The sequence below is a fragment of the Thermobia domestica genome, chromosome 7 (genome assembly GCF_964235325.1).
Source record: "Thermobia domestica chromosome 7, izTheDome1.hap1.1, whole genome shotgun sequence".
Taxonomy (NCBI): domain Eukaryota; kingdom Metazoa; phylum Arthropoda; class Insecta; order Zygentoma; family Lepismatidae; genus Thermobia; species Thermobia domestica.
This window is the reverse complement of record NC_137460.1, coordinates 153,848,983-153,921,071: the sequence shown is the minus strand read 5'-3', so window position 1 is coordinate 153,921,071 and position 72,089 is coordinate 153,848,983. Positions and strand designations below refer to the sequence as shown.

Here is a 72,089-nt window from a genome sequence, read left to right as displayed (position 1 = left end):
TCTTAAACTTTTTCCTACTTTTCATTTATAAACCGGTTTACTTTGGAAACTGCAATATAGCACAAACAAAATGAAACATATTTTCGAGAGAAATGTAGCTAAAGAAAACTGTCTGCTACGTATATCACATAACAAGAACAGCAAGAAGACATTGACTGTATCGTTCTAATATATTAAATTTAAAAACAGAACGGAAACTAAATGTTAATCCTATTTAAAACTGTTCTTTAATTCCACCTGGTATAATGGCATTATGGTATATTCTTAGAATTATAAGAAGAGAACAGCACATTACGCGAAGTTTGGACACTGACTCCAAGTAAACTGATATAAAAGAACCTCAAAAAGGTAAAAGCAAGTTTATTAAAAAGTGCTTGAGTTTCGGAGCGGGACAGCCCTCAGGCCTCACGCTGGATACGTCCCTGATTCAGTGCAGTGCACTTATTTGTTGTAAAACATGATTATTAGATGCGTAATATGTAAAATTATATCATAAGTTTTACGTTTAATAGCTCTTTTCTTAATGCATTCATCTTATCCGGCGTTCTACCTGCCTGTTTATGTCGGATAAGCGAAACTCTACTGTATTTCCAAAGCTACCATATACATGAACTAGAATTGTATCGTCCTAGAAAAGACAACAGTGTGAAAAGCTTATATTAAAAGGCTGGAATAAAAAAAGAAGCATAAGTACTGTTTTGTTAGTGTGAGAACAAATTAAAAACAATTCAATATATTTCCTAGGTATCAGATTATCATCTTATTGTGTCGATGTGTATTCTTTTTTAAGCATAGTTTTAAAAGTAATACCATTCGCTATATTTCTAAGAAAATCGAAAGAAAAACTCCTATGTGCCTCTTGTGGCAAAGTGGCTTAAATGCATGGTCCGAAACCGATTCCCACGTTAAGGTATAGATAGAGTTCTCATATGCAAATCCGGGATGCTACTAAATTACGAAAATCTTTGAAATGCTTAAAATTGAAAGAAATGTTGAATACTAATTTACTTTCCTCCATTAGATAGAGTTGTTCAAGTATTACGTTATCACATTTTTATTCATTTCACTAGACCTTCTTCCAAGGCCGCCGATTTCCCTGTAAATTTGAAGCGGGGGAGCACTCAAATGCAGAAGATATATATATGAGGATTTTAAGAAAAATTGCACTCAAATTATGCCAAATATTGTATATTCGTAAATACAAAGGAGGCCCCGCATGAGCTTTGAAGGCCCGCCCTCTAGGATTGGCGCCTTTGCCTTCTTCCTAGTTAAGCAAATGTAGGCAGATTATTTACTCCCTCCCCCTGGTAAGCAAAATTGCTTTTTTTCCTCAAGATCTGTTCTGTTTCGTGAAATAACAGCAGCAATTTCCTGATTACTTAACAATCTAAATGAATATTTTCACTTAGAGCCATCCCGTCCAGTCGCGTTGTCTAGGACTAAAATAAATTATCAATAATGAAGATGAGACTTCCATATCAAACATGAAGAGACATGTGGATCGAAGATCTTTCTTTGTTCGAACTTTGATTTTTTAAAATCCATGATGGGAAATTATATTATGAGTACAATTTTCGAAAGTAATAGTATACGACCGTAAAAATATCTTAAAAAACGATGGATTATTGCAAAATACTTTGACTCAAAGAATAAATTACAGGTAATAAACTTGTTACTTTTCCTGAAGAGTCTAAGTCTTGAATGAGACGGAGGGTGTCGAGCGTAGTGCTTCGAATGATTGCCTCACTTGCTCTACCTTCCCGTGGGGCAGCCTTAATTCGACTTAATCCTAAACGGATTATTCAGAAGTCGAAGTCGGAAGATATTCTCCATTTTTGCAAAACACTCTTGATCGATTACAATCTGCCTCACTTGTGAGGGGACATCCCCATGCCGTAAGGGTCGGTGGACCACCGTTAGGCAACTAGCAACATGTCCCCGAAAATTGGCGATCCCGCAGGGACGATCGTCGGTGGTCCCACTTCCGTTTCGAAAATTATACCACCAGTGGCAGAGAAGCGACGGAACGCCAACGAACCACAAAATTATTCCCCTAAAATACGTTAAATCGCCTATACGCGTAATTTGTTTTCATTAAGGTGAGTCTGAAAACATTTTTTAAAAAATAAAAAAGTGCCCTGAGCAGGGCGAGAACCACCAACCTTAGAGATACTAATTGCGTGTACTTCCGAATTCGCCACGGAGACGATTATGAGAACACAGCTTGTAGAGTGATAAATCGTTGACGTCTTTTTAATATTTCTAATCAGAGTGCTCCTTTAACCGTGTATATTTGACGATAACTGTTTGGAATCAGATCAAATGCACTCGCCATGTAATTTTATAACAAAATAGCAAGCGTCTATTTACTTTTTTCATAGTTCTCCCATATTCACTTGCTAGTGATCGGCGACAGTTGCCATCTAAATTCATACAATTATACGCACTCATCTCAAGATTTTTCACTTCATGATGTAAAGGCAGGAGTTACTCTTGACCCCCGGAGCTCAACTATTGTCCCTATAATAAAAATTCGTCAGGGAAAAATAATTTATAATAATAACCGCATGCACATGACTGGCGATAGTTCGTGTTTGTCGCTTTGCGATTCTACGTGACAAATCAAAGGAGCGCGGATCAAAATGAAATATTCGCTGTTACGCGGTGGTAACTTCAATTCCACCACCCGATTATAGATATCTGCTTTGACTCGACGAATCCCTGCCACTAGTGGCACACCAGCGCCAATGCTTCGACGCGTCGCTATATCGACGATCGCCATTTACCGGAAAGTGGGCCACTAGGTGTTGGCGACGTTTACGGCATGGGGAAGCTAATAACAAACAAATCAATCAATATATCTAAAGCCTTATAAAAAAAAGTTTTCGCAAAATTTACATCTAGCAAAATTATTTGTTGGTATTCCAGAACTGTAAATTCACCTTTATTCATAATTTACTTCTATCGTAGTTTTGATATGAGAATGGTATGTCTGAAATTGTAACACAGGTCATTAATACTTTTTTTTTTTTTTTTTTGCTTTAGTAAGATTTAGCAGTTTTACTTAACAGTAGTGTTGTAAATAGAAAAAAAAACGTTCGTATTTTTTCAGAAATGTACGTTTTTTTAAAGAAAAAACATTGCCTCTAGTTTTTTTCTAAATTTCTTTTTTTTTTCAAATAGTCATTTTTAATGCATCTTACGTCTATTTAAGTATGAAATATTTTTATGTACGTGTAATCACCGTAAAATGCAATATAAATTGAACGCTAGATACTGATACGCTACAAATATTTTACAATTTATATGAATAGCATACCTACTGACAATTCGGGTTTCAGCAGTTTTCATCAATATCAACTAAGAAATAAAAGTAGAAATGAAATTAGGTTTTTTCGTGAAAGTAGGCATTTAATAAGTAGGAAAATGATGTCACGAACAGTATAAAATTCAAATAACTTGTCTATAGGTAAAAACTAATACTAATTTGCTTACTAGTATTTTTCTAAATATCATATATAAATAATTTGTCGACTTGTTATATATGATATGCAGATTCGGCTCTACCATATGTGCAAAGTGCAACACGTACATTTGCATAGAGCGGAAAGTTTGAAGGGTCTGGCAAAATCTGTCATAAGTATATTATTTAAATTAAATATTTCTTGTTGGAAACAGACTTCATGATGATGGTAGTTACATTTACCAAGCTGACTTTCTATTTGAATACTTCATTCATAAATTATGTTTAGGTCGCACTAGTTTAAGGTCATATGGACAATGCTAAAGCAAATGGTCAAATAAATCCGAGCACAAATTGCTTTATTGTTGTCAAATGCAAGAATTCAGTTCTCGAACAGTAGCGAAGATCTGTTCCATTTAGTCAGTTATCACAGTTTTGATATGACAACTAGTCATGTTTTTGTCACAAACAAGTTCCTTATTATTGAAGATAGAAACAAGATTTTTTTAAAAAAAGAACTGTTAACAGATGAAGAAGAAAAATCAAGAAATAAAGATAAAAGAGCTAGTTGCACTGGAATTGCAAACTGATACATTGAGACTGAAGCTCGATATTGAATTCTGTAAAAACGATTACCATCTTTCCTCTGCAGGTGTTTGCTTTATCTCTCACTAACTTAATAGATTAATATTTAACCCTTATCCGGGCAACCGGGGCCTCCCAGGCCCAGTAGCTTCATATTTTTCTTCGAATTTCTTAATAACCATAAATATTTCGATGCCATAAAATTCTGAATTCTTCTATCTTTAGTCGAAGTTAAAGTTATGAACATATCGAGTTGGTAAGGGTAATAGAGTTGGTAAGGCCCCAGTTGCAGTCTACGTTACAAAAATAGCTTGCCCGGATAAGGGTTAAAAAAATAAAAAAACAGACACAACGAGATTATATTTTTAGTAAGTATTTAAGCCTTTCTGAGTGCAACTGCACATCCCTTCCCTTCGTTGTTCATGCTAGAGTAGCATACTTAAAATCATGACTTTTAAAATTTGTTCTTTCTGGAGAAAGGGGGAGGCAGAAAATTATGCCATTGCACGGGAAGACAAATTGAATCTGGTGGTCCTGATGATATATATATACAAGACATGAATATAGGATAACACAATTTGAAGTAATGCAGGGTGTTTCAATATTAACATTAGGGTTTTGAAATTTTGTAGTATCTATTACAATTAACTTACAATTATAAATATTATATCAAATGAAAGAGCAACTCAAATAGTTTTGTACGCACGCATGCGCGTGCATTGTTTCTTCTGTCTGGCGTTAGAAAGAGCAAGAAGCAAAGATGGAGACTAGAGAGCAGAAAGTTTTTTGTGTTTTAATAAGGACTGAATCTGTAGTTACAGTGCAACCGTCTGTGTGAAGAATATTAAGGAGACGTTTGCAACTACGTTCTTATCGTTTGCAGTTGCTACAGGTCTAAAGCCTACAGACTACGGTTTACGTGCGAATTTCGCAAGTGAAATATTGCTGCATAACAATGAAGATTTTCTGGATCGTGTCGTCTTCAGTGATAAATTGACATTTCACCTAAGAGCTAATATGAATACTCGTAATGTTCGCATCTGGTGGTCAGCAAATCCTCAGGAAATGGTACAGTTGAAACGAAACTCCCCTAAATTGAATGTGTTTTGTGACATATGGTGGAAAGTTTATGGGACTTTCTAGCCTATCGACTAGATGTGTGCCGTGTGACGAATGAATCTCACGTCGAACACTTGTAGCAAAGACTGTTTGATGTGCTCTTTTACTTGATTTATTGTTTATAATTGTACGTAAAATGTAATAAGTACTACGAAGACGTAAAACCCCAATATTCATTTTAAAACACCCTGCATTTCTCACCAACAATGTTGGAACTAAGATGTGAAAAGGAGAGAAAATTTTCCTTATAAAGTCATTGTTTACAACAACGACATTATTATTAGTCGAGACTATAACTACTAGAACACGTGTTAGTAGTAAAAAAAAATGTAATCAAATGTACACTCATAATCCTTTCGGACCCAGGTGGCCAAAGTGTCACTTTTTAAATCCGCTCCTGTGTAGACACTAATTAAGATATCGCGATATTATTTTTGCGAAATATGATTGGACCATAGTTTATCATATTAATTTCTTTTTGTTCTGGGTGTCGAATTTCCTTCTCAAATTTCAGCCCAATCAAAAATTCGAGAATTTTCGAATTTCCTTGCAGCTTCCTTCGCTGTAGAGAGACCTCCTTAAGACTTGCCAGACAGAACGGCCCGCTCGGGAGAGTAATACTCCAGGAAGTAACTTTTTTCGCGCGCTATCCTAGTCAGTTGTTTTAAGTTGATCACAAAATTTATATCATGGGGGTTAAGGTGGAACAAAACGAGCCCTGCAGGGCTTCTAACCCGTTCCTATTACTACTACTAGTACAACTACTACTATTTATCAGCACAAAAGTAAGTAAATCCTTCTTTGAGTATTATTTTCATTTTATTTTAATGGAAAAAGTGTTATAAAAATTTAATTTAAAAAACTTTCTTTGGGCAGGGTTTGAACCCACGCCAAAAAGAGATTTCTAATACTAGCCTAACATGCACTAACATGTTGCACTAACATGCTCGGCCAGGACAGCCGCCATTAGCAAGTGTTTGATTTCTGCTATATGTAAGCCACGTGCCAAGAAACGGATAACTCCAACCAATCAGAGACGTGTATTTAGTTCCTACTTCCGGGAGCATTACTTCCCCGAGTGAGTCCTCAGACAGATACCTCGGATGGATATCGAATTGTTGACATTAATTGGACTGGCCTGCGCGCAGTGTTGCCAATTAGGAAAATTAAAATTTCCCTTAATTTGGGCAAAAAAATCGAAATTTTTGCTTATAAATCCGTACCTATACGTCCGAGTGCAAGTCAACTTCGCCAGTCGAACATTTGTCCTTACTGAACAAACACGGGTACAGATCGTTACAATGGGGTAATTAGGGGCCGCTCGAAAAATTCGTATTTAGATTCTAACCCTTGATTTTTCTAGTTTTTCCTACTTTTCTGTTTACCGTAACATATTTTTGGTAATTAGAAGCTTTGTTCCTTAAATATCGCCATGATACTTGTAGGATATATTAGTGGCGTACCAATGTTTAATTTAAGATAGTTTATGTCTGTCTGGTAGCAATGTTGCAGCTGCAGAAAATTTTAATTCTAGATTTTAGGGGGAAATTTGGAGGAAATTATGTTTTGTATTTTATTTCCCTCTTGTTGGCTACATCGGAACAAACGTACTAATATCTGAAAGTATCATCTTTGCCCTACACAACGCACTATAGAAAGTTTCAATAGGATAATTAGGGGAAGTACAGTTGAGGTTTACAGTTGACCTTGTTCTCTAATTGGAAAAATAACTGTGATTTTTTTTTTTAGGTGGAATGAGATATTTTTTATTAACATGTTTACTTTATTAGATATCGCCACAATACTTGTAATATATATTATAGGGATACCAAAGCGTATTTTAAGATAGTTTGTGTGAGTTTGCCGGGAGTTTTGCCAGCTACAGAAAATTTTAATTCCAGACATTAGGGGAAATTTTGGAAAAAATCCTTTTTTTTCTTACTATTATTTCCCTCTTGTTGATTACATTCAAACAAACGTACCAGTGTCTAAAAGCCTCGTCCTTAGCCTACACAATGCACCATAAAAAGTTTCACTAGAATTAGGGGAAGTACAGTTGAGGTTTACAATAAACCATGTTCTGTAAATGGTAAGAAAATGGTGAATTTCTGAGGTAGAATTAGATTTTTTTAAAATTTCATGCTTACTTTGTTAGATATCGTCATGATACTTGTAGGATATATTCTTGGGGTACCAAAGTTTATTTTCAGATATCTTTGGTCTGTCTGATGGCAATGTTTCCAGCCAAAAAAATTAATTCCCGATTTTAGGTGAAAAATTGGAACATTTCCCTTTTCCCCTCTATTATTTCCCTCTTGCTGGCTACATTGAAACAAACGTACCACTACCTGAAAGCTTTCTCTTTGGCCTACAGAACGCACCATAAAAAGTTTCATTAGGATAATTAGAGAAGCTGTAGCCCCGGCATATCTGTTGATTTTTGCTTCTGAGGCGTAAAAAGTGTCAAAATTTCTTGAGTTGAGTTGAGTTGATTTTAGTTTAGCGTCCCGTTCAGCAGCGAGGCTATATGAGACGTGAACCTACTGATTAACATGGAATCCGAACCACATGAGCTCCCGCCGGGAATCGAACCCGGGTCTCCCACGCCTCAAAATTTCTTGTGTATGATGACAGAGAATTTTTTCTTTCCCTCTTTGAATGGAAGGCAGCGACTTCAGGATTTCACTTTACCTTGTCAATACACCAAAGGTTTTTTAAGGTGACTTGAACACATATGGCAGCAGAGGTGCTAGATACAAAAAATTTTGAAATTCGGTTAGGGATTTTTTAAATAAATTTTCACCCCTACATTTCCCTCAATAATTTCACACCCATTGAAAACACTGCAAAGCAACTTACACCAAAAAATAGCCAAATCCATTTTCTAAAAAAACAAGGCCTTAACCATATCAATTGAATAAAAGTATTTTTGAGCAATAAGTCACTAACTGAAAATGTAGGAAAACGACGAAAATGACCTGGGTCCGAAATTAATAATCACACAATTTTGCTCGTATAGGTACAAAGAAACAAACGAATTGTAAGTTACGAGGGCTTCGACTCAAGTTTTGTTGATTATTTCAATAATCTGCAATATAAATCAATAAATAATAGTTGCCAGAAAAAAACAGACATTTGAAAAAAAAACATGAAAAAGAACGATGTTTTTTATTGAAAAAAAAACTTCACAGAAAAAAGCCGTTTTTTACAACACTACTTAACAGTCAGTTAATTTGGATCTGTGATTTCAGAGTTTAGAGATTTCCTTAAATATTTCATTTCTACAACACTTTGCAACTAACACTATTAGGGCCGTTTCACGATTAGGGGCAAGTTTGAAGGTGCAAAATCTGAAAAAAACAATTTGGGGGTACAATGCTTTTTTTCGTAAATATGCCCTATATATAAAGTGGCAATGTCACCTTATGCACGGCAGCGCAGGAACGTTTATATTTTCTGAGATACGTGACAAAGTTTTCAAATGCGTTAGATTAATTTGTCATTACCATAACACGTTTCCAAATTTTCGTTTTATTCTGTATTTTCCCTGTTTAAAAGGCAGTATTATGTTAGAAATTGACAAACGGAGGTGAAAAATATTTCACAATAAAAATATAAAAGTATTAGTAATTTTTAGTACTTTATTGAAACAAAAAATACATTATCGTGACGGTAATGACAAAAATGTAATGGAAATGACTTATGACACACAGGATGCAATTATTGTAATATATTTGACAGAATACACTAACACATTAATATAATTCTCCTATATCAGTGGTCTGGTGCAAAAATGGTGTACCCCACTAATAAAATTTGGAGCTCATATTGTCTATTTGTTCACTAGCCAAACATTTTTTACTCTTCTAACAAAATATAAAGATATTTAGTAAATTTTATTTGTGTTTTATACCATTTCTGCACAAAACCTGTATGAATACTAATGTTCTACACAGTAAGTTGTTATTGATAGTGCAATAACACAACACAATAAAATGATTATACATTAATAATACACACAATAATACAGTGTGTGAATAATGGCATCAGTTTGAGAAAAAAACATAATTTGCTGCTGATAAAGCAGATGAACACTATGCAATTGCTTCAGATCAACAGAAAAAAATAATTATGTACTTATGTTATTTTTTGTACTGCTGATCTGTTTAAAAAAAACGAAAGTATTTCCGCATTCAAATAACCTTTATTACTAACAATATTCATAAACTATTCTTGTCGTTTTTTCTGATAATACAATTTTTACAGATTTATCATGTCCACTTTTTTGGGCCTGAAACAATTGCACACTGTTGATCTGTTACAGAAACAGGAAAGAATTCTTACATTCAAAGAACCCTTCCTCTCTGAGACTGCTTGGTGCACTTTCATCAAATCTGGTATTTTTGGCAAGTTGTTAGGTATTAAGGAATCAACAGCCGAAATTGCAGAAGTATCAATGTAAAAGAACTTAATGTTTGAAGTTTCAGACCTATTTAACATATTGAACATTGCTTTTGCATCAGTTAAGTCGTGTCCATGCGAAACTAATATGTCAGCTTGTCTTTTAACTGCTCCACCAACACCATCTGCAGCACTTTTTCGTTTTCCGTGACTTGTTTCACTGAAATTCCAGGACACAAATTTAAAATTGTACTTGCTGAAAGACAAAGTTGAAAGCAAAAACATATTTTTTCTAGAACGATACTGGCTTGTCGGCCCATCACTAACGACATGTAAATACTCAATATCGGATGTCAGTGTAATGTAAGTTAGTACGGGATGTAAGTGAGCCCATATGGCGGACGCATCATGTCTTGTACATTCTGAGATTGTGCAAAATGACAAAATATTTTCTCCATGGGGCGAAGAAACATAGGCAACACATGTATGTAACGATACCTGCTTGCGAGAAGCACCGAAATGCATCTGCTGTATTTCTTGAGAACACTTACACTGATAGTTCTCAGAGAAATCAACGTAGAGTACACATTCTTTCTGTGTAAGTGTCTGTTTAAGTGTCTTTACTAAGTAATACTGATGATATATGTTGTAATTGTGTCTAAGAAAAGGCAGCATATCGTTTTCAAACCCACGTGCTAAGTCTGTCACCGAACCTCTTACCTTTTCTTTTTCTGTAACTCGTACTATAATTGTTTCGGATGTGCCGTTCGTATTGTACTTCGTTCTTTTTTCTTTTTTATTGTTCCAACAATACCAAAAAGTCTGTTCCTGTGGATTTGGAATTGTCATATTCAGCGACTTGCTTTTGCACTTCAAACATTCTCGGTATGAACAGGATTTGTTTTTGGGATTACAACATAAAGTTTGAGCAAGTTCATGTAGATTATTTGTATGAACCACCCTACAAAGTTTCAATTTATCTGCTTTGAACTGTAAATTGGAATGCATTTTGCAAGCGCAGGTCTCTCGTGATTGCACTTTTGGTTCTAGAATATAAAATGGCTTGAGAGCACAAAACTTGGTATATCCTATGCTTGTGTGAGGATGTTGCTGGAGAAACTTCTTGTGCAGAGACTGCATGCTATCTGAGAGTATTCTAACTTGCTTCCTAATTCCCTTCTTTGTTCTTTTATTTCTTTTACCTGGCAATTGACGACTATTTGAATCATCGGAGAGAAAATTTATCACTGCTTCCTTCAACCCTTCAGAAATAGCATCAGTACGGCTAGATCGTTCATATGACAAGAGGTTCAGAGATGATGGTGACGACAATGAACGTTGGCGTTTCAAAGATAGAGAGAGTAACTTTCCTGCTTCAGCCTGAAGACGATACTTTCTCAGAATATCCGAACACAGAACTTTATGAAAAATTTGTTTTTCTTTCTCACGTTTCAAAGCCTGATACTTTTTGCGCAATGAGGATAACACAACATTACTAAATAAGAGTCTTCTTCTTATTTGGTAATTACCTGCTAATAATATCTTACGTGTCTCTTTTCGGGGAGTCACATCCTTTGTATTATCAACCTTTTTTTGTAGACGGTGGAATTTTTTCTTGTACCTGGCAGCTCTTCTCTTTTCTTGTTCCAATTCTTTTTCCAACTGCTTAATTCTTTTGTATGCACGGGCCCTATCTCTGCGTACAAGTTTCCTTCCTGTCCTCCGTTGGCTGGACGAACTGTAAGGAAGAAACGTTTTCATTGCGTTTAGTTAATCATCAAATTGTGATCTATAAAACGTAAATAAAATTAATTCAAGAGAGACAAGTTGTAGCAATTAGGAAGAGAATAAGTTTGAGACCTTATGTTAGTAATTTCATAAATTCTTCAAACCAATGTTTGGTAGTTTAAATTTCAAGCAATCTTATTTTTTTTTTATATTTGTGTACGAATATTTAAGACTGCTTAGACTTTTGTGAAATTGGGATAGCTCCTCCAACAAATGGAATGATACTTATCGTATACAGGTAACATATTTAAAATACATAATGTTTTCCGATTTGTCTTAAATTTCGATACAGCTGGATATTTCTAGAAGATTATCCTGAAACTTTCGCGCAAATTTGTTGAATAGAAAAATAAACAAATATTTTTTCCGCAAAACAAATTATTTTGTTTTGCGGAAAATATAACCTGGCTTTGTTTCTGTTTTTCTCTATTTTTTTATCAATAAACCATGAGTTGCCTTTTGTGATCCCTAATTGGACATTTCTAAAGTATATTAGTATTTTTAATTCAGTCTAGTATGCATTCTGCTAGCTGTTAACATAATCTCTTGCACACAGAGGTTAACTGACTTTCTTTGAAATCTTGATGAACTATTTTGAAATTTTCGAATGGGAATAATTATTCGGCATTTTTCTTGTAACGAATGAACACCAAAATAATACTTCTAGTGTGCACGAGGAGAACAGCATAAGTCAGAAAACGCTGTGAAAACAGGAAACACCTTTTTCTCCTACCATTAAAACCAAAGATGGGGAATTAGTTCTGGATCTCAAATATCGACTTAACTCATTTGCCCAATTTCTGACTTATGCTCTTTTGCCCGCGCACGCTTGACATACAGTTTATTATGAAGTAGCAACAAATATTAAAATATAGAAAAGGTGATTTAAAAAAAAAGAGAAAGATATATATATATATATATATATATATATATATATATATATATATATATATATATATATATATATATATATATATATATATATTTCCTGTCTGTTTCAATAAAGCAGTTTAAAAAAACTATTTTTTCATTTAAATATTAACTTTCCTCATGTTGAGCCTTGCCTTAAAGGTTTAACTAACTTCTAACTTTCCTTTGAATTTTTTCAGGGAAAACTTACCTTGCTTGATCTGTTAAACGAGAAGCAGGTTGTGTCTCCTTGTTACAAATGTTCAATACATGTTTATCTCTTTGCCTCTTTCTTCTTTGGTTTTCACGCCACTGTCTTCTTTTTTGCCTTTGTTCTCTTGGAGTTAAATCGCCAACTAGTTTTATTTTTCCTCTTGCTTTTCTTTCCTTGTATCTTTGCTTCTCCTTTTCTAAATATTCTTTATACTTTTCTGCATTGGCTTTAATTTTCTGACGGTAACGAGCCTGTCTTTGTTTTGCAGACAAAGGGGCCATGGTACCTGTAGATAAATAAACATAAAAATAGAATGATACAAATAAAAAAATATCTTTAAGATAAATACATACGAAAAATTTTTAACACTTTTAACTAAAAATTAAAAAGAAAATTCTACAGTACATACCGTAACACTTTCTGTGTTTTCGCAATTTATTTTGAAAAAGTATGCCATTAGTCATTGATGTTGAATTTTGATTTTCAAATATTGCATGCATGACATATCATTTTCTTGGTTCAAAATTGAATACAAAATCAAGATTGTAAAAAGTTTTTTTGTCATCATCATCAAAATCAAACATGAATACTGATGATTCAAACTGATAACTGAATTATTTCTATTCGTTAAATTTACTTGCAAAATAACAGTACAGCACGTTTTATATTTTTTTTGCATATTTTAAATATAGCACAGCCTTCTGATTGTCACTACCAAAACAACAAGTCATTTCCGTAACGAAATTTGACGTAACGGTAAGGACCGTTATGGAAATGACATTTCTTCGTATTACAGAAATTTATAGAAAATCCTGCTTAAGTGGGAAGTCGAAATGAATTCACCAAGAACCTGATCCACAAGGATTACAAAACAGACGTTATATCATTCAATTATATATTATATTTATAGTATAAAACTGTGTTACGGTTATGACAATGAGAAAACATAACTCAACTTACCTGCAGACAAAAGCAACGATAAAAATCTTCAGACAACCGTGCGTTGAATCCCATGTGCCTCCCGCACATGCAGGGATACGAATTACGCTGCGCATTTGTTTCGGATGCAATATTGCCAAATCGAAAGCATTTAAGAACAAAAACGTAAGTAGTAACGGTACTGACACTAAAAGCTAGGGACACAGCTTTCATCACCAAAATGTAACTTTAAAACAAAAGAAAAGAAAAATACTGTTATGTGTTTATATAAATGGGCTCAAGTTTTCTAGGCGGCCAAATAAATAAATATATTTTCGCACTAGTATATACCAGAAAATACCATGAATGTTCACGTACCTGTTGCTGGGGACACGTTATGGTAGTGACATTTACGAATAAAATAATTAATTTAAAAAAAATAAAAATAAATAATTCAAAGTTACGTATTGACAGTACATTAGTGTGACACTAGCTACTTATGTCCACAAACACAAACTCGTATTTCTGTTTAGAAAAGGACATTTTAACACGGGACATGAAACTTGCCCCTAATCGTGAAACGACCCATTAACGTATCTCTTTCGATATTTCCATAGGTAATGGCTTGGTCACTCCCAGTATATTTCAAACAATAAACTATGGTGTCTTACTCCATTAATCCGAACTACATTTAATGTCCAACAACTCTGTGCATTTTCCCCTAAATCTGCAAACTTTCTTCTAGGTTAAAACTGAGCAGTTTCTATTTCCTTCCTTTCTTGCTAAAACAAAAGTGTTCTTTAGACAACCTAGAAATGATGACCCTATACTACACAATGTTGCATAGGGCATTTTATGTAGCATATCATTTGACAGTTGGACATTTTCTTCGTATATTGAAAGCAACAGGGATTAAGTCCTTCTACATTTACATGAGAAGTAAACAAATCCTTTTTAATTCGTGGAATTGTGCAAATGCACTCGGTCCAGAGAGTTTTTAATTTAAGATTATTATTATTATTATTATTTTATTATTATTATTGACTTAAGTTTTCCTGAATATTAAGCAATGTTTCACAAAAAGCTGGTATTTTTAAACAAATGTATTCGATATCAAGTTTTCATAAAGTAGTCACTCTCTCCTATAAATAATTTTCAGAGGGGCCGCTTTGGCTCACTGATAAAGTGTTCACCTTTGGTGCATGGGATCCTTGGTTCGATCCTAGCTCGCACCAAGTGAATTTTGTGATGGACAAACTCCATGTGCATAGGTTTTCTCGGGGTTCTCACGTTTTCTTCCATCTTCTTCATTCCACCATTTCATTAATTTCTCATCACCGATTCCTTTAGCCTAGCCGGTATAACCGTGGGTCGTAAAACTTAAAGATTTGATTTCAAATAATTCCAACCCAAAACAGTTGCAGGCAGTATGTCATTTCGAATAAAACAAACTACTCTATAAAATTCTGAGTATTATTATTTTTTATATATACAATTCTAGCGGACCTTATTTCTAAATCGAAGGGTAAGAAGACTAAATTCACTCTCTTATTATTATAGATTCATTTCAATTGAAGCAGTTAAAATAATTGGGAAAAATTAGAAAGCCATACCCTATATTCCAGTGTGCCACAACCGGATAACACGGCACACTGCCGTGCCCAGCAAAATGAACAGTGTGACGCAAACATTTACCTAGTATTTACAAGAATGTTTGTCGAGTTTATTTTATTTATTATTATCAACGATTCTTCCACGGATCAGCTGTCTGTATACAGTTAAACAAACAAGTATCACGTTGAAAGAAAGAGTGTAATTATTCACTTTAATATTAATAGAAAGGTATATTTTCTTGTATTTTCTACCGGGAATAACTGCATCCGGTCTAGAAAGCAGGAACTAACAACAAAGGAACCTGATGTGCCAACCACACACCACCCTATAGTCGTGAGTGCCACAAGTCCTTTTCTACGTCTTGGAACCTTAAGGGTTGTTGCCTTCAAAGAGAGAGAGAAATAACTTAAGTCCATTGCACTTACATGCTTAAATAAATAAATTATGTAAATAACTGTTTCGTTTTCTATTTACTATTACTATTACTATTATTATTATTATTATTATTATTATTATTATTATTATTATTATTATTATTATTATTATTATTATTATTATTAATTTCTTAGGAAGTTGACTGTCATATGTATGCACACTGCTCTCCCGTGCAGCCCCTCGTGCATGATTTTCCATACACAAACTATATATTCCAAGTTTGTTGTATTCGTGTTATAGGTGTGTTTGTAATTAGATGCATATGGCGTAGAAGTCAAAATTTAATGTCCACGCTACGTATATGCAAAACCATAGACAAGGAAATTTATGAACAAACATCAAAATCACTTTTTCGATATGTGGGGGCATGAAACTTGAATTCATTGAAATCTTGAATTCGGTTTTTATCACTATCATTACAATTTCTTCTTTCGTCGCTCGAACGTGAAAACGAATAGGAATACAACACGTAAGGTGATAATTTGTAATCTCCAAAATTTAATGATTTACTTTTAATGTGTTGCCGTGCTAGAAAAAAAGCTTATGTTTGTTTGTTATATCATTTTAATATAAGTTTTTCACGCTTCTATATAATGTAGAAATATGGTATGATTATCGTTCATATTCATGCTATCTTTTGGAAATATTCGTGTTCCGCATACATAGACCTGTATAATTTAGTTACGTTCAACGAAAGCATTCTTGCACTTGTGGGTATGAAAAAAAAAGAGAGAGAGAAAGTGAATACTCGAAAAAGCAAAATGCACAAGCACATACACTCATAAACGATAATTTGACATCAGGTCGATGTAACAAGGGGTAAGACTGGAGAGACTGTCAGTGTCACGTATGTTCTTTTTCCTGTTCCTGACACACAAATCCGAAGTGAGTTGTTTGCTGATCAAGAACGGGCAGGGAAGGTGTTAACATACAAGACCATAAACTGAAAGCAATCGATGTTTCCAATAGTAGGCCTACACGTATTCTAATACTGAATAAATATGTCGATTAAAGGATACTATCAATAAGTTATTTCCTTATTATATTGTTTCGGTTCTTATTAACATCAAAATTATACAATTCCTACAATATTTTGTAATATATATGGGACGGGATGGGATTCGATCTCGTGTCAAAATGATAAAATAACTGCTAGTCCGTCACTCAATCCACCTAACCACGGAGACTACGTGTTATTTGCACTTTTTTCTTAACAAATAGTGCTCATAATCATGGTGCGTATCGCTTCGAACCTTAAGATAAGAGGTTTTCTGTTTAATATTATATTTTCGTACGACATCTGAGTTACAGAAGCTAATTTATATTTAGCAAACCATGTAGACACTAGGTTTAAACCAATAAATTCAATATTTTACTCCACATTCCAGTTCCTTCCTTCGCCTATAGCCCCTCGTTCACTGCCTATTGTCAATTTCCCTTCGCAATCGTGTTCTGCTACTAAAAATCCCTCGAAAACATGTTTGCGATTATACACAAAATCGAGCGTAATTTTGTTTTTTGTTTTTTTAATTATTTTATTATATTGTTTGGAAATATCTTCTTAGATGGATTGTTTTCTACTATCTCCACATACTAATAACTAAATTTTACTCATAAACGTAGGGAAATGGAATAAATGCGAAAAATCGTGAGTTGCAGTATACGAGCATTTTTTTTTTTTGGCGTGTGTGGGTACATACATCCCCTTCTTTTTTCTACTCTTTGTTCTTTTTTGATTTTACATATCCCACTTTCCTTTAACTTTTTGCCCTGTTCAACTTGGCTTTTATCCCTCTTTCACTGTCTGAACTTCTTTCCCGATTTTGACCTTTCCTGACTTTGACCTTTTTTCCGCTTTTGTCCTTTCTTTCCAATTGTGTTCTGTATTTTATTCAATTGGTTCCTGAATCATTAATCAATCCTCCGTGTTAGGTACACATTTGGCAATATTTCCATTCGTAGCACATATGACTAGCGAGCTGGTGCAGCTACCGATTTGACCGGTAATGGTCTACGTCAAGACAAAACAAAATACGGCTGTAATCCGTCGTCTGCTTTCTTTACAATTCATGGGATAGTACATACACGCCTGATATACGAATTTACTAATTGCTGGTACTAATTACGACATTATTCGTAGAGTGATTATTGTACAATAATCACTCTACGACATTATTATCAGCGGAGAGGTGAAACAATGAGAATTTGTATTGAAATTGTTTGATATTAGATATGGCATGTGTAAAGACTTGTTTCTTGTGGAGATCATTGTTAAATTCTAAAATTCCAAATCATGTTACAGTTAGAAAATATCGTCATTTGAGAGGAAAACCACCGGGTATAGCCAGATCTTTGGAGCAAAGACTGCAAGGTATTTTTTGGGAAGTCAAGTATTTTCAAGAAATTGTAATACGTTAATATAGAAAACGTTGTTTCCGTTTCCCATATCTAAGTAGATGGTTACAAAGTAGATCTCTGCGGCGTAAATAAATGTGATACTTGTAATCGTGCAGATTATTATACAGATCCATGGGTTAACCGCTTAACTTAAAACTACGAATTATTACTTTTATTTTTTTGGCCCTAAAATTACGATCACGTATATATTCGTGCAGAGAAAAAAGGGTAATAGTATACAACAGCTCCTCATCGTGTTCCGTACTCGAGGATAGTTCTTACTCTTGCACCACGTACAGAAATGGTGGTATGTCATGTACAAGTGGTAATTGAACACATAAGAAACCCAGATCATGTTGTACTCACACTGGAATATGCAGTATGAGTACACCGTGATCTGCGTTTCTTATGTGTGTTATTACAACTTCTACATGAAATACCATCACGTTTCTACGTAATGCAACAGTAAGAACTATCCACGAGCACAAGACATGCAATATGCGTTCAAGTACCTCCCCCCCCACACACATAGTGAAATATAAAGTACAGAGGCGCACATAAAGTGCACCGTACTCGAGGATAGTTGAAACTCTTGCACCACGTACAGAAATGGTAGTATGTCATGTACAAGTTTCAGTCGATAAGTAAATGAAAGTCGCTTTGTTATCCCATTTTCAAGTTCCTAGATACTCAATGAATAATCCGTAAAAAACTGAACTTCGTGAGTCCTCGGGAAATGATAAGGACCTGTTGTGTACTATATCCGAAAAGAGATCTGAAGGATTGGGTATAGCCCGTTCCCCCCAGTGATTTTTAACGAATCATAGTGATTCTAATGATTCATATTAGTTCATAATGAATCGGAATTGTATGTTATAAAAATTTAAGATGTTAATCCTGTGGTAAGAAGGCTTTAGTATAAGTAGCAGTAGCGGTAGTAGTAGTAGTAGCAGCAGCAGTAGTAGTAGTAGAAGTAGTAGTGGTGGTAGTAGCAATACTAGTAGTAGTAGTAGTAGGAACGGGTTAGAAGCCCGCAGGGGTTTGTTGGATTCTGTTCTCTATATAAGAAAAAGAAGTAGTAGTAGTAGTGGTAGTGGTGGAGGTGACGACGACGACGACAAAGAACTGGGGGGAGCGGGCTATACACAAGCCGATCTGAATATAAATTTAAACGGCGATTCCTTACGTTCGCCATACGCAGCTGAGTATATGAGTGTCCGATAGATGTGGGTAAGAGCAAGGGCGCCGATTTCTTTGTAAATTTGGGGGAAGGCACACAGACGCAGAAGGTGTATATATAAGGATAAAACAAATTGCGTTCAAATTATGTCAAATATTGTATATTTATAAATGCACTAGGGGGCCCTTGGCGTGGGAGGTTCGGGTTCGATTCCCGGTGGGAGCTCATGTTCGGATTTTACGTTAATAAGTAGGTCCACGTCTCATATAGCCTCGCTGCTCAATGGGACGATAAACTCAAAAATCAACTCAAGAAGGGGGGGGGCGGGGTACCGAGAAATCATTTGTCTGTTATTCCTCGAAAATGTTTTTTTTTTTCAAAAAGAATAAAAAAAACTAGTAGTAGATTGAATGGAATATCTACTTATACTGTACTCATTTTCCCCACTTTCGTTTTTTCAAGATGCTAGTGTAATTTGGTAATGTTTATTATGGAGCGCAAATATTCGGGATTTTAATATTTTTTTGCGGGAAAATTTAAATCTCAATTTTGATCAGCTTGTAGTTCAAATAAATTGAACGAACTGAATAAAACATTATAAAAGATTCGTTGTCGCTTCATGTACACAAAAAGTGTTCAAAAAAGTAAGACTAACAATAAGATACATCTGCTTTTATTACGAACGAATATACTCGTGGTTTTAAAATCGGTGATTTTTCAAGTGCCAATTCGGGCCTAAATTTTAGACAGTTTTAGTAATGTTTGTTTACCTCTACCTTCAACGTACAATATATATATATATATATATATATATATATATATATATATATATAAAAATTGGAACGACTTTTGCAAAGAAAATTATAAGTTAGGCAGTTCGCTGGTCCAACTTGTTCGCTGGTCGCTGGTCCAACTTGAGGAAATTTACGGGATGAATTGGATAATTCATGTTGGTTTCTGGTAAAGAAGTAGTGAAATTTAAGTGAAGGGAATACTTGAAGTTAGGAATGTGTTTGTTGTTTGTTGTTATTTTTTTATGTAGAGGCGGAAGGGACAAGGCTGTGGCATATCGTATTTGAGCTTTATCGAATTATAAGTTAACGAACCTAACCTGCTAGGTGTCCACTACGACGGTGTATTTCTGTACAGTGTATAGAAGCTGTATTTTATGTTTAAAAGTGGAACGTATGCAGAACGAGTGATTCTGTCACGTTGTTGACTTGACGCATTGTAGGAATAAGTAGGGTAGGGTCGGATTAGCTTACGGTTAGGGAAGTTTGGAACCATTTTGTTAAAATTAAGAGTGTAATTGCTCGTATTACTATTTATTATATCGGTTCCTATGAATGTTCTATACAAAGTGCATTCTTACCGTTATCAAACCATGACAAGTACTACTGAAACTCGTATGATTGACAAAGTCCACGTTTTCACTACCCTCACGCCTGCTCCGTTCGGACGTACCCCCGCAGCTTCGCCCTGCCCTGACTCGGTTACATAGCGTTCGTCGTTTTTAGTAGCCACCTAGCAGATGTTAGTTTTTTTTTCACTTTGGTTTTTGTGCCGTACATCCGAACTCCGTATTTATACGCAAATAGCTATTTTTTTATTCCAGATTTAAAAAGTTAACACGCCTCTGTTTTGACTTGTAATTCAACCTAACCTAACCTAATGTAACGTAATGTTATCTAACCATATGTAATACATTTTGGGATTTTTTTAAAAAAAAAATCATGTGAACCGGCGATACAGCACAAATGCCCAGATCCATACATACATTCATGAAATATATACTTCTTTTTCTCACATTCCCTTTAAGAGGTCTTGTGCAAAACACCAACCAACCTGTACTAGGTTGGCACTAAAAAGTATGTTTGCTATTTAACTGACTCAGGGCAGGAGCACAGCAGGTGGGACAGAGCGGGGGTGCGTCCTTAGTGGAGGCGCGTCAGGATGGTGACCGGGTTGGACCCTCCTTAAAACCCGCCTGGGTTTTTTGATTTTTTTAGTATATTATTGGTACAACTAAGGTTATCACATTGAAAGTTATTTTTATCAGATTTTGAACTTTCTTTGGGAGAATTGTATGCTTTGACGTTATGGTAGACAGGAACATTCCACATAAGACCTTTATAAATTTCTAAATGCACTGAATGAATGAACAAAAAACTCACCTTAGCTTGAGAGAATTATAGAACAAATTCATGTGTGGATTATGCATGTAGCCTATTTGAAGTAAAATAAGCAATTTTATATTTTAGAAAATATTTTCTGTGAATAGTGTGCTTCCTGACTCGGTGCTGCTGAGGGATGTCATCCCTCATACTTTGACGGGTTTAAGGTCATAGGTGCCTGTACTAACAGTAAATATGTAAATACATTAGTAAAACTATTAGTATTATTTCTTACTATTGATGATGATACAAGTATTCTTCAGTAATACTGGTTTTCCAACAACAACAATTTGGTTCAGTCATTTGTTGCTACTCTTCAGATAAGCATTCTGTAAAATCAACACCAGCAATAGCGTAAAAATTGTTGTCAAAATTAAGAAGCGTAATGCTCGGAGCTCCCAAGACTACGTAACGTACTATTTTATTTGCTGAATTCAAGCTTCAGTATTAATGGAAGTTTCGATGTACAGTAAAGCAAGCTGCACTTTCAGGGGAAAACCGTCGTGAAAGAAGTGTTCGGGAAATTCCCGCAATTGAACGCACAAAGCATCGGAAGTGAATATTTCAACAATAAAACTATTTATTTTACGCTAGAAGATATTTAATTTCATTTATTACATTTTGAAACATTTACTTTATAAAATATGAATTATAGGCTTATCTTTGTTAATTGTTTTAAATTAATTTTCAGAAAAGAACCGTCTTGCAACAAGTGCTCGGGAAATTCCAGTAATTGAACGCACAAAGTATCAAAAGCGAACTTTAACAATAATACCATTTATTTTACGTAAAAAATATTTATTTTATATAAGACATTTTGATGAATTATATCTTTGTTTTAAATTAATATAGCTATTTAGTATTTATATTTGGCGAACGTTATTGAGGCTCCTGGGATGACTCGATCTACATTTGTTCGTTTGTCTGCTTGTACCACACAGTGTTCAACTTTCGGTCTTTTAAATTTTCAGAATTCAAGCTGGAGACACTCTAAATTTTCTGTATAGATTTTGGCGGCATACCAACGTTAAAATTACAAAATGGCGCCCTTTTTTCTTTTTCAAAATAGCGGATATCCACGGTGCCTTCCATTTCAACTCAGGCAAAAAAATATAAAATTGTACCATCACCATCTCAGATATTGTTGAAACTTTTTTTATAGCAACTAGACATGTTTTTAAGAGACCCATATTTTTTTGTTTTGTCGAAAAAAAATTTCCCGCCAAGTAATGGGCCATCAAAAACGGGGAGTACAATTTATGAATTGTAGAAGACATGGAAAATGGTCAATTTCGGAGCCTCACCATTCGGCTATGGAGACAGGTAGAGTTATAATTCTTGTTGTGGTATGTACATAGGGATATAAATAAACTATATTTTATTATAGTTTGGTTTGCGCATGCGTATCTTTTTGTACATAAATTAACAAATGAACGTCAATTTATCTGAAAAATCGAAGTTTGCGAATTTTTTTCGAGCACTTCCGGTTCGAATTTTAAAATTCTGTTTTCACGGTTGGTAAGACCTAGTTACCCGCTTTCCGAAAAAAAAAATGTATCGCTTCTGTGGTCAACCGTTTTGTCGCAAAAAATTCGAGAAATTGTAAAATTTTCAAAAATCGCCATTTTTGGGCGCCATTTTCTCGAAAACACCATTTTTTAAAATTCTGAAATTTTGTCAGATAGTTCAACTTTACCTGAATAATAAACACACCAAATATCATTCTCGACCAATGCTTCATGGATTAACTGCAGCCTTTTAAAGTTAGCGAAGTTTCGCTAATTTTGATGTCACAGTTAGCAACACTGGGAACAATAAAAGTGCAATGATTTGATGATGTTTGTGGTTCACGTTCATTAAATGAAGAATAAATGGTTTTCTTGGCTGTTTTTTTTTTATTATTATTATTTTGAACAAAGAGACTCTCTGAAATAGTAAAATGAGCCTCCCTCTACTCCTCCGTTTTCTTAAACTGAAGTAATCTGAGGGGGAAATTACGATTACGAAACACAGAAATTTCAAGTTCACTTACTTAAAATGGTCTTCGAAAACAAAATTTCACTGTTTTTTTTTTTTTTTTTTTTTTTTTTTTTTTTTTTTTTTTGTCTTCTTTGCTAATAGCATGTAACCGTGCAGATGCTCCAATAGATGTTGGTTCACTCATAACTCATCCAGGAGTGGATCTAGGGGGACGATTGCCCTCCCCCCACAGAAGAAGAAACTTTCTTATTTATATATAAATAAAACCCACCCCAGAGTTTGGAGCTCTTAGAAGTAGCTCTAAGTAGCAGTATTACAATCCCCCCCCAGAAGTCCGTCCTGGATCCGCCCCTGCGTAGCACATTGTCGATAGTCACAAAACACTTATTTTCACTTCTCTTATGCTCTTCTGGAAACCTGTACCCTGCTGAAGGTTCATGTGGAAGCATAAACAGCACTTAAACTTCACGTAATTCATGATTTATTCATAATATTTCTGCTACGCACTACTGGTTATCATACATATATGTATATAACAAAAGTTCCTTTTTGCAGATTTCTTAAATCTACACTTTGAATTGCAAAAGTTCGATTTTGGGGGAAGTATGAAGTTAGTTCATGGTGACCCGTTACTGATATAAAAACTTCGCAATTTTCCGAAAGCCAAAGATAACTTCGTTGAATACCAGTTACCGGTCGCATACTTTCCCTTTTTTTCTTCCGGAAGTCGTCGAATTCAGTTCCAGGTAACAAAACGAGAGTAATAGCCGGATTTTGTACTTGCACTATACTCACGAATTCTCCTGCGGTTTTAGAGGGGACGCGGTGGCTCAGTGGTAGAGCGTTCACTTTCGGTGCTTGGGGTCCCTAGTTTGATCCCAGCTCGTGCCGTTCTGCATTCCACCATTTCATTCATTTCTCATAATCACCGTCTCCTTTAGCCTAACCGGCATAACCGTGGAACGTAAAACTTAAAGATTTTATTTCATTTTTTTCTTCTGCGGTTTTAATACTGTGTATCTGTTTTAGCCTAAGGCAGCGATTCCCAACCGGTGTGCCGCGGCACACTGGTGTGCCGCGAATGGGCCGCTGGTGTGCCGCGAGGAGATCGAAACAAAATTATTAATTCTATAGCAATCAAATTGCAAGGCATTGGAAAAAATTATATCTGTATTACACATTACTATGAACCTCTACTACAATCTACAATTTTAAGTTTCATGCTGTTACTTTGCTGTACATTTCTAATGTTGAAAAAAGTATTTGTTATCATTGTTATGACCATTATCGCTTTTTTATTGTTGCAGACTATTTCGTAACTTGAAATTTTAAAATATCATTCAATCCTTTTGCAAAGCAAATACGCATACAAATTACCTACATTTGTGTTTTAAAAGTAAAAGAGATTTGTTTGTTAGTTCCTTATTTAGTGATCTTCGTTCTTAGTAAAAGATTGGATACAGTTTTCGAAAAAGAAAGTGTATTTTTAAAAACCTGAGTTCTTTTTATTTCATTGCAATTGTTTTCTATTTCTAAATTAGAATGAAAAATAAGCATAATGATTTACTACGGGGGGAAAAAACCAGTGATCGAGCTTTCTTCTCTGTGAAAAGGATATCAGTATTCACAGAAAAAAAATACCACTGTATTTTATACTTACAAATAATAATAATAATAATAATAATAATATATAATATATAATATCTATATGAGTGTGCCGCGAGAATGCAAGTTACACCTGCAGTGTGCCGCAAGTTGAGAAAGGTTGGGAAACACTGGCCTAAGGTTATGGCGCGTTGCCACATTCTTTGCCCCCACTACCGTTGCAGAGACCCTTGCATGGCCGGTTTCACTGCAAAAACACTGCTTTATCGGACCTGTCTGCATCTCGAACATCTGGAAGCGATTTTTAAAGTGGGGTGCAGCACCATCAGAAATCACTGACACGATTTGGGAAATTGTAGACACCTATTTTCACGTATTCAAACCTTTTTCTATAAAATATTTTTTTGCTTTTCTTCGAGTATGTTTAGAATCTTGTCTATGACTATGAGTACATGAGCCGAATCGTGTGTTTTATCGTCGTTTATTACAACAAAACTGTCAATTGTTTCATATTTCGGTGATAACTCTGAATTTCACTTTGCAGAATAACAGTCCAGTTTTCAACGAAGTCCATATGAAGTAAAATAGAATTTGTATCTTGAAATTTTATACGATGGTTTTCGGTAGCAATTGATTCTCTTTGGTTTTTCTTGATGTAGTCATGAATTACAATTCTTACAGTTAAACCAGCAATGTATGATACGAAAACAGAAAGTGGCACAGTTTTTTAACGAGATTATTGTTTTCCCATATGGCATACGTAACACTTTCATTTTCATCAGGATCAATAATTAAAGACTCCACACTTATTTCTTCCACTCCAGGACATTCACCACATTCTTGAAGAAGACAGCTGTCATTTTCTACGGATCATACTACTAAAGGAAATAGGTCACTCATGACAGCTTCAATACAGGTTGTAGCTTTGATTTGTAGCAACGCAGTAGCAGCTAACTTAAAATTTGCACAATACACACACACACACTTCTCTCTCAGGTTGCGGACTGACACACTTTAGTCGAATACTATAAAATTCCGAGTGACCCATTTTTATACTGGGATTGTTCTGTTCAAATATTCAGTAAATTTCTTTGGAACGCGTAAGAAAACGTTTCGATTTTTTTTTTTTTTTTTTTTTGAACTTTTTGTCATTTTTCGATCACTGTAATGACATCGCACTTAATTGAGACTTTGTCTGGAGCATTCCAAATCATACTGAGGTAATAGTTTAGGCCTTTTATAGATCATCAGAATTCATTGGATGGCCATTTCAAGTAAACTTAAAATTTGTGTGTTTCGTAATCGTAATTTCCACCTCAGATTACTTCAGTTTAAGGGTCCCGGGTTCAAAACCTGCTCCCGCCAAGTGAACTTTGTGGTGGACAAACACCGTGTGCGTGGGTTTTCTCGGGGTTCTCCCGTTTCCTCCCACTTTCTTCATTCCACCATTTCATTCATTTCTCATAATCACCGTCTCCTTTAGCCTAACCGGCATAACCGTGGGACGTAAAACTTAAAGATTTCATTTCATTTTACTTCAGTTTAAGAAAACGGAGGAGTAGAGGGAGGCTCATTTTACTATTTCAGAGAGCCTCTTTGTTCAAAATAATAAAAAACTAGCCAAGAAAACCTTTTATTCTTCATTTAATGAATATGAACCACAAACATCATCAAATCATTGCACTTTTATTGTTCCCAGTGTTGCTAACTGTGACATCAAAATTAGCGAAACTTCGCTAACTTTAAAAGGCTGCAGTTAATCCATGAAGCATTGGTCGAGAATGATATTTGGTGTGTTTATTATTCAGGTAAAGTTGAACCATCTGACAAAATTTCAGAATTTTAAAAAATGGTGTTTTCGAGAAAATGGCGCCCAAAAATGGCGATTTTTGAAAATTTTACAATTTCTCGAATTTTTTGCGACAAAACGGTTGACCACAGAAGCGATACAATTTTTTTTCGGAAAGCGGGTAACTAGGTCTTACCAACCGTGAAAACAGAATTTTAAAATTCGAACCGGAAGTGCTCGAAAAAAATTCGCAAACTTCGACTTTTCAGATAAATTGACGTTCATTTGTTAATTTATGTACAAAAAGATACGCATGCGCAAACCAAACTATAATAAAATATAGTTTATTTATATCCCTATGTACATACCACAACAAGAATTATAACTCTACTTGCCTCCATAGCCGAATGGTGAGGCTCCGAAGTTGACCATTTTCCATGTCTTCTACAATTCATAAATTGTACTCCCCGTCTTTGATGGCCCATTACTTGACGGGAATTTTTTTTTCGACAAAACAAAAAAATATGGGTCTCTTAAAAACATGTCTAGTTGCTATAAAAAAAGTTTCAACAATATCTGAGATGGTGATGGTACATGCTCTGCCTGAATTGAAATGGAAGGCACCCCACGCTACAAAGGGCAGTTTTCGGTCTTTCAAGTTGAAATTTTCAGAGTAGAAGCACGAGAGACTAAATTAGCTGTATATATTTTGGCGGCATAAAATTTCAAAATGGCGGCCATTTTTCAAAATAGCGGGTATCCATGCTATAGGGTGCAATTTTCGGACTTTTTAAGTTAAAATTTTCAGGGTAGAAGCATTCGGCTCGGTCTTTTTTCAAAACAGCAGTGAATAGAAAATTGTTACAAGTTGTGACATTGACAATCTTGAAATGTAAATCATATTTTAACATTTTTAACCCAAAGACATTGAAATATTTCGAAAAAAACCAATTAAACCCGAAAAAACCCATATGGGCCCAGGTGGGTTGGGTTTTTCAAAGATACCCGGTTTTTTTTTTAAACCCTGGGTGGTGAATATACGCGTATACGAGGATTCTGAAAAGCCATTGCTTTCACGAAACAAAGATATGCGATTGGTCCCTTCATTTACACTTTCACTTACAAATCTGAAAACAAAATACCTTACATTTTATTGTTCTCCTCATGTTACTACTCTTTCATGCTGACGATTTGTAAGAACTTCAGAAACACGTTCTCTTGTCAAACATGTTACACTGCGATTTCTGTTTTTCTACGTACAATTCAGTGTCGAACGTGAAAACACAACGTACTTCGATTATTCACGAACTGGGCTATTGCAATATTATAATTTATTCTCTAAATTTTAGAAATTGTGCATCTGTCACTATTTAGAATGCGGGCGGATAAGTGCATATGAGGTTCGACTTAAAATACTGTATTTTCATGGGTAAAAGTGTACTTTAAGTAGAGCAGGTGATTTTGTCGCAAGATGTGGCATTGTTCGCATAAGGTAAGATAGGGATATGTAGGGTAAGATCGGGTTTGCTTAGAGTTAAAGAATTTGGACCCATTTTGTTAAAATTAATAGAGTGTAATTTCTCGTATTGCTATTGTGAGAGAGCTCTTTCGTGGCTAAGCGGTTAACGTACGCGCCTTCGGCGCGGGAGACCCGGGTTCGATTTCCGGCGGGTGCTCATGTGGTTCGCATTCCACGTTGATCAGTAGGTCCATGTCTCATATAGTCTTGGTGCTGAACGGGACGTTAAACTCAAAACCAACTAAACTCAACTATTTATTGTGAATCGGTTCCTATGAATGTTCTCGAAGTTCAATTCCTTCTCTAGTTATTTCGCCCACCGATTATTTGTGATGCAACTATCTTGTTCCATTTTACCTTGAAATCATGTTACCGCATTGTATTTGGCATACTTATGTGGTCTTGCTTATCAAATTTACTAATTACCACTACTCGGGTTATCAGGACTCTATTTTAAAACCTTGATAATTTATTTATTTATTCACAAAGTTTCATACAGCATTAAACCAATTAGCTGAAACTGTACAACATAAAGGCAAAAAGAAAACAACAGCAACAAAAACAAAAAAGAATATAACACAAAAAAGTTCAACTCTCAGCATACAAAGTTCTCATCAATTGAGTTCTGATAAAAATGAGAAATTTTGTAGTTTTTACCCCTATTGCAGTTGTTGCTTTGGGTTATGCTTATTATTTAAGGTGGAATAATTCAGAAGTGACAAGTTATAATCGGGCCCGTCGAGAGCCAACTCGGGCCCCGGGGTTGAATTATCTTCAGGCCCGATATAAAAACTTTCAAACTATACCTCATATATTTACTAGCTACATTATAGTAATTACATTAAATATATATATATTAATTACATTACTAATTAGTATTACACATCGTAATTTACAAAACAGTTTTTCTTTTCTTTCTGCTAGCAAATGTTTCTTCCTGCTAGCAAAGGTTAGCTGTCGGGCTAAAGTAGCCTCCATTATGAAAATTCCCAAGTCGGATAATCTTAGTCGAGTCATCTTTATCGAGACATTATTTACACTTGCAAGTGCACTAAACAATCTTTCAGTCTGCCACAAACTGGTAGAGTACAAAAAATACGAAGAGCAATAGTAACATTCGAGAAAATGTTGACTAGTTTTTGGTCAAGAATTCTGTTGAGCAACTGAAATGGTGTCAGAGCAGCACAAGAAGTTGGCAGATAGAATGGCTTGCAGATGAACCATTTCATTAATGATATAATCCGATACATCATCGCTGCTTAGTTCTAACCACATTCTTACTTTTCTCTCAAGCTCATCATTGCTCAAGGGAAGGTTCTAGATTACTGGTCCCCCATGTAGGTTAGTAGCTGGGTGGGTTCCTTTCTGTACTAAAGTTTATACATTTAATTTACACAGTATTGCCGAGCGAGCGTCAGTGAGTGAAGGCAGGTTAGAGCCCCGCAGGGCACGTTGTTTTCTGTCTTTATTGCTGCTCAGTGGGAAGGAGGACCAGTAATCTAGAACCTTGCCATTGCTCAATATTGGATATTTTCACAAGAAATCGAATTTCGTGTTTATATTATGTATTGTCTTATAGCGACATTTAAGGTTGACTGTAACACAATTCATAATAATAATAATAAAAACTGACTTTTAAAAATTTCTTTGATGTTCTTTCTTTCTAGTTCTTCAACAGTTCCGTTTGCTTAACGTTTCTGGAAAATCTGAAGTCGTTCCTACATTTCTGCCCACAAGTTTATATTATTATTCTTTACATTTTTCCCATTTACTGCAGATCTTATCAAACTTGTGATCCCCATAGCAGAACATGCCGCGATCTGCGATGTGATCGTAGAAAATTTGCACGCCTGTGCAGAAAAATTGCCAGAGGAGAAAAAAAAAGCCAACAGAAAAGTATAAAAACGCCTGCTGTGTGTAGATGTCTTTAATGGACGGACTACTCGCATAAATATAGTTTGTACTGGTTTTTTTTTACGTCGAGTAAAGCGTATTTTTAAGAATCACAAGCGTTTCTTCTGCAGAAAACTTTTGACTTACAAAAGCTCATCGCAGAAAGACAAAGAAAGTTCTGCCATCAGGCTTGTGATATTGTCAAGTTCAACATCCAAAGTAATTTCTTTTGCTTGCAAGACAGCGTTCCTGTAGTTGATGGCTGTCATAATTTTAAACCATTGATGACATATGGTTTAAACGTGTTTAGGTAACTTTCAATCTCGTTTATGTCATACAGAGTTTCAGCACTCAGCTTGAACTCTTTCAGATCCCTGATACATTTTTTTACCCCCGGAAGATTTTTCGCAAATGGCTTCACGCATGCCATGCTTGCAGACCAACGTGTATCTGACAGGCTTTGAAGAGAGCATGCAATAATTTTCTTAATTAAATTTCCTTCTCTGAAGACTAGAACTGAATATATTATGCTGCTTTTGAAATATACCAAAAAATATAATAGCTTCAGGACAAATTTCAGCTGCCTCAACACCACAAAGATTTAAGGTATGGCACGTACGTGGAGAGAATAAGACTAGACGAGTTTTCGTGTGTATCCTATTTTGCACACTCTTGTACCGTCCACTCATATTTACTTCCATTGTCATAGCCTTGACCTCTGCAGTCACTAAGCGGAATGTTATTCTTTTCTATATGTCATTGCGTCTCCAGTTTTCTGGTGACAAAACACAAAGGCTTGGAAACGTTCTTGGGTTGTATATTTCTGTTACTGTTGTTCATCAATCCTCAAACTCAGAAACCGTGAAATGAAAACTGTTCAACATGTGCGGAATCAGGGATTGCATCAACAATTATAGAGTAATATTTGGCAGCTTGTCTCCTTCAAAATAGCTTGAAGTACATGATCTGAACAACACTGAATGAATTCACTCTGTATCTCTGGCAACAAATAGTGCACTTGTACAGAGGTTGTTCAGTCTACATTTGGCCAATTTCGACTTACCTAAAAATTTAGAAGAATCCAAGGCGCCAGGTCCGTAAGTGCTCGATGTGTTTCCCTTGGTTCCTAACAATAGCCTGACAGCGTAATTTCCACTGTAATAGGCTTCTCTGAAGAACTGGGAGGGGAATCTTGTCCCATTCCCTTTGCACAGCTTTCCAAAGTCCTTTCACAGTTGTCACACGCCGTTTTCCCAAAGCCCGCTTCAGCAATCCAAATCCACAATAGTCCATAGGACTTGCATCTGGAGATTTAACAGGTACCTCATTGAAAGGTATCACCTGTATACCACTTGCCTCCTCCATCTTCCTGTAGAATGCGAGGGACGATCGTGAGGTATGTGATGAGGCCTTGTCCATGTGAATGCGCGCCAGATTGGCGTCATTTCCGTACATTGTTGGAATCTCATACTCGTAGATCGGCCGCATGATCTGCTCCTGAACATAGTGCGAATTTATTTTGCAGTTCTTCGCCACCCTACGAATCTTCAGTTTACCTCGGTAACAGTAGCCAGTAACGACCATAAACCCTTTTGGGAAGGATTCGTTACAGATACGGACCCACCTTCTGAAGTTCTTGGCGCCTTTCTCTTGGTACATGATGGCTCTCGGTTTGCCGCAGTCGGAAAGGTAAATCCATGCTTCATCGAGCGTTACGACGTACATCCACCTTTGTTTTGCCAGATGCCGTTCGTACAGCTTCCGGGCGTTACACTTTCGTTCCTTTTGGTGGGCATCCGTGAGATGATGGCCGCGAGCTTTCATGACTTTTTCCAGCTTGAGTTGATGATGTAACGTCCGGCTCACAGTCTCCAAACACACGTCAAGACGATTAGCCATACACCTTTGTGTTGGCGAATTTTCTTGGATTGCCATTTTGCGAAGTTTCCTCTGCATGGTGGAGGTGGCCTTGGTGCATTCCCGCTTCTTAGACAACTTCGTTGGTGATCCAAATTGTGGAGCTTCGTTGCCCTTGTACATTTTAATAACATTTTTTATTCCACTTAAACTGATGTTGCAACCATTCTTCTTGCACTGTTTTCTAATGACAGAAACACTAAAGTGGGCGTCATAAAGAGCCGCAACATAGCCTTCCCAAAACCGGCTTAGTTTGGGCGGCATTTTGGTCACAGAGCGGAAATCCACACACTTGGAAACAAATTTAACACAACACTCACAGCAATGATCCTGTTTTGTGCGTTATTGTCGTCCGCGCGGAAAAGCAACTCCGTTCCCAGGAAGCCACTGCACAACACTGCAGGACGCCACGAGTCAGGTCGGGTGAGTCCATTCTGCCCGGGAGGGGGAAGGAACGAAATCGGCCAAACGTAGGCTGAACAACCTCTGTAGTCGACGACGATCTGTGATGCTTTCGCATTGTTCTTATAATTATTTGTAAGAAATTTTGTGCTGAAAAATATTTGTAGCAATTTTCTCTTTAGCACAAGGGTTATAACACTTTCTGTATTCTCCTGGCCCCGGCTTCCCCACCCTCTCGTCGGGCCTGGTTATAATGGGTCATTACTAACGACTCATCAAACATTGTAAAACGTCTTTCGATTTCTGGTGAGAGAAAATACCGCGTATTTTTTAATTGTATTTATAATTTTGTTAGATAATATACAGGAACTGGGAAGCTAGTTATGAGAGAGAAGATAGTTATTATTTTAAGGAGAGAAAGTTGTTGATTTAATATTATTGAATATAAGTGCTCTATTTTAGTACGGTAATTTTATTTGTTGTCCATTTCTTTTTGTTCCTCATTTCACAAATGTTTTTCACAGTTGTTAAAAAGAATCTTTGACGAGTGTAAATTAATGACTTCTCAAACTTTTTTATTACGATTTTCACTCAATAGGTATTTAAATTCTACAGTTAATACTAATGTTTAGTGCATATGTGAAATATTAATTCTGATCCGTCTTTCATACTTTTTTTTTCCAGAGCTGAATTATAAGGATCCAGCTGTTTATTTTAAAGTGAACATTGGATTTGCCCAACCTAAAGTCTCTAGATCGTTGGAATTGAAGGAAAGGTTGCAACACTTGAAAAAGCAAAGGTCGAATCAAGAGTTAGCGACGTTAGCTCGGCTAAAGAAGCGTAAGATATGAAGCATTTATTTTATCATTGTAGGTTAGAGTATTTCATGAATTACTGAAAAGCATTCAATCTGTGTGAAGCATAGAGAATAACCCCTCGTAAAAATGTATTTAGCTGAAACACTGCTAAAGATAATCATATTAAACTACGTTGCTAGCATTTGAGTATTTTTTTTTTTTTTTTTTTTTATTTCCACACAATTAAGACCACTGGAAACTCAAGGGGAAGCATTACTTAATTATGACATTGCAAATTAAATAATAAAGACTGCATTACGTGTCCTTTAATGAAAATAAATTGTATACGGTTTCAATGATGCATTGTCATTCTCGTGTGGTGTGGAAAAATAAAATAAATATTTAGCAAATCTACAAAGCTTTGAAATTAATATTAACAGTACCTATGGCGTCAGCAAAAGACGAAAAGTTTTTTTCCACATGAGAAAGAATTGACACTTTCAAGGAATTGAATGTCCCAAGAAAGGTTATCACCATTGGTTATGCTTTCCATCGAAAAAGACCTGACAATAAGAATACCAGAGTTCAATCAGTATGTATTAGACAGATTTGCTCCAATCAAAGAGAGGAGAATGAACTTACTAATTAATTAAGGTGATTAATCGTATAAAATGTTCTGCATTTTTTATTTTTTAAAAACAGAATTTTATTTAATTTAACATGTCACATAGCATTTGCATCTAAAGTTACGATGATTACTCAATGAGTCAACTTTATATCTTCTGTCTCTTATCATTCGTACTGCAACACCCGAAACCACAATCCACCGGCCGCCACTGATACACACTACCTTTAGGCACTCCTAACTGTAGACTACGTCTGGCCAATGACTTCTTCGGGCTCCGAACATAAGAAACACGGATCTGTTCAACAACATCTTTAGAAGTTCTCGGTCTACCTGGTGATTTTATAACGATATTGTGTATTTTTAACATATTTACTTGTATTTACGGGCAATATGTGTTATTAAAATATGCACAAGCTAGGTAAAAGAAGAAGAAGAAAATATAAAAAGAAGTAGAATTAATTTTCTTTCTGATATTATGATTGATGGTTCTGTTAACATAACAATCTGACGATGTGTGTTATTGGTTGTCATAGCAACGAAAAATATAAGATATAACAAAGGATCCATCTTGTATAATCTACATGTATATTATTTAAAGGGTGTAAATGTTTTCTTCATTACGTATTATAATAAAAGGTAATATCAAGATGGTGTGTTTAAGTGAATTTTGTTAAAATAGTAAACTAGATTATAAATATTCGAACTGTGGCTATAGTGTAACGCTATATAAAATATACAAAAATAAATAATCACATTATTTATTTATTTATTTATTTAAAGAAGAAAATTAATATTGGTGTTTTCAGCCATGGATTGCGTTACAATTTTGCTTTTAAAACACTACCGGTTTCCTTGAAAGACTTTAGCCAATGACGGATAGTTTTTGCTGTAGGTGGTTCACCACCATACTGACGTCTAAAATTACGTTTCACTGTTATAACTGACTCAATTTTCACAAGCCAAATAACACACTGTGCTTTCTGTTGCGGAGTACACATTGTTGCTGAGTTGCTCTGGACTGAACTGAGAAAACAGGGAAAAAACAGCACTGGTGCCGTCTCAAGGTCAAGCATACCTTGGAGCCAAACTTGGAGAGTTGATGAATCAAACACCACAAACTAGAATAGTGTATGTCACTTTGTACAACATTAAAATTAGGGAGTTCTTTCTCAAACACTGTATATTCAATATATATACACGGAGGAACATTCAAATGAAACCTGGTCAGTGCGTCTAACTTTGCTTTACATGTAAGGTGGCACCACGTAACTGCGGGTATGGTGACGCCATCGATTGGTAGAGAGACTGACGCGTGCGCACCGTTTCACGTTGCATAGAGCCAGTGTGGTTTCATGCCGAAGACAAGGTGGTCACACAAGTTATCGTCTACTACCGAACATGCAGGCGAGTAGCAGGAACAACGAGGAGTGATTCGATTTTTGGCGGCGGAGGGAGTTGGAGGCCATGAAATATATCGACGGATGAAGGCTGTGTACAGTGAGTACAGTCTGAGTCGTGCAAGTGTTGTTGAATGGCGCAAAAGATTCCTTGAGGGGCGCGAGTCACTGGAAGACTATGCTCGTCCTGGACAGGCTCATCGTGTCATCACACCGGAAATGATTGCAGAAGTGAATGCTTTAGTCTTGGACAACCGCAGAATCACCGTGAATGAGATCTATCGGTTACTGAGTATTAGCGTGGGCACCACCAACACCATAATGCATCAACACTTGAACTTTCTAAAAATTTGTGCGCAGTGAGTTCCCTACCAACTAACCGCCAAAGAGCGCAGGCGCTGTCTTTGAGTCATCTGCAACGTTATCATAAGGAGGAATACGGCTTTTTGTCGCGTATTGTCACAGGGGACGAAACGTGGTGTCACCATTTTGAACCGGAAAGCAAGCAGTGGAAACATGCGACTTCACCACCTCCAAAGAAATCAAAGGCCGTGCACACCGGTTCTGGTAAGGTCATGATGGTTTTTTTTTTTTTTTTTTTTTTTTTTTTTTTTTTTTTTTTTTTTTTTTTTTTGACCACAAGGGCTCACTGCTTGCTGAGTTCCTGGAACGGGGTACCACCATCAATGACCAGGTCATCAAGCCACTTTACAGAACCTTAGACGAGCCATCAAGTCGAAACGCCCAGCCATGTTGTCTAATGGCGTTATCCTCCTGCATGATAACGTCCGCCCACACACGGCCAATGCGGTTAAGACGACATTGCAGCAGTTTGGTGGGAAACGCTGGAACATCCACCGTACAGTCCCGATTTTTCAGCGTGTGATTTTCATGTGTTTGGACCTCTAAAACAAGCTATTCGCGGACATCAATTCGCAACGGACGACGAAGTGTGTGACTGGGTCCAGGCCTGGATCCAACAGCAGCCTACTAGCTTCTTCAAGGATGGAATCGACCGGCTAGTGTTGCAATGGGATAAATGTGCCAACAGTTTTGGCGACAGCTGTTTACAAATATTCCCATTGTCATATCTCTCTCCGTTATTATGTGCAGTAAAAGCATGAGGTAAACGGCGTTGTGTCTCTCTACGTGTGTCCTTTGATGTTATTCATGTTTCTTGTCCATCGTTCGATTTAAAAAAAAAATCCTGATCCTCCATTTGTCGATATTTTTCCTACCACAGCGTACCTTCGTTTGACGAGCCCTATTTGATATTGCTGAATGCACTATATCGCTCTCATTTATTCGATATTTCAGATAGTACTTTAAGCTCATGCGGTATATATCGGATGCTCTAAAAATGGTACCCTTGAACAACAGCCCTATTCTTCAGGTCAAAACAAAATGATACATACTCCGGAGTATCCTTCAACCGTTATGGAAAATAAAGTTTCACTATGTGGCAGCGTTGTAGATTAACTTGGAACCATTAACATTGCTCTATGAATTCATCAGACAGTTACATCGAATTGTTACGCTAATAAATGGTGCTAGTACCAACGTATGACTCTTTATCTGCGACGCTGTTACATAGTGCAATTCGCGTCTCCAGACAAGGGCTCGGAAGGTATACAATTATGTATATCTTTTACTTTTTTTAATTTGTAGAATAGTGCTCTGTAGTCCGTGGGCGCCATTTTTAGAACACTGTATATAAAATATAAAATAGTTTTTAAACATACTTCATGCTTACTGAAATATATCCTTTTAAATACCAAAATAATTAATATTTTGCCTAGAACTATAGACATCCTCAGGTGCACAAAGACTTATTCATGAAACATCTTGACATCAATTAAGTATAACTGACCTTTATTGTACTAATATGTAAGGCTCTTAACATCTGACGATACGTATATATATGACTGTAATACAGGAAACTGTTTAAATACATTTTCGGTTGAGAGAATTGACTCGTAACTTTCCTTATCGTAAGATATTGTTTAATTGAATCAGAGAAATTAAGATCTCTTTATATTGTTGCTTGCAGATTTTAATAAAAGCTGTTCCATTGTTAAATTAAAGTAGTAATCTTAAATGACTTCATATTCGTCGAACAGTTACAGTAGATTTGTATTGCATAATTTTTATGTATAAAATACTTACAAGGCTGTGAAGTGTCAGATCTAAAATCCTACTTGTATATTTCGTAATGGGTTTATTCATACTGCAAACAAGCGGATTCAGTAGGAACATAAGCCTACTTTGGCAGGAAACGATTGGGAATCAGTGAGAACAATTTCCATGCGCCCATATACCTTCATTTTTGCTGTGGTGTGAAATGTTTAACTTATCTTACAGTTGTTTAATATCAGAATGCATTCTAAAACTATCATAAAATTAAGGTTGTTAGTGTTAATAATCATTAATACAGAATTCTTTGTGGATTAACTTAATTTTTTCCTTACATAGTATCAAAGTAGCTCCTTACACGTATGAGTACAACTGAAATATCCTTGTAGGTGTTAATGGTGACTTCAGCTTTCGCCTATTCAAAATTCACCTAAAAGCCTTAGGCAATGGAATTTACAGATGTGTAACTCAAGAGAAAGTGTAGGCGAATCTTGAATTCAAGGTTTTTCTATTGCGAAATTATGTTGGTAGTATTGACAAGAAATGACACAAAAATTGATATTTTGAAAACAACATATATATATATATATATATATTTAAAAAAGTACATATTAAAAAAACAGTATAAGCACAATTACAGTATATGACTAGATATTATATGTTTGACATCGAGATATGAAAATATTATTACAGGAAGTTACAAAATGTATTACGAAAAACATAAAATGAAGTAAAATAAATTCTACGAGATTTTACATAAATCGTAAAATAAGTAAAGCACCAAGAATCACTAGTGTACCGTGCCAGGGGTGGATTAATTTTTGTGTCTTTTATATACTATAAATTATTTCTGACGTTTATAGAAAAACTGAATTTTGCTTAAATAACGTTTTCTCTACGGACTGTTTTGCTAAATAAGTATACAGAAACTTCCACTCCATTGTTTTCAGACATACAATATTTTGTATATATGAATTGTAATTCTGGCATGTTGACATATTTTCTTTAATTTTTTACTTATATGAATATCATGTATAAAAAAACAAAGAAATCAGAAAAATCCGTTGAAAGAAACACAGGTAGAAGATTAAGAGATACAAACCCACTCTATCATTTGTAACTTTATATCTACCTGACCTACAGAGATGAATCATACATCAAACTACGAAAATTTATTTACAAAATATTTTGTTACAAGTTCCAATCTAAGATTAGAAATCAAGGAAAACATGATTGTTGTATAGACGGTGGTGGCCAAATTGGATATGGCATCCATATTGGATGAAATTCAAGAAGGATGTTCGAGGACTTCCTTTTAGAATATTACTATACTTAATCCTGCAAGTATCATTAAGCTGCTATTTTTTGCTGGGTTTGTCTAAATTTTCTCCTACATACTGAACTATTTAATAAGAGTGTGAAAATAGTTTCAAGAGGAAATGTTTACTATTAATGAGGTGCAGGACTACCAACATATGAGCCAAACCAGATTTAAACAAAATTCAACTTTCGACTAATAAAAAAATTAACTCTGTGTCATCACTTTGATTAACGTTTGCATAACTAAGAGGTATTAGGCGAATCTTGAATAGGCGAAAGTTGAATCCCTGGTGTTATTTTTTGTTTAATTATGCTTTATTGTTAATTTCAGTCATTGTTTTATATTAATCGTTAATGTATAATATTTACTATACGTTAAATATTCTATCTTGATCTATTTATTAATATTTTATTCAACGAGTTTTTTTTTTTTTTTTCATATTTAATGAACTTTCTACTCAATGTACTATAAAGAGGTATACTTTACTCGAATCAGTTTTTTTCTATCACTTGTGTACGTCTTAGAGGTGCATATATGCAGAAAGGGAAAGTAAAAAGTGCCACCAAAAAGTACAAAAAGTGTTCAAGTTCAAGAGGTACACATAACAGTATAGTGTGGAGTTCTTGTGTACCATTCATTGTTTGGCGGAGTTTTCTTCTTTTCTTTTCTTTTCTTTTTTTTCGTTCTTTTCTCCACATCAAGGGATTACATCGAAAAGTTTACAGAAATAAAAATAAGCTTTTCATTGTTGCATTGTTATGTTCTCAATAATTTTGCAATGTAAATATTGGGTTTAAAAAAATATTAATACAGTGTGTTAAACTTGCAGTTAAACAGAATTTTCCAAGAATTGTTCTATTTTTTTAAAATTATGCTTTATGCTTTATTTTCTAAAATTATGTTTTATTATGCTTTTAAAATTAGTTTCTTCTGGACCCTTAGACAACCACAACCCTGTTAAACGTTCCAGCCATATGAGTAAATTGCTGTTATGTTTTTGGGTTGCCCTAATCATCATCATCATCATCATCATCATCATCATCATCATCATCATCATCATCATCATCATCATCATCATCATCATCATCATCATCATCATCATCATCATCATCATCATCATCATCATCATCATCATCATCATCATCATCATCATCATCATCATCATCATCATCATCATCATCATCATCATCATCATCATCATCATCATCATCATCATCATCATCATCATCATCATCATCATCATCATCATCATCATCATCATCATCATCATCATCATCATCATCATCATCATCATCATCATCATCATCATCATCATCATCATCATCATCATCATCATCATCATCATCATCATCATCATCATCATCATCATCATCATCATCATTATTATTATTATTATTATTATTATTATTATTATTATTATTATTATTATTATTATTATACATGTATGTAATTTTGACGTGTTTCATTTTAATTCGTCGTCTTTGACATGTTGATGAAAAGTATTACACTCATTGGCATTCAGAAGTATTTACCAGTTTGTTATCGTAATTTGCAAATTTTTAGTCTTGAAGGGTAAAGTTCTACAAGTACAAGATCGATAGCTTGTTAGATGAGTTACATTTAATGCCTTATAGAATTGGATAGCAGATGACAGAATCCTTCTAGGGTGATTGATAGATTGTTTAACTGGGATAGGGAGTGATTTCGTCTTCTCGATCTGAATGTTCTTAACGTCTATGACTGGGAGTTATTTTATATGCTGTACACGATTATGTTATGCAAGTCATTAACTATTCTTTGTAATTGTAATTTCTCTTTATATTAATATATTTTTAGTAACCATCCCATTAGATGAGGTAAAGGAAGAATGGAAGAAAATCAATGGCCCTTATCAAATAAAAGAAGTAGCTGAGCATTATGGAGTTTACGATGATTTATTTGGTGATGCTTACTTTATTCCACGAGTGATGGTTGATATCAATTACAATTTTGAAGATTCCGTTGTACCGGTTCATCGAGGAAATGTAATCAAACCATACGAGGTAAATATTTTTACTGCCATTCTTGCAGAATATAGTACAAATTCTACTTTTTTTTTTTTTTATTTTTTATCTGGAAAAGTTACATGTGTGTGTGATCGAAATAAAGTAACACATCTTACATGACAAATATAAGAAAAAAAAACTGAAAAAGCTCAACACTATAAAGCTTTTTAAAACTATCTGTTATCTTGTTCCCTCAGAGGAAGAAATAAATGTTAGAAAGAAAATAAGTTTGATGAAAATAAATATGGCGATCGACCACTACCTTGAACAGACAAAAATAGAAGTTGTAGAGACAAAGTTGAAATATAAATTACATGGCTGGAATGGAAAACAAATTACTTGTCACAAAATAATGAAAGCGTATCATACAAGACCACTAAAATATGCTGTAAGAGCTTAAAATAGGGAGGGGAAGAAGTATAACGAAAAGAAAAGAAGTTGTAAAGCATCCAGGTAAGTGATGGTACCCATAGGCACGCTTCATAGCACTTTGCGGTTCTTGCTACGTCTTTTACTTCATATCTGATGAACCGCTTAGCAAAATTGCGTATAGTGTTCATTTTTAGTGTTGTATATATTTACTGGTGGAAACACATTCATAACTCAGATCTGGCCCAAAGTTTGGTACACGAGAAGGGGTGGAGATGGTAATCATCCCAACATGACGAACTGACGTCTCGTACATGTTATACGGATTATGCAAAAAATAAGGTACTCGGTTCAATTACAATAAGGTACTCGGTATAACTACTCTGAACAACCACACAAATAACTATTCAGACACGTGACCAGTCATACAGATCCCAAATGTGTGTTTGGGGTATATCCCACGCTCGCTGTAGACCTTGGCATAGCTGGACGATGGTTGGTGTCATCTAGGTGGCGGGTAAGACACCATCCTTCCATGACCCACACTTGGTCGATACGGTTTAGACCTAACAGACCAACAGAAAGCGTATGCCGATTAGCGCACATTGCAGTGACTTGGCAGTATATGTGGGTTCGCGATATCTTGCTGGAAGATGGAGTTCCCTAGAAGCATCATTGAATTGCAGTACAGAATCACTCGTCAATACCTCCACCAGCTTGAAAACCTATAAAATGGGATGTTGACTGCGGTTCAGAGGGTGACTCTAGCAAATGCTTATGTTTTTTATTGTGTCGTCAGGGGAAGAATCAGTGCATAGAGTGCTGACATACGATGAAAAGTGCGTTATGTACGATATTCCATGAGGCCATAATTCTTGGTTGGCATCACATAAACGTATTCCCAAACAACCAACACCACCACTGTACCAAAAGGTTACTCTTTGTTTGCTGGACCGCTTAGGGTATTGTGCATCGCAAACTGCTCCTGCTGGCCATAATCAATGCAATTGAGTATTCACAGCAACTAGAACGTGTGCATGAGAAATTGAAATCCGTGGAGCAGGTGCTCATGAATCACAGCTGTTATTGCGCTTCAGGACAACGTGTGGTTATGCTCTCCCATAAAGATTTACTCAAAACATTCCCGAAATTTGAACAATATGGATCGATAGATTAATTTGTGCATAATTGGTTGGTTGGGTGAGTTGAGGTACAGCATCCCGTTTGGCAGCGAGGCTATATGAGACGTGAACCCACAGCTTAACATGGAATCCAAATCACATGAGTTTCTGCCGGAAATCGAACCCGGGCCTCCCACACTGTAGACGTATATGATAAATATATAGCCACAAGAGAGTTAGTAATTACTTCATGATATGATAAATGTGTTTTATTTTTATGTCTCTAATAACATTTTGTAGCATATATTCTTTGTTTCCTTGTTATTAATAAAGAACAGCTCAACTCCGTCCCTTGTATTGCAGTTCTCTTCAAGAAATTGCTGGCAGGTAACAGAATCGTGTTATTCATTCTATGGATATACACATTGTATTTTTTTCAAAAATGACCATCATTAAAAATAAAGTTTATATTTAAATATATTTATTTGGTTTTAATAATTGTGTAAACCATTGTTGGCCACATTCCATGGAAATTACATTTATATGTTAAAGTAGGTATACGATCCATTATGTACCAATTGATAAAAGAACAGTACTCACTATTTTACAGCTTTTATTTTTCTTAACTATGAGTTTGATTTCTAACTAAGGTCTTCTGTAATTCAGGATTGATGCTAAATTAGTGTAAATTTCTACTTCACTTTTACTTTGTATTATATTACATCAGCCGTGACATTCCAAACTATCTAAATTGGATTAAGAAAATATGACAAATGTGCTTGTGTTTGTGTGTGTAAATAGTTTTTCCATCAATGTCCTTCATGGATTTTAACACACTAAGTTATATAAAAAAGAGAGTAAATATTGTTACCTGTGTGGTGCATCTTGGTACTTCAAGACGCACCACAGAGGTAATAATATTTTTTTTCTCTTTTATATAGTTTCACTATGTTTAATTAGTATTTTAGATTTTGCGAAGTCTTATAGTTTGTGTACAGTAATCGTGTATATATTGAAATATCTCGGGTGATCTAAGAGTATAAAAATTAAACGTGAAGTAACATGTAAGGAGAAACAATAGAATACTTTTACATCAACTCTAACCCGTACAAACTGAAAAAGAATAGTGATTTGTGTTTTCGTTTAATTTCAGAAACCTTGAATATGCAGATTAAGTGTAATAATTGTGGCATAATGTACAGTGTGTTTTCGTATTTTGTTTCAAAAGATATGTTTCGTCAAATGCTTCTTTAGATGTTTGTAGGAGGCGTATTTACAACCATCGAATAACTGCATATATGTTGTTTGAAAATTTGAAAACTCTGTCAATCTATTTTATGAAGTAATTTAATTTCCAGGCTACAGAAGAACCCGATGTTAGGTACGAGGCAAAATCGGATACTTTATGGACACTTGTTTTATCAAATCCTGATGGGCATTTCCTAGAGAAGGACGCAGAATATGTTCATTGGTTTGTGTAAGTGAGAAAGTTTTATTATTAAGTATAAGTTTTTATTAAGATTACCTTTTTTTATTAAAATATTTTTCATACAATGACAACTTTCCGAGTCCGTAAAATCATAATAATATTTATAAAATATTGATATAATTTATATAGGTTCATAGCATATTTCTATACGTGGTACTTTTTTTCTTTCATTCATTGTAACTACAGTAACCTTTTTGAAGTCAAAAACGTATCAATTTATGTAGTTAACGAAAAATGGAAAGAATCAAAGAACAAAAAATTAGAAGTCCTATATTTCTGACAACAGATGATGACAAGAATTGTACTATGCTGAAGTTATAATAGTGAGCTCTAAACATATTAGTCATTTAGTAAAGATATCTTTTTTCAACATTATCGGCAAACTTCAGAAATAATACGATTTACTTGTAGTATCTAAGCAAAAACAATTCAGATTATCTTGGTTCTATGATACGTTAAATGCTGAAAATGAACTAAATATGATACATCGTACAAATCTAAAATAGTTTTATTTCGCAGAAATTTGACATCACAAGTTTTCCTGACAGAGAAGGCGACGCGGAGGCGAGCTGAAATTTTATATGCGTTCTGCACAGTTTACTTGTGCTTAAATGCACTTTTCCTGACGGTGCTCCAGTATCTCTAACCCATTGTAAATTAGAGGTTCTTTCTTGAGGTATAAACCAATGATTTACAACATCCACGGTAGCCTCCTCATTCGTGCCGAAATGATTTCCCTTCAATTGTGTTTTCATTAGAAATGCAGGAATCGAAAGAAAACTGCTTTTTAACAAATTGAAACAAAAGTTTTCAATTCAGGAATCAGGACTCAGTGTGGATAGGAAAAAAAAAAAAAAAAAAAAGTCATTCGATAAGTAAGAAAAAGATGAACGCAGTGGGTTTTCTAGTTCTAGCAAATACTTTGTAGATCTATTAGAATGACGCTCAAGGAGAAATTTGTTCTATAAAAAAATATTACAGGTGTTAGCAATAACTGTTCTGAAAAGTTATAGTCAGATTTCATGGAACAAAATTGATATTTACAGTTTATGCATAAGCTGAAACTTCTATTAGTAATGTTTTAGGCGCTAAAGATATATTTTATGAAGGAGCATATGTAGAGTAATAGTATGTATATATAGGGAATTAAAATTCGACGGGAAGAAAGAACTATCCACAAGTTTCCTATTTCAAACATGTGGACACGATATAGCGGTAAAGAAACAATAAATTTTGTGAATAATGATTTTTTACTACTGTGTTAAACTAATATTATGCCCAAAATGGCCGTTTATGGTTTTAATTTTTTTAAACTAAACTCATATTATGTTCTGATGCAATATTACAAGCTCACCCCCCCCCCCAAAAAAAAAAAAACGACCGAGAATACACTTGGTGGCAACCAATCTTACGTTTAGTTTTAAGATGCAATATATGTACTTGGCAGATATATACAGACGTAAACACTGACCACTATAGGGTGAGTCATTCTCATGTAAAATTTGTTTTGCATAGACGGCGCCACCTAAAACAAATAACATCAATTCAGTTTTGAGGCAGGAAAACAATATGAAGTATGTGTGCACACGATGACATGTATATTAACTGCACAAGACGAATAATTACAGAAGTTCTTTATGTTGCTGAGAAGTATAAGTGGGAATCAACAAAAGTGTACATGCGGGTCTACAACAAAATGAGTCAAACGTAACGTAACTTTGCAGTAAGGACTAACTTTTTCACTTTGTGGCCTATGGAACCCAGAGGTCCAATGCCGCTTTCATAAAAGCTCTCCATTGACTTCTACCTTAGCCAACTGGTTCCAATTTCTACTTTGTATTCCTATTTTTGCGATCCATCTTCATATTGTCCTCACATCTGTGCCTAGGTCTTCCACTTTGCAGTAAGATCTGCCTTTGGAGTGAGGACAATATTAAGATGGATCTCGCAAAAATAGGAATACAAAGTAGAAACTGGATCCAGTTGGCCAAGCATAGAAGTAGTAAGAACACCTCAATAAAGGCGCACTGCATGTATTCTTCACTTTCATGTCCACAAAGATCAAGTCCAAAGTTGAAGGCTACGTCAATCACGATTCGGAAACTACCAACTGGAGATTCAACGTGATACCCGATTTTTGAAATCCGATAAGCTAACTGCTTTTGCCGCTTGGAGAACCCAGCACGATAAATGCTAGTAATGCTCTGATGCTCCACGCTCTAGCGCTTCATCAAATAATCCGATGACTTCACATTTCACTGTTTGGAGTTTCATTTCCTGATTCCCTTTGAATGAAGCGAAGTTCGTAGACAGCGTGTGTCTATAATCCAAAATAGGTTTGCAGTTACTTAACGAAATAATTTTCTTGTGCTGTCACAAGCTTCCTATGCGAGTTGTATCCTCCTTAATGATAATCTTTGTAGATATTCCGTATTTCCTTGTCCGTAAACTGCGATAAAAGTCTGTTTTTTTTTTCAGTTTTCGTTATGGAGAAACGTCGTATTCTCTTTGACTATTGCCTTGGTCTCAGGGGCGTTATTTAGGGGGGGGGCAGGAGGGGGTAATTGACCTCCCTCCCCAAGAGTTTGAGGAATACATATACTTTAATCTATTAATATACTAGTACAAAACATGAAAGTCTTATGTCGGTGATGCTCTTGCCCCCCTCAAGCGAAGTCTGAAATTACGCCCTGCTTGGTCCCGCTCTGGACTGCTGTCTTGTTCCAGCTCTGAACTGCTACTCGTATCATACATATCTTCCTGTGCCGTGCCATTTTCTACATCATCACTGTCGAGTGTTTATCATTTCTGATTCATTTTCGTACTCACTGATAATTAAATTACACAAAAATACCTCAAATGACTCATCTTCTGCTCTAACTGGCGTTTGATTCTTAAATCTGCGTCTTAGTTTGCCTTTTAACAGTTCGACTACATGAAGGAGGTTAATGCCAAGGCCCCCCGTTTTTTTAACTGATGCACCTGATTGATCTTCACTTAGCGCCTACAACGTGGAATCTACGTATCTGCTAGTGTTTCGGGTAGGTGGCGTTGTCGGCGGAACACGAGTTTTACATGGGAATAACTCATCCTACAGTGATCAGTACTTAGTCCTGTATATGTCTACCAACTTTTATATTGATCCTCGCATTCGAACCGAAACATGTCCCTTGTGAGTGTTGTAAAGGCACTTTTTCATTGTAGAGTCTACTACGGGAAAATAAAGATGGTACTTTAATAATAAAATCATAAAAAGGAAAAGAGCTGTTTTTTTCTTTTTTTGTCTTTCTTTTTTGCACTTCTAGTCTTCACGGCAGGGAATAAGTGATAATCTAAAAGTGTCGAGTCGAGTGAATAGGGAGATATTGGATCAATTCAAAGCCGTTGATACGCAATTGCTGGAATGCCTGGCTAGTAGTGTGGCACGGTGCGGTGCGATGTAATAGAGAGAGAATACCGCGTTCCACTTTGTCAGGACGCTTCAACTGAATCTGTTGCTGCAGTCGCTACGACAGATTTGAGTAATAGTCTGTATTAATGATCTGTTCTTTGTACTGGAAATAGATGAAGAGAACACCCTTTGCGTCTCAGAAACCTGATACCATCACTTTCCTCGGAAGGTTGGCAACGAAACTTCTACTTTAGTGCGAAAGATATGAGGAATGTTCCACTGTAGTGACTGCTGTTTTGTCTCACATACCTGCTCAGAAGATCTTTACGTTTTGAATCTGACAATAAGAAAACTAGTCGTTTGATGATTTGTCAAGTTTCGGAGAAGCTAATGCGCGGTACCTTCTGCGTGTCAAAATAGTCGCGAATAATGATACGCATACGCTTCTTAGAAATCCTGAAACAGGTTGTATTAGTATATTGTGTCAATCGGCAATCCAACAAATCCTGAAACAGGTTGTATTAGTATGTTGTGTCAATCGGCAATCCAACATAACCATAACATGTACTTTCTTGATGATGTCGGTGGAAGTAGTCTGCGGGCACCTGGTTCAAATTTCGTCATTGAAGACTGTCTGTCGCTCAGGTTTCACTTCTTTCATCCACCACTTCTCTGTTGCATAGGATGAAGCATTGTCCTGCAAGGTGTTCTGCATGGTCTCATGAAATAATTTGGCGATCCAACCCTTTAGAAAGAGACAACGAACCGCTGCACGATCGGCGGTGGGTTGTTCATTAATAAGTGGCTCTATCCTGGCTTACAATTCCACCTGCAAAGAGGGAACGGTTCAACATTAGAACGTAACCTTAAAGGGAATACATATACGATCTACTCTCTAACATACAAAAAATTATGAATTAGAAATAATTCTTCCTGGGTCAACCCAGAAACTTACCAGCCAACCATTTTTGTTAACATCCTCAAGAGTGCAGAAGATACGAAGGAAAATGTAAATAATAGAATGTAGAAGTTATATAAGAACGAAATAATAAAAACTTTGGGTTTGTGCGTGTTTTTCCTTTCCTTTCCTTTACTAAGATAAAAATCTGGTTCCTGAATTGGCAGATATTTCACCCCTAGTTTTCCTGTTGCCCAGCAAAATACAGAAGACTGATCATTCAGCTGAAGTGGAAAAACAAACGTGCTGTAAATGGAATTGTAATTTACTCCAGTCCAATTGGCAGATTCTATAATCATTTTGTGCTTGCTGGTGTTAGCACCTTAAACGTTAGTCAAGTTTGCGATTTTTCTTTATAATTGTTTATTGTATTGTTTTGTATTTTAGAGGAAATATTCCTGGTTCCGATGTGAAAAAAGGCGAGACGGTTTGGAGCTATTTGCAACCATTTCCAGCCAGAGGCACCGGTTACCATAGGTTTATATTTGTTCTCTATAAACAAGAGCAGAAGATAGACTTTAGTAAAATGAAGAAGATGCCTCCATGGTGAGTTGAAGAGAACTTTAAATTCAATTTATGTTCTATATTTTTTCATTTGATTTGTGTCATGTGTTCTATATTTGTGTTGCATAAAAAAGGTGGCTTTTCCCCCTCCCCCCACGTTTCATGATTAACAGAGCATGAGGGTACGCCAATAAAAATGTAAGTTTAGAAAGAATAATATAATATTCATGTAACTTAGAGAAGCAGCAGATTCAAACTGTGTAAATCTTTCTCTGTTAGTTTTCTAATACTACTACGGAAAAATTCAATTATCGATCAAACTCATTGTTTGTAGGCATATATTAAATGCAGATTAGAAATAGGGAGTGAAAACAGGTAAGAACAAACAAGGAAAGCAAAAACGGAACAGCTTACTTCCATGTGGAAAATTTATTCATAAGGAGGTGCGTAAGTAGGTGTTTTGTCAAAAAGTCTTTAAATACCTTTTATTCGACTTTGCGTGTCCACATTAAGATTCCTTTATTTCAATTCTACGTAGTTAGAAACAAAGGTATACCAGCATGTCCATACGAAATGAAAGTACTAAAAATGAAAATATTAAAAATGAGAAATTGATTTCTGGGCGAAATTACAGTATTTTTATATTTTTGGGCATTTTTCACAATTAAAGTCTTGAACATTATCAATCCTAGACAAAATCTCTGACAAAAGTAATACCAACATAATATGCTCTTTCCAGAAAATAAATAGAAGTTTCATATTTGTCGTTTCGCTTCCAGTAGGATGCCTTATCACGAATCTTTTTTGAATTTCCTGTAGATAAATCAGATGAACCTGTTTCCAGAATCGTTGTTTTACTCAGTGTCCGAAGTGGAAAAAAAGCAGAGGCGGTATGTTTTATTACGATTTTGACTCGCCATACAAGCTATCTAAATGTTGAAGTGCAGTGAGGGTATCTTGCCTAAAAGATTGTATTTCTATTTACATAACGACTGAAAACCATTGGAGAGCTTCTCTGTAATAACGTGGGGAGATATGGAGACACTTTGATCCTCCGCCAACAACTTTCTGGGAAAAAAATCACCTTATGTTGTATTATAGAGAATTATACACGAACATGCTTAAAAACCGAATGACGATATTAACAATTTCCTATGGGAAAACTCCCGGTCCTCCCTCTCGACTGTGGGGCATTCCAAACACCCGGAAGGTCCTCTCCCACAGCAGACAACCCCTAAATCCGCCCATGCTCAAAATATTTATATGCATTAAGGCAAGAAGACACACACATATACATAACAAAGAAACAATTCAATATGACACATGCTCCGGTGCTTGGGTCCCTGGTTCGATCCCAGCTCGCGCGGAGTGGACTTTGTAGTGGACAAACACCGTGCTCGTGGGTTTTCTCGAGATTCTCCCGTTTCCTCCCACTTTCTTCATTCCACCATTTCATTCATTTTTCATCATCACCGTCTCCTTTAGCCTAATCGGCATAAACGTGGGACGTAAAACTTCAAAAGATTTCAATACGACACATCAAAATATAAACTAGGTGAACTATTTAGAAACAAAAGGTAGGAAACGATAACAAAAATGTTGGTGTTGTCAACATTTTTATTACTTAGAAATTATTTCTACATAAGAAATAAAATCTTTTTACATGGAAAGCTGTTCGTCAATTACTGTGTATAAAAATACATTTATTAAAGGTATTTAGCCTCTATTTCCAGTGATGGTATGTTTTAATCATTGAAAAACCAGAGACGGTATGCCATACCACCGCATACTGTCTCACTTCGACTACTGGTTTTACTGATTCCAGATAGATGAATCGTAGTGTTCTTTCAAGAATCCCTTCTATACCGGAAATGAGGAGCATATTTTCAGAAATTCAGGTGAATCATGCGTATGTTTACAAAAATTGGTGTTGAACCTTCAGCAGATACATAAAAGACCAGTTCTTCAGGAACTTGCAACATATGAACCATAGTCGTCCTTATAAATTCATGTCTTTATATATAGCATGTGTCCGTGTTCAATTAAGCATTGCGACTGTCAGACTTTGTTTCCCGTTAGCAGTATTTCAGGATGGTTCATCTTTTCGGGGAACCAATTCGTGTGAACACTTCGTTTCGCAGTACGGCCTTTTCTTTTTATAACGCAGCGTACTAATTCTTAACTCAGTCACAGGTGCAACAAATAATTTACATCTTCTGAAAATCACAAAGCCACCAGTATATTTGCTCCAGTTTTCCCACTTTATAGAAATATTGTTAGTCGAAGATAGCCGAAGTTGGACTCAAAAACGTTTTACCTCAAACAGCCATAATCAATGTTGTCATCCTTTTTGGTATAGAATGTACATAAATCTTGTTAAACGGATTTAATCAAGAGAAATTTTCGGCAAATCATAGAGTGTATGGCGACTGTGATGTTTAATAATTTTCTTGTAGTTGCCTAGTTTATTGTGAATTGTATAATGCAGATGGTAAGATTCTTAAATGCATTCCTGCTATTCATACTCGTATATTATTAAATATTACTAGAAATTAGCTTGACAATAAAACGGTTTAAAATTAAGATAGTGAAATTAAAATAGCATCTGTAAAGTTTTTGATGGTCTGTATAACCTGTCTTGATTTCTTGTTAGTTCGTAATGTGAAATATTGATATAGTAAATATACTTAGAAACAATAAAACTTTAAATAAAATGTTTTTGAAAATTAAAATATATCAACAAAATATAGTAAAACAACTGGCATTGTTGTGCAATTTTCCTTGTTACATTATGTTACTATAGAACTGTGTTTAAATTGTGCGATATGTGATAAACAGTAATGTAAATGAAGTTTGTTGGGTAATTTTACTAGTAAGTAAGTATTAAGTGCGTAAATTTTTTCTTCTTTATTAGCATAGAACATTTTTCCGAAACAATATTTCAGGCTTTTACCTGATGTGCCAGAATTTAAATATTATCAGACTTGTAATTAATCCGTTAAAAATTAACGATTAAATTAATGAGTTAAAGATTCTGTTGATTTTAATTAGTAACCTGTCAAAAAATTCATAACGACTAAAAAGTTTTATCGTTATTTTTTCTCTAAAACAATGTGAAATGTATATTCTTCAAGACCTTTTTATGGCTTGTTTCAAAACCTTCACGGGCGATTCCATTACAGAAGGGCGTGTCCACGGAAACAGGGACAAAAATTCATGAAAGAAATATAGTTATAATTTTTAGTCAAGTTGTTCTTTTGATAAAAATATAGTTGTATGTAGCTGGCATCATTAATTGTTTTTCAGAGAATAACTCTTTTCTTATTTTTTCCGTAGGTTACCTTTAATCTACTAAGTTTTAATGTTGATTATGCTATACAAGCTTTATTTATTATTACATAGATCTTATTTTTTTCTGTCGGTATCCCAAGTAAAATTTCATATAACTGATGAAACCTTTTCTTAAAGTAAAGTTCAATGTTCAGCTTAATTAAACTGTGCTTATTTCAAGTTATTATAAATGTATGTTGGTTATACTTAATAATAAGACACCGTTGACAAATGTAACGTGAGTTACCCGACTCTGTGCATATTCCACTAAAATAAATAGTCATAAAATGTAAATAAAAATTTAATATTTTTGCCATAATTAAATTGTGTGTGTCCCTATCTTACATAGTAATTTCATGCACATAGCTATGACAGCACAAAAGAAAATGTACTGAAAAACCTCAGGTTCTGAATGTAGGGAAAAAAATTGTAACGTGAGTTACTATAATATTTTCTTTTCTCCTAGGTTTGCTATATCATATAAAATGACGATATTTGGTAATTATCTGTATAAATATGACAACTTTTCTTTTCTTTTCTTTTCTTTTCTTTTCTTTTCTTTTCTTTTTTTTTAAAAAAAAAGCGGAGCTTTTAAGTTTATTTGTGATTAGTATTCTTCAAAATATACGTCATTACGCAACGTGAGTTACCATGGACATACCCAGAAGTGGATTAATGCAAAATATATTGTAGTTCTGCTTATTCAGGTATAGGTAGAGCATAGATAGAGTAAATTATAGTCCGGAATCGTTTTACTCCCACCACCAATTTTTATTACACAATCCTCTTTACTATAAACAGTATGTTACAAAAGTCACTATAATGTAAAATCCTCTAATATTTGGGTAAAATATGGTATCCCAAGGCCCGAGCAGCCTAGGGAAGGATCTCCACAGAGCTCAGAGCAAGCTAGATGGAATGGATTTAGGAACCTCAATGCTCCACTCAAGCTGAGTGATTGAGGTTTATCAGTCCCACAGAATTCTGAGCAGACTAAAGGGTTAGATTCCTCTCAAAGCTAGGCAAGAAGAGAGAGTGAAGGTGACCAGCTGTAGATTGATAATTGTCAGTGAGATATTCCTGGTTATATAAGTGCTCCAGTGTGATGGCGGCACTAGTGGTCCGTTGTCATATGACTAGAAGTAGCGTTGGTGTTCCTGTTGTCTGCTACCGTAGTAATTCGTAGAGGATGCACATGGTTAATGTTTTAAACATAAGCAGTGTAGGTTGTTTGTCAACAAAGCCATGTGCAGGATACTACAATATATAATGTACAAATTTTGTTCCTTGTAGAACTAAGAGATAAAAAATGTATTAAAAAGTACATAATTTCATCGATTTTCCCCCTTAATTTTGTGATATTTTTTATTTTTGTCATCAGTGTTCTTTGAAAACAGTAACTTTTCATAATAATATATTAATTTTCCCGTTGCCCTTAATTTTACATTAACTTTCACAGCTCAAGACAGTTTTCATTGCATAGTAGTAATAAATTGCTATTTTTAATTTTAATTGATTAATTTTGAGGGTAATTTTAACTAATTAATTATGTTTTCATTACCTTAAATTCTTATCTCTTAAATTTTTCATTAATTTTTCCAACAACGGATATCATTCTCTAAACTATTAAGAATTGTTTTAGTGTAACATATGGATTCAAAAGAAGTAACGTAAACATTCTATATTATTATATATTCTACCTAATTTCCACGAAGATATTTATAATAAAATAAATGAAACTTTTGATGTTCATCACCATTTTATTTTATTTCATTTTATTATTTATTACATATACTAATGTATTATATTACTTTTTTCATTTCAACTGACATTTCAAAGGCAAAGTATTTCTTTCATTATCAGTTACAATTCTTTGAATACATTGTAACTCTGGTGATAAGGGAATAAGAGACAAGATGGCACCACGCTTCGACGAAGTGTTCCAAACTCCAATTTAGTGTAATCATCTTATTTAATACAAGATCTGTTTTAGATCCATTTTATTTTGTACTACTTTTTTATAATGTGTGGACATACTTGGCGTCAACATATCTATTATTTTTCATTAATTTACTTTGTAAAAATTTATCATTTTATGTAAATGGATTCGTACATTAGCTTATGACTAATGAATGTTATTTAGTACAGTATAATTTAATACTATTTTCAACTTAAAACCAAAACTAGTACAATAGTCCACTTGGCTTAAGTGGACTATAATAGTGCTGCGACTATAATATTACAAAACACTTTGTGAATAAAGAATAGAACTCTGATGATAAGGGCAGTAATTCATCTTTGAAACGTCAGTTGAAATAAAAAACATTCGGATCAAATGTTTAATTTATGTAATTTCAGTCCGTTGTTTCATTTTATTTATTTATTTTCCTGAAATTGTAGCTGAGCTATTAGCAGTATTGGTTATTTTTTAGATTTAATCGCAGATAAATGACAAACAATGAGATGTTGATATTAAGAAATACGAGGATTGAATTATACTTCATTCTCTCTATAGTATGGTCAGCTTAAATAGTACGTCTAGAACCATAAATAGTGCTTCTTTTCAGAGTATTCAAACATTTAAACTGATTTGTTTAGAAATAGAAGACGTGATGAAAATGTTCAAGTATCAGATATAATCGATATGGTTATATCTGGCACCCTCTGTATCTATGCACGGGGTCCCGAGTTCAATTCCAGGCGGAGAGCGAATCTGTTATCACTGTCGAAAAAATATTTCTCATCTGCTGCTTAGACAACTGATAATACACAGTACTCAAGTATAGAAGGTAGAATTCAATATCTAAACTGCTGATATTTAACCACTCTCCATGTCGTGATATATTAAACGAAATTAAAATTAGAGCGTAATTTTTCAACGAAAGTAAGCAGTGAATCTTAAAAGCATTTACAGATTTCTTTCCTATAGTATAAGGTATCATTTTAGTACTTATAACTTTTAACATTCGTTGTCTTGTTTGAGCAAGTAGTTTGTTGTTCATTCTGTATATACATGTCAAAAGGCCCGGTTTATAGATCTATTTGGAGCTTTCATAAAAATAAGGTTAATAAGGTCATCAGATCTTCAACACAAGTGTAATATTGAGTACACATTAGATATGTACTTTACTAGACGACATAAGAATCAAGTTTCTAATTATGTTTATGATATTTTGCAGTCTTAAACTAAGGGAAAGGACATTCAGAACATTGGACTTCTACCGCGAACACCAAGATGTCATAACACCTGCAGGTTTAGCATTCTTCCAGTCAGATTGGGATCCTACGCTTACTGATTTTTTTCACAACACGCTAGGTTGGTATAATTACTAGTAATTTACAGCTAAGGATACTGGTATATTTGAGCTTATAGCGACTATATTTGCATATAATGTTAATTGTGTTAGACTGTTTTTATTAGCTGAACTTTAAAATGTGATGAGATTTTTCATTAATTAATAAATTAGTATTATAGTTTTGTGTTTCATTGTTCTGCGCAGTAGCCTAATGAAGATAGTAATAAATATAAATACCGCATTGGCCCGAATATGGTATGACCTCGAATATAATGCAACCCTATCGTTTTTGAGATTATTTTAATGGAAAAATAAAAGGTACACACCATAAAATATTACACACAAATTGGAAAAACTATATAATAAAAAGCTGTTTTAAGACTTAAATCCCAGTCGTTATTTTGTTTATTTTTATTTTATTTTATTTGCATTTTTTAAAAATTTAACGTCCTACGATTATGCTCCGAGGATGAGAAAGACTGTGGTAATGAAATTGATGATAATGAAAGAATGAAAAAGCGGGAGGAAACGGGAGAACTAGATAAAATCCTTAGGATTGTTTGTCCACCATAAAGCCCTTTGGCGGAAGTTGGAATCGAACCAGAATCCCCACAGACTGAGCCACCACAGCCCTCCCAGTCCTTACTGTACTACCTTCTCGGTCCCAAGTCCGTGCCGAGAAAGGGGGAGGGACCCCCTCATTGCTTTACCGGACTCGCATCTGGTTCCGAAAGTTCTAAGGGAAAGGTAGTGTGACCTTGAGTCAAGCGCGCTGCCGATACCTTAACTATCATATGAAGCGGGTGGCAGAGGGGTCAACAACCTACCGGCGGAGGTGAGACTTCGGCTATCCTCCGAAATGGGCGACTAACTTGTGCCATTGGATCCGAGAGAATACGTGTGATTTCGTCACGTCCTCAGTGAGGTAAGTATAAATATACCACATTGACTTGACACCTAGTCTTCGGTTCCAAGCGCTGCTATTTGCTGAAGGAATTCCACTGCCTTTGGCGCAGACGGCTGCAAGGCTCTCTTGCTTAGCTGTAGCTGAACTCTTATTGGCTCAACGCGTGGGCGTGTTGAGGGTGTGAGCTTTAGTTCACATTTTTGCCACGGCTCAAGACTTGGCAGCACTATAGTCTTCGACTGCCGCTCCTACCGGTGGAGGTGAGGCTTCGGCTGTCCTCCGAAATGGGCAACTAGGCAGTGCCCTTGGATCCGGGAGATAAGGCTACGTAATACCTCAACACGTATGAAAGAGCAGATAGTTGGTGTGCCCAAAGTGTGGGTAGATCCAACGTCCTACCGGGAGGATCATGTAGGTACTGCCTCTCAAAGAGCGTGTAGTGCGTGCTCTTGGGTCCGGGATAGGATACCTAGTATCCTAACGCACAGTCGTACCTCAGGAGCGCTGAGGTAGTGTTTCCTTCTAGTGTGCCTCTGCCGCCCTACGCGACCCTACCAGGGGAGCCGCCGCTCCCAAATGGCCATTGTCTTTAAAGGTAGACAGTCTACATCAGCCATTGGGTCTGGTAATGTAAGGTTAACCTCTCCCGTAAAAAGAGTTAGTTCGTATTGTTCGAACTGCCCTACCGAGGAAGGGGTAGGTGTCCCTTCTAATGGTGGTTTACACATACCATTGTGTTTCGGACAAGTAGCATGGCTACGGCGTGTACGTGGTACCTAAACACGGAAAAGATAGGTAGCCCCGTATTGTTTGGGTGGACCTACCAGGGGAGACACGGCTCCCAAATGACAATGCCTGCCTTGAGCAGACGGTCTACATCAGTCATTGGCTCTGGTAATGTAGGGTGTACCTCTACCGTAATTAGAGGAAGTCCCGTATTGCTTGGATGATCATACCGGGAGGAGAGTGTCGAATTCCTGCCTACGGGGGGACTGAATGGAAGTGGGGGAGGGGATAGTAGGATATGGGCCGGCATCAAACTCAAATGGTGACTTAACACATACTATTGGATCGGATTGAGATACGGGAGCATCTCGACTGTGTGGTACCTCTAGACACGAAGGCGGTGGCCAGTTGAACGATAGAGGCAGGCAGGGCCGGGATTGAACAAACCCCCTCGGACATTGCCTGAGGCCCCGGATTTGTGTTGGACTCTGCCGGGGTGTGGGATTCGGTAGCTCATGGGAGCCAATCCCAGGAATCTGGGTAACGGTGAGATTGCCTTGAAACGCTTGGGCGCTATGCCTGCAGAGCATGGTAGGACTGGCTCGTTAGCAGTTTGCCTCCACCAGTAGGTTAACTGATAGGCACTCAGGACTTCGGTCTGGCCGCGCAGTGGGCGTATCCCACTCCCTCAGAGAGTGGGGATCACATCGCTTAGGCGAGTCAGGATTAGGGGACAAATCCTGGCAGTGCACCTCGTGCACGAGGACTAAGGTCCAATCAGAAACAACTACGGGCGGGGTGCATTGTAGGCGGTACCCGTCTATTAAAGAGACTGAACGGTCTCGAGCATGCTCTCCATGCATGCAATTAAACCTGACAAATAGTAGACCATTAGCATCAGAATGTACTACCTTCTAACCCCGCCATGGCCAGTCCCAAGCCCGTGCTGAGAAATGAGGGACTCCCTGTGATCCCCTTCTGAACTGCATGCATTGTGGCAGTTCATCACCAGACAGAGTAATCGGGACATCTCAGGGGGTGGCGGTGCGGCATCCCTACTGGGTCTACAACCTACCGGCAGAGGTGAGGCTTCCCTATCCTCTGAAATAGGCGACTAACGCATGTCATTGATCTGGGAAAGTACGTGTTACCTCATGACGTTCTCAGTGAGATAGAAAGTCTTTGACTGCCGTTCCCGACGGCTGGGGTGAAACTTCCGCTATCCCCCAAAATGGGAAACTAGGCCGTGTCCTTGGGTCCAGCAGATAAGGCTACGTGGTGCCCAACACGGATGAAAGAGTGGGTAATTTGTGTGCCCAAAGGGTGGGCGAATCCAACGCCCTACCGGGAGGATGATGTAGGTACTGCCCTCAAAGAGCGTGTAGTGCGTGCCCTTGGGTTCGGGATGGGATACATAGTTAACTCCTGGGTTTGCACCCCATTCATTCCTGGGAGGGTCCACGCCCCTGCCACGAGAGCCGCCGTTCCCAAATGGCCATTGTCCTTAAAGGTAGACAGTCTACATCAGCCATTGGGTCTGGTAATGTACGGTTAACCTCTCCCGTAAGAAGAGGTAGTTCCGTATTGCTTGAACGACCCTACCGAGGAAGGGTGTGGGTGTCCCTTCCAATGGTGGTTTACACGTACCATTGCGTTCGGACAAGCTTGACTGCAACGTGTATGTGGTACCTAAACACGGAAAAGATAGATAGCCCCGTATTGTTTGGACGAGCCTACCAGAGGAGACACCATTGGGCACGGCTCCTAAATGACAATGTCTGCCTTGAGCAGACGGTCTGCATCAGTCATTGGCTCTGGTAATGTATGGTGTACCTCTGCCGTAATTAGAGTAAGTCCTGTATTGCATGGACGATCCTACCGGGAAGGAGGTGCCGGATTCCTGCCTTCTTGGGAACTGAGCGGATGTGGGGGAGGTGCCTATCCCAGAAATCTGGGCAACGGATCTGATCCCACTGAAGGGAGAATAAACTCGGCAGGACATGAACCGGCTCCAAACTCAGATGGTGACTTAACACGTACGGACCCGGGATGAGATAGGAGTATCTCGGCACGCGAAGGCGGTAGCCAATTAACGTTAGAGGTAGGCAGGGCCAAGATTGAACAAATCCCCTCGGGCATGCCTGGGGCTCCCGGATTGGGTTGGAATCTGCCGGGCTTGGTCATGCCGTGGGATTCGGTACGACATGGGAGCCAATCCCAGGAATCTGTGTAACGGTGAGCATGTGGAGATTAGCTCACCTTAAAACGCTTGGACACCATACTTGCAGAGTATGGGAGGACTGGCTCGCTAGCAGTTCGCCTTCACCTGTAGGCAACTGGTAGGGGTTTTGACTCTGCCGCGCAGTGGGCGTATCCCACTCCCTCAGGGAATGGGGGTTACACGCCAAGGCGTTAAGGTGAGGGGACAAACCTTGACGGTACACCTCGTGCACGAGGACCAGTGGTCAGATTGAGGTATTACGGGCAGGATGCCTTGTTTGGCGGAGCTTATCCAACAAATAGGCCGGACGGCCGTGGGCGCGCTCTCCATGCGTGTACGTAGTCTGGATATAGTAGACCTCCCGAACCTAGTGCACTACCTTCTTTCTGATTTAAACTAACATGGAAACGGATCGCATTGAACTCGGAGAGTATACTCAGATCGATTTAAATCCCCCGTTGGGAGCAGTGTGGAAGCGTTGTGAAAATACATTAATAGTAAATTTTGTTTGTCAGTCAAATCAAACCATAACATAACTTATAGTTTGACGAGTCACACCACGGCACGACACAGTAGCGGGAGAGTGATACAGATGGTACAGTCCCGCATGGTATGAAATACACTTTTTTTGTTTAGCTGTAAGGGTATAGGTTGAATTATAATATGTGCATGATTTTTATGAAACTTTTTATACTAAAAATATGTTACTATATTAGAGCCAATACGGTAAATGATGAATTTTTGTTTTGACAATGCTGACAGCTGTTAACGAAAATTTGACAGTATACTTGTTTTCTCTTACCTACAGAATACAGAAGAAAATGGTGGGAACTTTTTGAATTTATTACCATGTAGATACTTGTTATTTTAATCTTGATCTTCCTGTACTCATGCTGGGTTCCTTTGTAAACTATATGTATCAAATATACAATTTATGTGAAAACTACTAATGTCGTTGGTAATTCTAAATTTACAGAAATGAAAGAGCCAGTATTCGAATATGATTTTCCACCAGAGTATCATCCGCCTCAGAAATGGTTTCCAAAGCGACAGCCATTTAACTTGTAAGTATAAATTCCAACAACGTAATTTTACTTGATACAATAAACTTCGCGTGGAAATGAACTATTATAACATATTTATGTACAGTGAAAATACGTAGTAAAAAATTGTCCTCTGTTCCGTATATGTGTACAAAATTGTTCCTTATATTTCAGGTTCTTACGCTACCATTTCTCAAGGGACAGTAGATACTATAAAAAGATGCATTTATTGTTATATTGGTAATAGTATTTGATCTGTGTTACGTGATAGACTTCAGCGTTTATCAAAATTTGAGAGTGCATCTATTACAGTACATTTATCTGGTTTTGCTACAGTCGATAGTTACTGTTTATATAGCGCTTATTATTCTATTGCTGTAGTATTTAATCAGTGCTCAGGGGGACGTTTATGATTGTTGTGTTACATTGCTCTATTGTCGCAGCAAATATATGTACTGTATCTGAGTTACGGCAAAGTAAAAGGAAAGTGTGTTGTGAAAAAGATTTTTAAAAAATTAAAAAAAAAAAAAAAAAAAAAAGAAGGAAGAATAGTCACTGATCATCAGATCCCTTTCTTTGACAATTTGCAAAAACATAAAGCAACGTCAAACAAGCATTGACGGGTGGGTTTTGCCAGAGAGAGGGTTGTCCGTTGGTGTTATTTGAATGCCGTTTTGTGGTTTTTGGGGGGAAAGGGACTGAGCCTTTCAGTTCCTGACATTATATGAGGATAGCGAACGAAGTTGTAGCGAAGTGGAGGAATTGTGGTCACCTGACATTCAAAAGAGGATTTGAACATGCAATGGTGACAACTGTCTTAACTAATTTCCCATATGACGCTTTAAATGGAATCAAAGGATAGTTTCTTTTGTAACGAAAAATGGAACATCTATGATAATATTCGCTTTCTAATCAATTGTCTGCATTTCTTATTGCCCCAACTTCTTATAATAATCTAATGGAGCAAAAATTACAGCTTTTCAAGGTCGCACAAAGGGGGATGTAGAATTTTTTTTCTTTCGGATACGACTTTGCTGCGTAAAGGAACAGAATATTTGTAATAACAGTGAATAGTTTATTAATGTAATACTATTCTTTGTAATATTGCTACAAAGATAAAAACCTGTATTGTGAGAACCTGAAGGAAATTTCGGAACTAGTTTTCATGTTTCAACATTCTGCTTTAACACATGTGACATGGGTAAAGACGCGTAATGTTATTTGCAGTAGCATAAGTTCAGCTGTAACACTTGTGAAAAACTACATTAATGTTTTTTGGCGTGTCTTCAGCTCGGAAATTGAGAGAGATGAGTTTCTCAATGCATTTCTGAATGACATAAGTGAAAGCATGCTATGTGGTGTTATATTGGTTCATTTACAAATATGTATTTGCTAGCATTATCATATCTTTGACGTAACTTCGTAGTGTTAAAATACTCTCTTAATACTACTGAGTATTAGAGAAGCTGTAATCATGAATTCTGTTGAGCAGTTGCAGACTACTGTATTAACATTTAGTGCATTCATGGAATGTGGAAGATTAGAAAGAAGTCAGGACTTCGTGAGCCAAAGTTAGTTATTATCAAGAAATGAAAACTAAAACACGTACATATAATCGAAGTTTTAAAGCTGATTTTAAATGAAAATATGATTCCATTGCTTTTATTCGCCTGTGAGTTGGAGGAAATTCGCAGTGGACCTGAACATGTGTAATACTTAGTGCATTTAAATAAAAAATTAAACAGCATGAAAACTGTAAGAAACACATTAATACTATACTGAATTTAATCACTATGAGCGCGTCAAATATACTATCACAAACCTATCGTAGTTATTACATTTGTATTAAGGCTCATAATAAGCATGTAGGGGAGTAGTCTCATTCGCTCACTTTCAGTTGGTTGCATCAAATTTTGGATGTGTTTTAACTTCCTGTCTGTCATAAGAGAGATTCAGATAACCCTGGTGTTTTCCTTGTTTTTATAGACTTCATGAAATTTCTTGCCTCCTTGCCGGTTTAATGGCCAGTGCGCATGTCTTTGGTGCACGAGGTTCCAACTTCGATTCCCAATCGAATATACTATAGTAATTCAGATTCCACTTTTTAAACTGTAACTCTCGTTCTATACACACTAACTGCTGACAATGGACGTAAATACATAGGTTAGGTAAAAGGTAGTGGCAGCAATGATCTCATGTGAGAGGGCTATGTCTCAGCATTACAAGATTTTCGTAGCTGATAACGGAATGTGAGATGATAAAAGTGGCGAATAGTAATGACTGCGTATTATTTAGTCAAAGTCAGCAGTGCTGTAAAGTAAAGGATTAAATTGGAAGCGCCATAACAATGTGTCTCAAAAAGACGAACAACATGCGTGGGTCAAGATTAAAGTAGCACGTGGACGCTGCGCACAACAATATTTTCAGAGTCTTCATGATTACCTTTTCGTCAAAATGAAGGAACAACTTCGCGCGAAAGCATTGCGATACAAGAGAAACCATCATCCATGTCATATGGCGGTCCCCGCAGGACATCGATAAACATCGGAGGTAATTACATTGAAGAGGAGATGGAATTAACAGTAATAGGAGATAATTACATTGAAGGGGTGTAACAGGTGTTCATCTGTGCATAAAACGAATTATAAAAATGTTGCCACTGCCTCCAGCCCTTATACAGAGCAAACAATCATGGTGTCTTGACACTGCAATGCATGAACACACGGACAAAGTGTCCACAATTAAAGGTAACTCTTGAACTCTCATAAAATTTGCTGCATTGCATATATTACTTGTATAAATTTCAGTGCCCAACAATTATGGCATTCACTGTATATCCAAATTTCTGGTCTATAAAAAAATATTTGGGAAAGGGTATAGTTTATTTAATACCATTTTATACATGCCACCTTACTTACTTTCTACATATTTGATATTCTTCGTTGTCTTGCAGTTATTCACCAAAATTCAGAAAGCAAGTTTAGAAAAGGGCCGTTAATATATCGCGGGGAAAATTTTAAAAAGCAGCATATCTAAACTCAAATGTATGAAAGAACAGAGGTTTTGGCATGCGAGTCTAATTAGTGTACCGTCGTGAAATTGATGATAAATTCATAGAAAGATATTGGGGCTTGATAAATCTATCGATGCACAACAAAGTTCTTGAAAAATTATAGTAACTGTTTCGATGCTTACTTTAGAAATGAAAGATATTTTATCATATTAAATATTATAAAACAAAATAAAGAAATTTCATAATTGAGAGTCGTCTCACTGCCTTGGCTATAATGCCAACAGAGAAAAAATGGTAAACAATATACTAGATTAAAAAAAAAAAAAAAAAAATTCAGCCCAGAAGGACAGGTACACTGATGTCATACACCAATAAACTGGAGCATACAAATGGCCATTTTAGTAAATTTATAAGATTCGAAAAATGTTTATCTCTGATTCTAATTTACGCAGTCAGACGAAACAAAAACTATTGTACTCTATGTTGTTGGTTTATGCATCATCCATGTAATCCCTGGACAGTTTAGATAATTTTCCGTCATGAATTATACGGGTAATCCATGGACAGTTAAAAGATTAATCGTCTTTCTGTTATTAACTAAAATTCTCTTAGATGTAGAATTTTGTGGTGAAAATTCTTTAAGATGCTTGATTTATTATCTTCACCATTTCCTTAATGACAACGTCTCGCATTGGTAATTTAATTTTACTAATCTTTCTTTTTAATTATTATATTATAGATACATGGACAGATACAGAGATCAAAAGCAGATTGCAAAGGAGATGTTATTAAGGAAGCTAAAAACTGTTCACCCATTCAGAAAACCAGATCCTCCATTGAAATATCCCAATACTCAATATTTGGATGTAAAATTGCCAACATGGTTAAGGACGGAAATGATGAAGGAACGGTTGAGAATTGGAAGATACAAGGATCTATGAAATCTTTTTTTTCCATTTACTACGGAAACAGTCTTTGATGTGCTACATATCCAGAAATGAGAGCAACACGAATGAAATAAGCATGGTTAGGTAAATGTCTCAGGATAAACTTTAACAGTTACATATAGTTTAGTATGGTGGTGAAGTGTACTTCGTTCATTTGTACGTGCAATGAAGTAATAGAAATTGTTTCCTAGGATCAACACGTACGGTAAAAAAAGAACATATTTTACTACGACATGTTTCTTTAGTAAAAGAATGTAACAGTGTTCTCCATAAATCGACAAGCTTTAAAACGCGAATTGAAAACAAATAAATAATTAAAAGAAAAAGCAGCGGTAGGCGAATGTTACATCCCTGACCAGCGAGGGGCCTGTTTTCTAAAAGATACAAGTATTATAATGCTACTGTAAAACTGTTTTTTTAACGAGTCATGAAATTGACAGATTATTAGAGGAGCACATAATAGTTAGCAACAACTTACCATTAAATAAGTATACCTGGCCAGGTAAGGTTGTAGTGCACAACATCGTGTCAGTGGGTTTTTCTCGGGGTACTTCCGTTTCCTTCCACTTTCTCATTCCATCATTCTTTCATAATCGTTCATTTGCCTTAATCATCGTCTCCCTTAGCCTAAAGGGCATCCTCGTGAGACGTTAAACTGAAATATTTCATTTTTACCGTTAAATAGGTTTCAATTTGACAATACGTCACTTCGTCTGGGGGCGCAGTGGCTCAGTGGTAGAGCGTTCACCTCCGGTGCTTGGGGTCCCTGGTTGCGCCGTGTGGGCTTTGTGGTGGACAAACACCGTGATCGTGGGTTTTCTCGGAGTGTTCCCGTTTCCTCCCACTTTCTTCATTCCACCATTTCATTCATTTCTCATCATCACCGTCTCCTTTAGCCTAACCGGCATAACCGTGGGACGTAAAACTCAGATTTCATTTCATTTTTCACCTCACTTCATCTGTGCAGGATTGATGATCGTGCAAAATGATACTATGCTTTCAGGAATAAATGTAAAGTGTTACAGAAGGAATTTCAAAATCACTGAGGAAGACAACAAACAGGCCTTGTCGACGACATTGTTTGGCATTTTCAAATTGAAATGTATTTAATTGTAAGTTATTGTTAAATACTAAATGTATTAATATGTCTCAATTTATTTCATTCAGTAGCTGCCCTTATTTCAAATGACGTATTGTCATTCCTCTGCCTCACTTGATTAAATCCTGTGAAATATTGTCATTACCTAAGTGATGTGTCTTAAGTTAAATTTTGTTTTACAGTTTGTGCTGATTCATGAAGAACGTGACGAGAAATGATTTTGCAAAGATGTAAATAAATAAAATAGTTATGAAAATAGATTTGTTTTTAAAAAATGCTTATTAATGCTTTTACCTTCTCATTTAATTTCCAGATTTACACAAATGTACACTCATGTCCAAAAATATTGTCGCATGTCTATAAATATGTTGTTGTAGGAATATAATTTGATAACGAATTCGCCCGATATTTCTTACAATGTTAGTATGTGTATAATCGGCAAAGATATGTATGTAGCAAATTTCATGTCAAAAGAGCAGTAAATAAGAACAATAAAACGAAAATAAAACTTTCTTGTCCATTTAGCAACATTTTGTTTCACTCATTCTAATTTTCGTATTTATAATTCTTTTCCTGTGAAATTTACCACAAATATACATTTCCCGATTATACACACAGTATCAATATTAAAAGTACCCTGCAAAATCATTATCAAATTATATTATTACAAGAAGAGAGTTATAGATATGCGACAATCATTTTGGATATGAGTGTACTTTTCATTTTTTTCCTTACATAGTTGTATGTCTAAGTAAAATCTATGAACACATCGACATCTTTCCCGCATATACAAAATTTTAGTGATACCTTCTGAACTAGAATATTGATAAAGATACAGTGTTATCTAATGCGTAATATTATTCTCCAGATTTTGTACACATCATGGAAAATCTGAAATTTATTATTTTCTCCCGATACAGCGAAGTCAGGATTATTTGTTTTAATCACTGGAGGACATGAACCCGTCATGTCACCAAACAATGTCTAACGTGTTTTAGTGACCACGAGAACCAGTTGTGAAGAAAATAACACATGGTGCAGAACTGTCGGCCTTTGATAAGGGTGTAATTTAAAGTCGTAAGCCCCTATGAAACATTGAGACATTGTGTATCTTATCTGATTTACAAAATAATTCTAATAAGAAACAATCTAGTTTTTATGATGAATTGAAAGAAACTGAAAATCAAAATATTTACTTAGTAGTAAAAATATAAAGTCAAAGTTATGTGTAATTTAAATTTGAAAATAGGAAAGAAAAATATCTCCGTCATCTAAACAACATGAAGGAGGCGCGTCTAGACACGGCTGAAGGAATTCAGATCCGCTTAGAAGCGCGCGTGTTTGTATTATTATTATTATTATTATTATAGTATTATTTAAGCCTGCAAGTATACTGTTTAAGTCCGGTATGCATTTCACATTTTCCTCTAGATATCCTTGCATATTTCAAAGAATTACTTTAAAGGAATATAAAGGAAATAAAATAAAACCTCAATCATTTATTACCATACAAGTCTCGGAAAGCTTTATATACGAGTAAGTGCCTAAGATGAAGTGCATCTTCTTCTAATCGTAAAAGCGAAGTACAACACTGGTTTTAGATTGTACGAGAAGTTAAAGCAGGTTTTACTGTCACTTTTCGTTGTCATATTTTTTAATGGATTGTTAGTTGAATTTGTGTGTGTATTGAAATATATGGTCACACTAGGATTTGTCAGAAAAGTTTATGCTTATCAATCTTCGGTTGAAAAAAGAATTCATTCATTCATTATGCTCTTTGCTGATCAGAGTTGAGTCTTCGCATGATATACACAGTAGTAAATTCATGAAATTAGTTTCTGAGGAAATGTTAGGGTTTTAACGTCCTCTGTTAGCACCAAGGAGACGAGATACAGACGTACAGTGTAATGTGAGGTGCAAAGCACAAGTACTTCCACCGGGGATCCGAGCCGGGTATCTTGCACCAAATGTAAGAACTTTAACCAGATCTATTGACTACATACCACAAAGGTGACCGTTTTTATGAAATCATTGCTTTCAATTTTAGGCTTGCTATTGTCTGCACCACGGCACCAAGTGGAAGGAGCTTATGCATTCTCAAATGTGTGATATTCTGGAATATTAGCATTTAACGGGAAAAGAAATTGTTCAAAGATCAGATATATATTAATCGATAAGGCTCACTGAGTAGAACAAAATGTTAAAAAAATGTAAACCTAATAATTGATGCTGAACGAAAACCGCGCAACATATTAAGGCGAGATTTGATACAAGCATGTACCTTTATTGGGCTCTTCGTTATGACGATGACAGTAGACACTATGATTAATGAAATGTAGCCCGAAATTATAATTAACTCCTTTAATTTTTTTTTTATTTCGCTAAAATATTGTCCAGCGATAAGACATATGTTAGTTGATCAACATCAATCATAACAAAATAATATGCTTATAGTTAAATTCTGGTGCGTTTTCCGAGAAAATCGACAAAAACGAACTTTTATGATGCTAAAAAGTATATCGTTTATTGCCAAGAATACAAAGGGTATCGCAAAGGTGTTCAGGCAGATTTTGTACTGGCTTGGAACACTGCCTATGGTCTCGGCATTAGTCGTCGTATATATATACTTCTATATTCATAGCAAGTTGTCACATGTTTCTAAACGTGACAGCTCTGTTGAATTACGTGGAACGTGATTCGTTTACCTATCTAGATTTTTGTGTTGAGCAAGCAGCGACATGTCATAAAATTTTGTTGGCGTTTAGGGAAAAGTGCTGCGGAAATATGTAAATTTTCAATAGGCGTATGTGGCGCAAGTTGTTCGAAGATGGGCGCGAATCAGGCGCTTTGCTTCCGCATCCTGAACATAGACCGTCCGTGATTAACGAGACGCTAGTGAATACTGTTGCAGCAATTATCCGTGATGATAGGCGTATGTCTAAGAGAGCGCTAAGTGCGATTTGGGTAGGGTGGTCCTTACTTCTCGAGTTATATATTTCTGAGACCGCACCCCATGGCAATGTATTCACGTGCTTAAATTCTTCTACTTAATTCCATTTTATGTGTAATTAAGAGCAATTTATAAATAAAATTAAATTTCAAATAATAAATAAATGTAAAACATTTACTTTTTACAACCATTTGCAACTAAATCGTTCTCTTCTTTATTTTTAATTACAACTGTTGTTGTCACTAGTATAACTTTACACTACTTATAATATGTATTCGAATTCCCGTAGGGGGCCGCGGTGGCTCAGTGGTAGAGCATTCACCTATGGTGCTTGGGGTCCTGGGTTCAAACCCTGCTCCCGCCAATTTTATCTTGTGGTGGACAAACCGTGTGCGTGGGTTTTCTCGAGGTTGTCCCGTTTCCTCCCACTTTCTTCATTCCACCATTTCATTCATCTCTCATCATCACGGTCTCCTTTAGCCTAACCGGCATAACCGTGGAACGTAAAACTAAAAAAATTTCATTTCATTTTTCGAATTTCCGTATGTTGTATTTCAAAAATATTAAATAATACTTTTGATAAAGTGGATATTTCAAGTATTTAGGATCGATATTAACAGACGAAAATCATATTCACGAAGAAATTAAATATCGACTAAAAGCAGGGAATTCGTGTTACTATTCAGTTCAAAATCTCTTGTCGTCGCGAATTCTGTCGAAGAATTTGAAGCTTAAATATATCAAACGATAATCATGCCTGTTGTTCTGTATGGTTTAGAAACATGGTCGTTTACTCTGAGGGAAGAACATAGACGAAAAGTATTTGAGAACAAGATCCTGAGACGAATATTCGGACCCAAGAGGAACGGGAATGGGGAATGGCGGAAACTTCATAACGAGGAACTACATAATTTATACAGTTTACCGAACATTGTTAGGGTCGTAAAGTCTAGGAGGCGTAGGTGGGCAGGTCATGTAGCTAGAATGGAAGAAAGTAGAAACGCTTTCAAAGTCTTGACTGGAAGACCAATCGAAAAATGACCATTAGGAAGACCTAGGCGCAGATGCAAGGACAACATTAAGATGGATCTCACAGGAGATAGGAATACAAAGTAGAAATTGAGTTGATTTTGAGTTTAACGTTCCGTTCAGCAGCGTGGCTATATGAGACGTGGACCTACTGATTAACGTGGAATCCGAACCACATGAGCTCCCGCCGGGAATCAAACCCGGGTTTCCCACACCAAAGGCGCGTACGCTAACCGCTTAGCCACGGTACAAAGTAGAAACTGGATCCAACTGGCTAAGGATAGAAGTCAGTGGAGACCTTTTGTGAACGCGGCATTGAACCTCCGGGTTCCGTAGACTTAGTTATCCTTTGTTACTACCAGGTTCTGGACGCTAAACTAAAAATCAAATCAAATTGACACATTGGGCCAGGTTCCGTAACGGTTTGCGTCAACATAAAGTAAAATTGTGTTTTGGTTTGCGATAATAGGCACTGTATTTATGTACTGTGCCTATTATAACTGATGTAATGTTGTGTATTGCATTTCTCTCCGCATTTCTATGTGAAGACTAGAACGAAATAAGGACCTCCAGTCTGATCCGTTCTGCAACTTCACTCTGTCAAACTCATTGTAAATTTGAGATATCAAAGTTAACAAAACGTTTCCAGGAGGTAAGTTCTGATATTAGTTTAAAGTGTCTTCCAATGATACACTTGATAATAGTCTAAGGAGTCTCCAAACACGATATTGTAGTAATTGTGCTAAGAACATTTGCAGTCATGGACGCCCCATCAGGGGGCAAATGTCCCCCCCCCCCTCCTGTTAAAAAAAAGATCAACATTTTATAGGCTCTTCTGGTGACAAAAGTTTGCTTTTAAAATCAACATTCAAATAAATGATTAGAAATAATAAAGTTTAGTCGAGCTTATCCCCAAGATTTTAACCTACTCCCTCCCGCGTGAGATGTTTTATATTTTTTTTCAGTAGTTATTATATTCAACGTGATGAATGCAATGGCAAAGTATTTTGAATGATAGTATCCGTCAGTTTTTTTGTTGTTACTTTTACAGAAGCAGTGCTGATTACAATGAAGGATTACAAGATGATCTGTTGTGTTTCATTCTAGCAATTCTAAATTTCGAAAACTGACATCTAAGCTAGCCTTTCAATAATACTATTTTTAAATAAAGGAAGACTTCGTTCTTCAAAACCAGACGAAATGACAAAATTTGAATGATTTTTACCTTTTACAAATAAATAGAAAAAGGCATATTGGGATACTGCTGTATACAGTAGTTGGTATTTTGTACTGAGTTACCAAAACTGAACTTTTTAGCGAAGTACTAATGGTTGGTGATAAAGTTGGCTAATTTGAGCATTCGTTCCAAGCGCTGCTATCGGCTGAAAGAATTCCACACCCTTTCGTTATTCTCTCGCTTAGCAACAGCCGAACCCTTATTCGCTCAACGCGTGGGTGCGTGAAGGGCAAGGGGGGTTGCTCGCCCCCTCCCTTTAGAGGAAATTGTGATTCGGAAGATCGAAAACCCAATAAATATTTTATAATAGTTACCGCAAAATTTGAGACTGCATTTGAAACGTCGCTTATACTTGCCACCTCCTTGGAAACCACAACATGGGCGCCCTTGCACTAGTATGCTTTTCTCAAGGTCTTCTTTGCCGACACCAATTAAAAATCCAAACAACGTGTTGAGGTCATCGTATACAGTTTTTCTTCTTCCCATTTCATTACTGTGTCCATTATTACATTCAAAGTATTGATTCGGAAGTTTCCTCTGCCAATAAACTCTAATTCTCCATCTCGAGTTTCATCTACTTGAACTTTTCGTCTCTTCTTCCTCTTTACTTCATCCTCATAGTGAGTCACTTTCGACTTTGTCAACGTTCCAGTCTCTTCTTATACTTTGTATATACTCTGATGATCCGTATAAGACTGATACAGTTGATAGGTCGATTTCAGGTGACTGTAGCTTTTTACTTGATGCGTTAAATCTGGATAAGAAATCTCCCCACAGAATTGATAGAAAAGCCATTTCTAATCTTTGAAACTGGCGGAGGTAGCTAGATGCTTCACTTCGTGTAGTTGCCTTTTCCCTTCCGTCATTCGAAATAATTGTAAGTGCTTTTATTACTTCATCCCAATCTTCATTTAACGTCTTACAAGCATCATTCTTTCCAGACCAATGAGTATTTAACAAGGATTTTAGACTTAAGTTGTTTTTCTTGCCAAGACATGTCGTGAGTACTTCCCACCTTCTGGTAGAGCATAATATATATATATATATATATATATATATATATATATATATATATATATATATATATATATATATATATATATATATATATATATACAGGTTATTAAGAAGCATGAAAAAATCTCGACTTTCTTTACAACTACTGGTTGAATGCTCACAGACTAAATTCAGCGAATGAGCACTGCAAAGAACATACATTGCTGTCGACGTTGTCTCATGTATTCTGGCTTGCAGTCCAGTGTACTCTCCAGACATGATGGAGGCATTGTCATACGACTGTTCCCTGCAGTTTTTCATGTCAATACCATATTTATCGAGAACATCTGTAACATCACTGAAAAGCTCATCTGCTTTATGGCCTACATTAGGTAAATAGCAGAGGAATTTTTCTACAGGAATTCCATTCCCGGGAACGCATCTAATTATTACGGCCAGTTGATCAATATGGGAAATATCTGGTGTAGAATCAATTACTAAAGAAAAATATTTTGCTTCTTTTTATTTCAGTTATTATTTCTTCCGTGACTTTTCGGCCCATCAGTGTAAGAAACTCCTCGTATGTGGTGGAGGACAAGTACGAGATGTGACCTTGACCTGGATTACCATACTTAGAAACATGGATCGATAAGATGGGGTTGGCTATTAACTCTATACACATTATAAAATTTCTGCAGTTGTGTGTTTACCCAAATTTCTCATAATGAGTCTCTTAAAGGTGGACCAGCAGCAGCTAGGGATCTCACAACAGCAACTCTCGTTTCAAAACATTTCTCCAGTAAATGGTTTCATTCTCAATTTGAGTTTAGCAGCTTAGAA

General features: G+C 36.0%; 1 protein-coding gene across 1 annotated transcript; it reads left to right on the top strand.

The window, feature by feature from the left end:
* The first annotated feature begins 17,487 nt into the window (after positions 1-17,487).
* Positions 17,488-65,295, top strand: mRpL38 (mitochondrial ribosomal protein L38). The gene is made up of 8 exons (XM_081765453.1): positions 17,488-17,817; positions 32,987-33,142; positions 40,415-40,620; positions 43,472-43,590; positions 48,339-48,497; positions 54,965-55,101; positions 59,912-59,999; positions 63,731-65,295. The coding sequence occupies exons 1-8, from the start codon at positions 17,679-17,681 to the stop codon at positions 63,930-63,932; spliced, it is 1,206 nt and encodes a 401-aa protein (XP_081621579.1). The 5' UTR covers positions 17,488-17,678; the 3' UTR covers positions 63,933-65,295.
* The last annotated feature ends 6,794 nt before the right edge of the window (positions 65,296-72,089 follow it).

What these genes read in the sequence shown, in the direction of transcription:
- mRpL38 (XM_081765453.1), top strand. Translation starts at nt 17,679, where the DNA reads ATGGCATGTGTAAAGACTTGTTTCTTGTGGAGATCATTGTTAAATTCT. An exon ending in TTTGGAGCAAAGACTGCAAG is followed by an intron (nt 17,818 to 32,986) that starts GTATTTTTTGGG and finishes TTTTTTTTCCAG; the next exon opens with AGCTGAATTATAAGGATCCA. An exon ending in TTTTTTTCACAACACGCTAG is followed by an intron (nt 55,102 to 59,911) that starts GTTGGTATAATT and finishes CTAAATTTACAG; the next exon opens with AAATGAAAGAGCCAGTATTC.